Here is a 70438-nt window from a genome sequence, read left to right as displayed (position 1 = left end):
CTGACGAGCAGAGAAGAAAACAACAGCAGGACCAGCGCAGGCGCCGACGACGACGAGCAGAGCAGAAATAAGCAGCAGGATCAGCGCATTCGCTGACGCAGACGAGCAGAGCAGAAAACAGCAGCAGGATCATCCCAGTCGCTGACGCCGATGAGCAGAGCAGAAAATAGCAGCAGGAACAGCGCAGTACCCGACACCGACAAGCAGAGCAGAAAACAGCAGCAGGGTCAGTGCAGTCGCCAACGCCGACGAGCAGAGCAGAAAACAGAAGCAGGACCAGCGCAGTCGCAGACGCCGACAATCAGAGCAGAAAACAACAGCAGGACCAGCGCAGTCGCCGACGCTGACGAGCAGAGCAGAAAACAGCAGCAGGATAAGCGCAGTCTCAGACGCCAACGAGCAGAGGCGAAAACAACAGCAGGACCAGCACAGTCGCCGACGCTGATGAGCCGTGCAGAAAACACCAGCAGGACCAGCGCAGTCGCTGATGAGCAGAGCAGAAAACAGCAGCAGGAGCAGCGCAGTCGCAGACGCCGACGAGCAGAGCAGACTCCGACAAGCAGAGAAGAAAACAGCAGCATGACCAGCGCAGTCGCTGACAATCAGAGCAGAAAACAACAGCAGGACCAGCGCAGTCGCCGACGGCGACGAGCAGAGCAGGAAACAGCAGCAGGATCATCGCATTCGCTGACGCAGACAAGCAGAGCAGAAAACAGCAGCAGGACCAGCGCAGTCGCCGACGGCGACGAGCAGAGCAGGAAACAGCAGCAGGTCCAGCGCAATCGCCCACGAGCAGAGCAGAAAACAGCAGCAGGATCAGCACAGTCGCCTACGCCGATGAGCAGTGCAGAAAAAAGCAGCAGGACCAGCGCAGTAGCCGACGAGCAGAGCAGAAAACACCAGCAGGACGAGCGCAGTCGCCGATGAGCAGAGCAGAAAACAGCAGCAGGACCAGTGCAGTCGCAGACTCCGACGAGCAGAGCAAACGCCGACAAGCAGAGAAGAAAACAGCAGCATGACCAGCGCAGTCCCCGACTATCAGAGCAGAAAGCAACAGCAGGACCAGCGCAGTCGCCGACGGCGATGAGCAGAGCAGGAAACAGCAGCAGGATCAGCGCAGTCGCCGACGCAGACAAGCAGAGCAGAAAACAGCAGCAGGACCAGCGCAGTTGCCGACGAGCAGAGCAAAAAACAGCAGCAGGAGATGCGCAGTCGCAGACGCCGACGAGCAGAGCAGACAACAGCAGCAGGATCAGCGCAGTCGCTGATGCCGACGAGCAGGGCAAAAAACAGCAGCAGGAGATGCGCAGTCGCAGACGATCAGAGTAGAAAACAGCAGCAGGGTCAGCGCAGTCGCTGACGCCGACGAGCAGAGCAGAAAAAAGCAGCAGGAGATGCGCAGTCGCAGACGCCAATGAGCAGAGCAGAAAACAGCAGCAGGATCAGCACAGTCGCTGACGCCGATGAGCAGTGCAGAAAACAGCAGCAGGACCAGTGCAGTCGCCGACGCCTACGAGCAGAGCAGAAAACAGCAGCAGGATCAGCACAGTCGCTGACGCCGATGAGCAGTGCAGAAAACAGCAGCAGGACCAGCGCAGTCGCCGACGAGCAGAGCAGAAAACAGCAGCAGGACCTGCGCAGTCGCAGACGCCGACGAGCAGAGCAGACGCAGATGAGCAGAGGCGAAAACAAAGCAGGACCAGCGCAGTCGCCGACGCGATGAGCAGTGCAGAAAACACCAGCAGGACCAGCGCAGTCGCCGATGAGCAGAGCAGAAAACAGCAGCAGGACCAGCGCAGACGCCGACAAGCAGAGAAGAAAACAGCAGCATGACCAGCGCAGTCGCCGACGATCAGAGCAGAAAACAACAGCAGGTCCAGCGCAGTCGCCGACGAGCTGAGCAGAAAACAGCAGCAGGATCAGCGCAGTCGCCGACGCCGATGAGCAGTGCAGAAAACAGCAGCAGGACCAGGGCAGTCGCCGTCGCCTAGGAGCAGAGCAGGAAACAGCAGCAGGACCAGCGCAGTCGCCGACAAGCAGAGCAGAAAACAGCAGCAGGACCTGCACAGTCGCAGACGCCGACAAGCAGAGCAGACGCAGATGAGCAGAGGCGAAAACAACAGCAGGACCAGCGCAGTCGCCGACGCCGATGAGCAGTGCAGAAAACACCAGCAGGACCAGCGCAGTCGCCGATGAGCAGAGCAGAAAACAGCAGCAGGACCAGCGCAGACGCCGATGAGCAGAGCAGACGCCGACAAGCAGAGAAGAAAACAGCAGCATGACCAGCGCAGTCGCCGACGATCAGAGCAGAAAACAACAGCAGGTCCAGCGCAGTCGCCGACGAGCTGAGCAGAAAACAGCAGCAGGATCAGCGCAGTCGCCGACGCCGATGAGCAGTGCAGAAAACAGCAGCAGGACCAGGGCAGTCGCCGACGCCTAGGAGCAGAGCAGGAAACAGCAGCAGGACCTGCGCAGTCGCCGACGAGCAGTGCAGAAAACAGCCGCAGGATCAGCGCAGTCGCCGACGCTGATGAGCAGTGCAGAAGACACTAGCAGGACCAGCGCAGTCACCGACGAGCAGAGCAGAAAACAGCAGAAGGACCAGCGCAGTCGCAGACGCCGACGAGCAGAGCAGACGCTGACGAGCAGAGAAGAAAACAACAGCAGGACGAGCGCAGGCGCCGACTGCGATGAGCAGTGCAGAAACACTAGCAGGACCAGCGCAGTCACCGACGAGCAGAGCAGAAAACAGCAGCAGGACCAGCGCAGTCGCCGACGCCTACGAGCAGAGCAGAAAACAGCAGCAGGATCAGCACAGTCGCCGACTCCGATGAGCAGTGCAGAAAACAGCAGCAGGACCAGCGCATTCGCCAACGAGCAGAGCAGAAAACAGCAGCAGGACCAGCGCAGTCGCAGACGCCGCCGAGCAGAGGTGAAAACAACAGCAGGACCAGCGCAGTCGCCGACGCCGATGAGCAGTGCAGAAAACAGCAGCAGGACCAGCGAAGTCGCCGATGCCTAGGAGCAGAGCAGGAAACAGCAGCAGGACCTGCGCAGTCACCGACGAGCAGAGCAGAAAACAGCAGCAGGACCAGCGCAGTCGCAGACGCCGACGAGCAGAGCAGACGCTGAGGAGCAGAGAAGAAAACAACAGCAGGACCAGCGCAGGCGCCGACGGCGACGAGCAGAGCAGAAAACAGCAGCAGGATCAGCACATTCGCTGACGCAGACGAGCAGAGCAGAAAACAGCAGCACGATCATCCCAGTCGCTGACGCCGATGAGCAGAGCAGAAAATAGCAGCAGGAACAGCACAGTACCCGATGCCGACAAGCAGAGCAGAAAACAGCAGCAGGGTCAGTGCAGTCGCCAACGCCGACGAGCAGAGCAGAAAACAGCAGCAGGACCAGCGCAGTCGCCGACGCCGACAATCAGAGCAGAAAACAACAGCAGGACCAGCGCGGTCGCCGACGGCGACGAGCAGAGCAGGAAACAGCAGCAGGATCATCGCCGTCGCCGACGAGCAGAGCAGAAAACAGACGCAGGACCAGCGCAGTCTCAGACGCCGACGAGAAGAGCAGAAAACAGCAGCAGGACCAGCGCAGTCGCAGACTCCAACGAGCAGAGGCAAAAACAACAGCATGACCAGCGCAGTCGCCGACGCCGATGAGCAGTGCAGAAAACACCAGCAGGACCAGCGCAGTCACCGATGAGCAGAGCAGAAAACACCAGCAGGACCAGCGCAGTCGCAGACGCCGACGAGAAGAGCAGACGCCGACAAGCAGAGAAGAAAACAGCAGCATGACCAGCGCAGTCACCGACGATCAGAGCAGAAAAAAACAGCAGGACCTAGGCAATCGCCGACGGCAACGAGCAGAGCAGGAAACAGCAGCAGGATCATCGCATTCGCTGACGCAGACAAGCAGAGCAGAAAACAGCAGCAGGACCAGCGCAGTCGCCGACGGCGATGAGCAGAGCAGGAAACAGCAGCAGGATCAGCGCATTCACAGACGCCGACGAGCAGAGCAGAAAACAGCAGCAGGATCAGCGCAGTCGCTGACGCCGATGAGCAGAGCAGAAAAAAGCGGCAGGAGATGCGCAGTCGCAGACGCCAACGAGCAGAGCAGAAAACAGCAGCAGGATCAACGCAGTCGCCGACGCCGATGAGCAGTGCAGAAAACAGCAGCAGGACCAGCACAGTCGCAGATTCAGACGAGCAGAGCAAACGCCGAAAAGCAGAGTAGAAAACAGCAGCATGACCAGCGCAGTCGCCGATGAGCAGAGCAGAAAACAGCAGCAGAACCAGCGCAGTCGCAGATTCAGACGAGCAGAGCAAACGCCAAAAAGCAGAGTAGAAAACAACAGCATGACCAGCGCAGTCGCCGACGATCAGAGCAGAAAACAACAGCAGGACCAGCGCAGTCGCCGACGGCGACGAGCAGAGCAGGAAACAGCAGCAGGATCAGCGCATTCGCTGATGCAGACAAGCAGAGCAGAAAACAGCAGCAGGATCAGCGCAGTCGACTACGACGATGAGCAGAGCATAAAAAAGCAGCAGGAACAGTGCATTCGCTGACGCAGACGAGCAGAGCAGAAAACAGCAGCAGGATCATCCCAGTCGCTGACGCCGATGAGCAAAGCAGAAAATAGCAGCAGGAACAGCGCAGTACCCGACGCCGATAAGCAGAGCAGAAAACAGCAGCTGGGTCAGTGCAGTCGCCAACGCCGACGAGCAGAGCAGAAAAACGCAGGAGGACCAGCTCAGTCGCCGACGCCGACAATCAGAGCAGAAAACAACAGCAGGACCAGCGCAGTCGCCGACGGCGACGAGCAGATCAGGAAACAGCAGCAGGACCAGCGCAGTCGCCGACGCTGACGAGCAGAGCAGAAAACAGCAGCAGGATAAGCGCAGTCGCCGACGCACAGTGCAGAAAACAGCAGCAGGACCAGCGCAGTCGCAGACGCCGACGAGCAGAGCCGAGAACAACAGCAGGACCAGGGCAGTCGCCGACGCCAAATGGCAGTGCAGAAAACAGCAGCAGGATCAGCGCAGTCGCCAAAGCCGATGAGCAGTGCAGAAAACTGCAGCAGGACCAGCGCAGTCACCGACGAGCAGAGCAGAAAACAGCAGCAGGACCAGTGCAGTCGCAGACGCCGACGGGCAGAGCAGACGCCGACGAGCAGAGAAGAAAACAACAGCAGGACCAGCGCAGTCGCCAATGGCGACGAGCAGAGCAGGAAACAGCAGCAGGATCAGCGCTGACGGCGACGAGCAGAGCAGAAAACAGCAGCAGGATCAGCGCATTCGCTGACGCAGACGAGCAGAGCAGAAAACAACAGCAGGACGAGCGCAGTCGCCGACGGCGACGAGCAGAGCAGAAAACAGCAGCAGGATCAGCGCAGTCGCCGACGCCGACGAGCAGAGCAAAAAACAGCAGCAGGATTAGCGTAGTCGCTGACACCGACGAGCAGAGCAGAAAAGAGCAGCAGGACCAGCGCAGTCGCAGACGCCGACGAGCAGAGCAGAAAACAGCAGCAGGATAAGCGTAGTCGCTGACACCGACGAGCAGAGCAGAAAAGAGCAGCAGGATCAGCGCAGTCGCTGACGCCGACGAGCAGAGCAGAAAAAAGCAGTAGGAGATGCGCAGACGCAGACGCCAACGAGCAGAGCAGAAAACAGCAGCAGGATCAATGCAGTCGCCGACGCCGATGAGCAGTGCAGCAAACAGCAGCAGGGCCAGCGTAGTCGCCGACGAGCAGAGCAGAAAACAGCAGCAGGACCAGTGCAGTCGGCGACGCCTACGAGCAAAGCAGAAAACAGCAGCAGGATCAGCGGAGTCGCCGACGCCGATGAGCAGTCCAGAAAACAGCAGCAGGACCAGCGCAGTCGCCGACGCCTACGAGCAGAGCAGAAAACAGCAGCAGGATCAGCGCAGTCGCCGACGAGCAGAGCAGAAAACAGCAGCAGGACAAGCGCAGTCGCAGACGCCGACGAGCAGAGCAGAAAACAGCAGCAGGATCAGCGCAGTCGCTGACGCCGACGAGCAGAGCTAAAAACAGCAGCAGGAGATGCGCAGTCGCAGACGATCAGAGCAGAAAACAGCAGCAGGGTCAGCGCAGTTGCTGACGCCGACGAGCAGAGCAGAAAAAAGCAGCAGGATAAGAGCAGTCGCCGACGCATAGTGCAGAAAACAGCAGCAGGACCAGCGCAGTCGCAGACGCCGACGAGCAGAGGCGAAAACAACAGCAGGACCAGGGCAGTCGCCGACGCCAATTGGCAGTGCAGAAAACAGCAGCAGGATCAGCGCAGTCGCCGAAGCCGATGAACAGTGCAGAAAACTGCAGCAGGACCAGAGCAGACGCCGACGAGCAGAGAAGAAAACAACAGCAGGACCAACGCAGTCGCCAGCGGCGATGAGCAGAGCAGGAAACAGCAGCAGGATCAGCGCTGACGGCGACGAGCAGAGCAGAAAACAGCAGCAGGATCAGCGCATTCGCTGACGCAGACGAGCAGAGCAGAAAACAGCAGCAGGAACAGCCCAGCCGCTGACGCCGATGAGCAGAGCAGAAAACAGCAGCAGGACCAGCGCAGTCGCCGACGCCGACGATCAGAGCAGAAAACAAGCGCAGGACGAGCGCAGTCGCCGACGGCGACGAGCAGAGCAAAAAACAGCAGCAGGACCAGCGCAGTCGCAGACGCCGACGAGCAGAGCAGAAAAGAGCAGCAGGATCATCGCAGTCGCTGACGCCGACGAGCAGAGCAGAAAAAAGCAGCAGGAGATGCGCAGTCGCAGACGCCAACGAGCAGAGCAGAAAACAGCAGCAGGATCAATGCAGTCGCCGACGCCGATGAGCAGTGCAGAAAACAGCAGCAGGACCAGCGCAGTCGCCGACGAGCAGAGCAGAAAACAGCAGCAGGACCAGCGCAGTCGGCGACGCCTACGAGCAAAGCAGAAAACAGCAGCAGGATCAGCGCAGTCGCCGACGCCGATGAGCAGTGCAGAAAACAGCAGCAGGACCAGCGCAGTTGCCGACGCCTACGAGCAGAGCAGAAAACAGCAGCAGGATCAGCGCAGTCGCCGACGAGCAGAGCAGAAAACAGCAGCAGGACCAGGGCAGTCGCAGACGCCGACGAGCAGAGCAGAAAACAGCAGCAGGATCAGGGCAGTCGCTGACGCCGACGAGCAGAGCAAAAAACAGCAGCAGGAGATGCGCAGTCGCAGACGATCAGAGCAGAAAACAGCAGCAGGGTCAGCGCAGTCGCTGACGCCGACGAGCAGAGCAGAAAAAAGCAGCAGGAGATAAGCAGTTGCATACGCCAATGAGCAGAGCAGAAAACAGCAGCATGACCAGTGCAGTCGCAGACGCCGATGAGCAGAGCAGACGCTGACGAGCAGAGGCGAAAACAACTGCAGGACCAGAGCAGTCGCCGACGAGCAGAGCAGAAAACAGCAGCAGGACCAGCGCAGACGCCGACGAGCAGAGCAGACGCCGACGAGCAGAGAAGAAAACAACAGCAGGATCAGCGCAGTCGGCGACGCCTACGAGCAGAGCAGAAAGCAGCAGGATCAGCGCAGTCGCCGACGCCGATGAGCAGTGCAGAAAACAGCAGCATGACCAGCGCAGTCGCCGACGCCTACGAGCAGAGCAGAAAACAGCAGCAGGATAAGCGCAGTCGCCAACGCCAATGAGCAGTGCAGAAAACAGCAGCAGGACCAGCGCAGTCGCCGACGAGCAGAGCAGAAAACAGCAGCAGGATCAGCGCAGTCGCTGACGCTGACGAGCAGAGCAGAAAAAAGCATTAGGAGATGAGCAGTCGCAGACGCCAACGAGCAGAGAAGAAAACAGCAGCAGGATCAACACAGTCGCCGACGCCGACGAGCAGAGCAGAAAACAGCAGGAGGACCTGCGCAGTCGCAGACGCCGACGAGCAGAGCAGACACCGACGAGCAGAGGCGAAAACAACAGCAGGACCAGCGCAGTCGCCGACGCCGATGAGCAGTGCAGAAAACAGCAGCAGGACCAGCGCAGTCGCTGATGAGCAGAGCAGAAAAAAGCAGCAGGACCAGCGCAGTCGCCGACGAGCAGAGCAGAAAACAGCAGCAGGACCAGCGCAGTCGCCGAAGAGCAGAGCAGAAAACAGCAGCAGGACCTGCGCAGTCGCCGACGAGCAGTGCAGAAAACAGCAGCAGGACCAGCGCAGTCACAGATGCCGACGAGCAGAGCAGACGCTGACGAGCAGAGAAGAAAACAACAGCAGGATCAGCACATTCGCTGACGCAGACGAGCAGAGAAGAAAACAGCAGCAGGATCATCCCAGTCGCTGACGCCGATGAGCAGAGCAGAAAATAGCAGCAGGAACAGCGCAGTACCCGACGCCGACAAGCAGAGCAGAAAACAGCAGCAGGGTCAGTGCAGTCGCCAACGCCGACGAGCAGAGCAGAAAACAGCAGCAGGACCAGCGCAGTCGCAGACGCAGACAATCAGAGCAGAAAACAACAGCAGGACCAGCGCAGTCGCCGACGCTGACGAGCAGAGCAGAAAACAGCAGCAGGATAGGCGCAGTCTCAGACGCCGACGAGAAGAGCAGAAAACAGCAGCAGGACCAGCGCAGTGGCAGACGCCAACGAGCAGAGGCGAAAACAACAGCAGGACCAGCGCAGTCGCCGATGAGCAGAGCAGAAAACAGCAGCAGGACCAGCGCAGTCGCAGACGCCGACGAGCAGAGCAGACGCCGACAAGCAGAGAAGAAAACAGCAGCATGACCAGCGCAGTCGCCGATGATCAGAGCAGAAAACAACAGCAGGACCAGCGCAGTCGCCGACGGCGACGAGCAGAGCAGGAAACAGCAGCAGGATCATCGCATTCGCTGACGCAGACAAGCAGAGCAGGAAACAGCAGCAGGTCCAGCGCAATCGCCGACGAGCAGAGCAGAAAACAGCAGCAGGACCAGTGCAGTCGCCGACGAGCAGAGCAAAAAACAGCAGCAGGAGATGCGCAGTCGCAGACGCCGACGAGCAGAGCAGAAAACAGCAGCAGGATCAGCGCAGTCACTGATGCCGACGAGCAGGGCAAAAAACTGCAGCAGGAGATGCGCAGTCGCAGACGATCAGAGTAGAAAACAGCAGCAGGGTCAGCGCAGTCGCTGACGCCGACGAGCAGAGCAGAAAAAAGCATTAGGAGATGAGTAGTCGCAGACGCCAACGAGCAGAGAAGAAAACAGCAGCAGGAGCAACGCAGTCGCCGACGCAGACGAGCAGAGCAGAAAACAGCAGGAGGACCTGCGCAGACGCCGACGAGCAGATCTGACACCGACGAGCAGAGGCGAAAACAACAGCAGGACCAGCGTTGTCGCCGACGCCGATGAGCAGTGCAGAAAACAGAAGCAGGACCAGCACAGTCGCCGATGAGCAGAGCAGAAAACAGCAGCAGGACCAGCGCAGTCGCCGACGAGCAGAGCAGAAAACAGCAGCAGGACCAGCGCAGTCGCCGACGAGCAGAGCAGAAAACAGCAGCAGGACCTGCGCAGTCGCCGACGAGCAGTGCAGAAAACAGCCGCAGGATCAGCGCAGTCGCCGACGCCGATGAGCAGTGCAGAAAACACTAGCAGGACCAGCGCAGTCACCGACGAGCAGAGCAGAAAACAGCAGCAGGACCAGCGCAGTCGCAGACGCCGACGAGCAGAGCAGACTCTGACGAGCAGAGAAGAAAACAACAGCAGGACCAGCGCAGGCGCCGACGACGACGAGCAGAGCAGAAATCAGCAGCAGGATTAGCGCATTTGCTGACGCAGACGAGCAGAGCAGAAAACAGCAGCAGGATCATCCCAGTCGCTGACGCCGATGAGCAGAGCAGAAAATAGCAGCAGGAACAGCGCAGTACCCGACGCCGACAAGCAGAGCAGAAAACAGCAGCAGGGTCAGTGCAATCGCCAACGCCGACGAGCAGAGCAGAAAACAGAAGCAGGACCAGCGCAGTCGCAGACGCCGACAATCAGAGCAGAAAACAACAGCAGGACCAGCGCAGTCGCCGACGCTGACGAGCAGAGCAGAAAACAGCAGCAGGATAAGCGCAGTCTCAGACGCCAACGAGCAGAGGCGAAAACAACAGCAGGACCAGCGCAGTCGCCGACGCTGATGAGCCGTGCAGAAAACACCAGCAGGACCAGCGCAGTCGCCGATGAGCAGAGCAGAAAACAGCAGCAGGAGCAGCGCAGTCGCAGACGCCGACGAGCAGAGCAGACTCCGACAAGCAGAGAAGAAAACAGCAGCATGACCAGCGCAGTCGCTGACGATCAGAGCAGAAAACAACAGCAGGACCAGCGCAGTCGCCGACAGCGACGAGCAGAGCAGGAAACAGCAGCAGGATCATCGCATTCGCTGACGCAGACAAGCAGAGCAGAAAACAGCAGCAGGACCAGCGCAGTCGCCGACGGCAACCAGCAGAGCAGGAAACAGCAGCAGGTCCAGCGCAATCGCCCACGAGCAGAGCAGAAAACAGCAGCAGGATCAGCACAGTCGCCGACGCCGATGAGCAGTGCAGAAAAAAGCAGCAGGACCAGCGCAGTAGCCGACGAGCAGAGCAGAAAACAGCAGCAGGACCAGCGCAGTCGCAGACTCCGACGAGCAGAGGCGAAAACAACAGCAGGACCAGCGCAGTCGCCAACGCCGTTGAGCAGTGCAGAAAACACCAGCAGGACGAGCGCAGTCGCCGATGAGCAGAGCAGAAAACAGCAGCAGGACCAGCGCAGTCGCAGACTCCGACGAGCAGAGCAAACGCCGACAAGCAGAGAAGAAAACAGCAGCATGACCAGCGCAGTGCCCGACGATCAGAGCAGAAAGCAACAGCAGGACCAGTGCAGTCGCCGACGGCGATGAGCAGAGCAGGAAACAGCAGCAGGATCAGCGCAGTCGCCGACGCAGACAAGCAGAGCAGAAAACAGCAGCAGGACCAGCGCAGTCGCCGATGAGCAGAGCAAAAAACAGCAGCAGGAGATGCGCAGTCGCAGACGCCGACGAGCAGAGCAGAAAACAGCAGCAGGATCAGCGCAGTCGCTGATGCCGACGAGCAGGGCAAAAAACAGCAGCAGGAGATGTGCAGTCGCAGACGATCAGAGTAGAAAACAGCAGCAGGGTCAGCGCAGTCGCAGACGCCGACGAGCAGAGCAGAAAAAAGCAGCAGGAGATGCGCAGTCGCAGACGCCAATGAGCAGAGCAGAAAACAGCAGCAGGATCAACGCAGTCGCTGACGCCAATGAGCAGTGCAGAAAACAGCAGCAGGACCAGCGCAGTCGCCGACGAGCAGAGCAGAAAACAGCAGCAGGACCAGCGCAGTCGCAGACGCCGATGAGCAGTGCAGAAAACAGCAGCAGGACCAGCGCAGTCGCCGACGCCTACGAGCAGAGCAGAAAACAGCAGCAGGATCAGCACAGTCGCTGACGCCGATGAGCAGTGCAGAAAACAGCTGCAGGACCAGCGCAGTCGCCGACGAGCAGAGCAGAAAACAGCAGCAGGACCTGCGCAGTCGCAGACGCCGACGAGCAGAGCAGACGCAGACGAGCAGAGGCGAAAACAACAGCAGGACCAGCGCAGTCGCTGACGCCGATGAGCAGTGCAGAAAACACCAGCAGGACCAGCGCAGTCGCCGATGAGCAGAGCAGAAAACAGCAGCAGGACCAGCGCAGACTCCGACGAGCAGAGCAGACGCCGACAAGCAGAGAAGAAAACAGCAGCATGACCAGCGCAGTCGCCGACGATCAGAGCAGAAAACAACAGCAGGTCCAGCGCAGTTGCCGACGAGCTGAGCAGAAAACAGCAGCAGGATCAGCGCAGTCGCCGACGCCGATGAGCAGTGCAGAAAACAGCAGCAGGACCAGGGCAGTCGCCGACGCCATAGGAGCAGAGCAGGAAACAGCAGCAGGACCTGCGCAGTCGCCGACGAGCAGTGCAGAAAACAGCCGCAGGATCAGCGCAGTCGCCGACGCCGATGAGCAGTGCAGAAGACACTAGCAGGACCAGCGCAGTCACCGACGAGCAGAGCAGAAAACAGCAGCAGGACCAGCGCAGTCGCAGACGCCGACGAGCAGAGCAGACGCTGACGAGCAGAGAAGAAAACAACAGCAGGACCAGCGCAGGCGCCGACGGCGACGTGCAGAGCAGAAAACAGCCGCAGGATCAGCGCAGTCGCCGACGCCGATGAGCAGTGCAGAAAACACTAGCAGGACCAGCGCAGTCACCGACGAGCAGAGCAGAAAACAGCAGCAGGACCAGCGCAGTCGCCGACGCCTACGAGCAGAGCAGAAAACAGAGGCAGGATCAGCACAGTCGCCGACTCCGATGAGCAGTGCAGAAAACAGCAGCAGGACCAGCGCATTCGCCGACGAGCAGAGCAGAAAACAGCAGCAGGACCAGCGCAGTCGCAGACGCCGCCGAGCAGAGGTGAAAACAACAGCAGGACCAGCGCAGTCGCCGACGCCAATGAGCAGTGCAGAAAACAGCAGCAGGACCAGCGAAGTCGCCGATGCCTAGGAGCAGAGCAGGAAACAGCAGCAGGACCTGCGCAGTCGCCAACGAGCAGTGCAGAAAACATCCGAAGGATCAGCGCAGTCGCCGACGCCGATGAGCAGTGCAGAAAACACTAGCAGGACCAGCGCAGTCACCGAGGAGCAGAGCAGAAAACAGCAGCAGGACCAGCGCAGTCGCAGACGCCGACGAGCAGAGCAGACGCTGAGGAGCAGAGAAGAAAAAAACAGCAGGACCAGCGCAGGCGCCGACGGCGACGAGCAGAGCAGAAAACAGCAGCAGGATCAGCACATTCGCTGACGCAGCTGAGCAGAGCAGAAAACAGCAGCACGATCATCCCAGTAGCTGACGCCGATGAGCAGAGCAGAAAATAGCAGCAGGAACAGCGCAGTACCCGACGCCGACAAGCAGAGCAGAAAACAGCAGCAGGGTCAGTGCAGTCGCCAACGCCGACGAGCAGAGCAGAAAACAGCAGCAGGACCAGCGCAGTCGCCGACGCCGACAATCAGAGCAGAAAACAACAGCAGGACCAGCGCGGTCGCCGACGGCGACGAGCAGAGCAGGAAACAGCAGCAGGATCATCGCCGTCGCCGACGAGCAGAGCAGAAAACAGACGCAGGACCAGCGCAGTCTCAGACGCCGACGAGAAGAGCAGAAAACAGCAGCAGGACCAGCGCAGTCCTAGACTCCAACGAGCAGAGGCAAAAACAACAGCAGGACCAGCGCAGTCGCCGACGCCGATGAGCAGTGCAGAAAACACCAGCAGGACCAGCGCAGTCACCGATGAGCAGAGCAGAAAACACCAGCAGGACCAGCGCAGTCGCAGACGCCGACGAGAAGAGCAGACGCCGACAAGCAGAGAAGAAAACAGCAGCATGACCAGCGCAGTCACCGACGATCAGAGCAGAAAAAAACAGCAGGACCTAGGCAGTCGCCGACGGCAACGAGCAGAGCAGGAAACAGCAGCAGGATCATCGCATTCGCTGACGCAGACAAGCAGAGCAGAAAACAGCAGCAGGACCAGCGCAGTCGCCGACGGCGATGAGCAGAGCAGGAAACAGCAGCAGGATCAGCGCATTCACAGACGCCGACGAGCAGAGCAGAAAACAGCAGCAGGATCAGCGCAGTCGCTGACGCTGATGAGCAGAGCAGAAAAAAGCGGCAGGAGATGCGCAGTCGCAGACGCCAACGAGCAGAGCAGAAAACAGCAGCAGGATCAACGCAGTCGCCGACGCCGATGAGCAGTAGAGAAAACAGCAGCAGGATCAGCACAGTCGCCGACGCCGATGAGCAGTGCAGAAAAAAGCAGCAGGACCAGCGCAGTCGCCGACGAGCAGAGCAGAAAACAGCAGCAGGACCAGTGCAGTCGCCGACGCCGATGAGCAGTGCAGAAAACAGCAGCAGGACCAGCACAGTCGCAGATTCGGACGAGCAGAGCAAACGCCGAAAAGCAGAGTAGAAAACAGCAGCATGACCAGCGCAGTCGCCGATGAGCAGAGCAGAAAACAGCAGCAGGACCAGCGCAGTCGCAGATTCAGACGAGCAGAGCAAACGCCAAAAAGCAGAGTAGAAAACAACAGCATGACCAGCGCAGTCGCCGACGATCAGAGCAGAAAACAACAGCAGGACCAGCGCAGTCGACGACGGCGACGAGCAAAGCAGGAAACAGCAGCAGGATCAGCGCATTCGCTGTTGCAGACAAGCAGAGCAGAAAACAGCAGCAGGATCAGCGCAGTCGACTACGACGATGAGCAGAGCAGAAAATAGCAGCAGGAACAGCGCATTCGCTGACGCAGACGAGCAGAGCAGAAAACAGCAGCAGGATCATCCCAGTCGCTGACGCCGATGAGCAAAGCAGAAAATAGCAGCAGGAACAGCGCAGTACCCGACGCCGACAAGCAGAGCAGAAAACAGCAGCAGGGTCAGTGCAGTCGCCAACGCCGACGAGCAGAGCAGAAAAACGCAGGAGGACCAGCGCAGTCGCCGACGCCGACAATCAGAGCAGAAAACAACAGCAGGACCAGCGCAGTCGCCGACGGCGACGAGCAGATCAGGAAACAGCAGCAGGACCAGCGCAGTCGCCAACGCTGACGAGCAGAGCAGAAAACAGCAGCAGGATAAGCGCAGTCGCCGACGCACAGTGCAGAAAACAGCAGCAGGACCAGCGCAGTCGCAGACGCCGACGAGCAGAGCCGAAAACAACAGCAGGACCAGGGCAGTCGCCGACGCCAATTGGCAGTGCAGAAAACAGCAGCAGGATCAGCGCAGTCGCCGAAGCCAATAAGCAGTGCAGAAAACTGCAGCAGGACCAGCGCAGTCACCGACGAGCAGAGCAGAAAACAGCAGCAGGACCAGTGCAGTCGCAGACGCCGACGAGCAGAGCAGACGCCGACGAGCAGAGAAGAAAACAACAGCAGGACCAGCGCAGTCGCCAACGGCGACGAGCAGAGCAGGAAACAGCAGCAGGATCAGCGCTGAAGGCGACGAGCAGAGCAGAAAACAGCAGCAGGATCAGCGCATTCGCTGACGCAGACGAGCAGAGCAGAAAACAACAGCAGGACGAGCGCAGTCGCCGACGGCGACGAGCAGAGCAGAAAACAGCAGCAGGATCAGCGCAGTCGCCGACGCCGACGAGCAGAGCAAAAAACAGCAGCAGGATTAGCGTAGTCGCTGACACCGACGAGCAGAGCAGAAAAGAGCAGCAGGACCAGCGCAGTCGCAGACGCCGACGAGCAGAGCAGAAAACAGCAGCAGTATTAGCGTAGTCGCTGACACCGACGAGCAGAGCAGAAAACAGCAGCAGGATCAATGCAGTCGCCGACGCCGATGAGCAGTGCAGAAAACAGCAGCAGGACCAGCGTAGTCGCCGACGAGCAGAGCAGAAAACAGCAGCAGGACCAGCGCAGTCGGCGACGCCTACGAGCAAAGCAGAAAACAGCAGCAGGATCAGCGCAGTCGCAGACGCCGATGAGCAGTGCAGAAAACAGCAGCAGGACCAGCGCAGTCGCCGACGCCTACGAGCAGAGCAGAAAACAGCAGCAGGATCAGCGCAGTCGCCGACGAGCAGAGCAGAAAACAGCAGCAGGATAAGCGCAGTCGCAGACGCCGACGAGCAGAGCAGAAAACAGCAGCAGAATCAGCGCAGTCGCTGACGCCGACGAGCAGAGCAAAAAACAGCAGCAGGAGATGCGCAGTCGCAGACGATCAGAGCAGAAAACAACAGCAGGACCAGCGCAGTCGCCGATGGCGACGAGCGGAGCAGGAAACAGCAGCAGGATCAGCGCATTCGCTGACGCCGACGAGCAGAGAAGAAAACAGCAGCAGGACCAGCGCAGTCGCAGACGCCAATGAGCAGTGCAGAAAACACCAGCAGGACCAGCGCAGTCGCCGACGCCAATGAGCAGTGCAGAAAACACCAGCAGGACCAGCGCAGTCGCCGACGATCAGAGCAGAAAACAGCAGCAGGACCAGCGCAGTCGGCGACGCCTACGAGCAAAGCAGAAAACAGCAGCAGGATCAGCGCAGTCGCCGACGCCGATGAGCAGTGCAGAAAACAGCAGAAGGACCAGCGCAGTCGCCGACGCCTAAGAGAAGAGCAGAAAACAGCAGCAGGATCAGCACAGTCGCCGACGAGCAGAGCAGAAAACAGCAGCAGGACCAGCGCAGTTGTTGACGCCGACGAGCAGAGCAGAAAACAGCAGCAGGATCAGCGCAGTCGCTGACGCCGATGAGCAGAGCAAAAAACAACAGCAGGAGATGCGCAGTCACAGACGATCAGAGCAGAAAACAGCAGCAGGGTCAGCGCAGTCGCTGACGCCGACGAGCAGAGCAGAAAAAAGCAGCAGGAGATAAGCAGTCACAGACGCCAATGAGCAGAGCAGAAAACAGCAGCATGACCAGCGCAGTCGCAGACGCCAATGAGCAGAGCAGACGCTGACGAGCATAGGCGAAAACAACTGCAGGACCAGAGCAGTCGCCGAGGAGCAGAGCAGAAAACAGCAGCAGGATCATCCCAGTCGCTGACGCCGATGAGCAGAGCAGAAAATAGCAGCAGGAACAGCGCGTTACCCGACGCCGACAAGCAGAGCAGAAAACAGCAGCAGGGTCAGTGCAGTCGCCAACGCCGACGAGCAGAGCAGAAAACAGCAGCAGAACCAGCGCAGTCGCAGACGCCGACAATCAGAGCAGAAAACAACAGCAGGACCAGCGCAGTCGCCGACGCTGACGAGCAGAGCAGAAAACAGCAGCAGGATAAGCGCAGTCTCAGACACCGACGAGAAGAGCAGAAAACAGCAGCAGGACCAGCGCAGTGGCAGACGCCAACGAGCAGAGGCGAAAACAACAGCAGGACCAGCGCAGTCGCCGACGCTGATGAGCAGTGCAGAAAACACCAGCAGGACCAGCGCAGTCGCCGATGAGCAGAGCAGAAAACAGCAGCAGGACCAGCGCAGTCGCAGACGCCGACGAGCAGAGCAGACGCCGACAAGCAGAGAAGAAAACAGCAGCATGACCAGCGCAGTCGCCGATGATCAGAGCAGAAAACAACAGCAGGACCAGCGCAGTCGCCGACGGCGACGAGCAGAGCAGGAAACAGCAGCAGGATCATCGCATTCGCTGACGCAGACAAGCAGAGCAGGAAACAGCAGCAGGTCCAGCGCAATCGCCGACGAGCAGATTAGAAAACAGCAGCAGGATCAGCGCAGTCGCCGACGCCGATGAGCAGTGCAGAAAACAGCAGCAGGACCAGCGCAGTCACCGACGCCTACGAGCAGAGCAGAAAACAGCAGCAGGATCAGCACAGTCGCCAACGCCGATGAGCAGTGCAGAAAAAAGCAGCAGGATCAGCGCAGTCGCAGACCGACGAGCAGAGCAAACGCCGACAAGCAGAGAAGAAAACAGCAGCATGACCAGCACAGTCGCCGACGATCAGAGCAGAAAACAACAGCAGGACCAGTGCAGTCGCCGACGGCGACGAGCAGAGCAGGAAACAGCAGCAGGATCAGCGCAGTCGCCGACGCAGACAAGCAGAGCAGAAAACAGCAGCAGGACCAGTGCAGTCGCCGACGAGCAGAGCAAAAAACAGCAGCAGGAGATGCGCAGTCGCAGACGCCGACGAGCAGAGCAGAAAACAGCAGCAGGATCAGCGCAGTCGCTGACGCCGACGAGCAGAGCAGAAAAAAGCAGCAGGAGATGCGCAGTCGCAGACGCCAATGAGCAGAGCAGAAAACAGCAGCAGGATCAACGCTGTCGCTGACGCCGATGAGCAGTGCAGAAAACAGCAGCAGGACCAGCGCAGTCGCCGACGAGCAGAGCAGAAAACAGCAGCAGGATCAGCACAGTCGCCAACGCCGATGAGCAGTGCAGAAAACAGCAGCAGGACCAGCGCAGTCGCCGACGAGCAGAGCAGAAAACAGCAGCAGGACCAGCACAGTCGCAGACGCCGACGAGCAGAGCAGACAAGACGAGCAGAGGCGAAAACAACAGCAGGACCAGCGCAGTTGCAGATGCCGACGAGCAGAGCAGACGCAGACGAGCAGAGGCGAAAACAACAGCAGGACCAGCGCAGTCGCCGACGCCGATGAGCAGTGCAGAAAACACCAGCAGGACCAGCGCAACCGCCGATGAGCAGAGCAGAAAACAGCAGCAGGACCAGCGCAGACGCCGACGAGCAGAGCAGACGCCGACAAGCAGAGAAGAAAACAGCAGCATGACCAGCGCAGTCGCTGACGATCAGAGCAGAAAACAACAGCAGGTCCAGCGCAGTCGCCGACGAGCAGAGCAGAAAACAGCAGCAGGATCAGCGCAGTCGCCGACGCCGATGAGCAGTGCAGAAAACAGCAGCAGGACCAGCGCAGTCGCCGACGCCTACAAGCAGAGCAGGAAACAGCAGCAGGACCTGCGCAGTCGCCGACGAGCAGTGCAGAAAACAGCCGCAGGATCAGCGCAGTTGCCGACGCCGACGAGTAGTGCAGAAGACACTAGCAGGACCAGCACAGTCACCGATGAGCAGAGCAGAAAACAGCAGCAGGACCAGCGCAGTCGCAGACGCCGACGAGCAGAGCAGACGCTGACGAGCAGAGAAGAAAACAACAGCAGGACCAGCGCAGGCGCCGACGGCGACGAGCAGAGCAGAAAACAGCCGCAGGATAAGCGCAGTCGCCGACGCCGATGAGCAGTGCAGAAAACACTAGCAGGACCAGCGCAGTCACCGACGAGCAGAGCAGAAAACAGCAGCAGGACCAGCGCAGTCGACGACTCCGATGAGCAGTGCAGAAAAAAGCAGCAGGACCAGCGCATTCGCCGACGAGCAGAGCAGAAAACAGCAGCAGGACCAGCGCAGACGCAGACGCCGCCGAGCAGAGGCGTAAACAACAGCAGGACCAGCGCAGTCGCCGACGCCGATGAGCAGTGCAGAAAACAGCAGCAGGACCAGCGCAGTCGCCGATGCCTAGGAGCAGAGCTGGAAACAGCAGCAGGACCTGCGCAGTCGCCGACGAGCAGTGTAGAAATCATCCGCAGGATCAGCGCAGTCGCCGACGCCGATGAGCAGTGCAGAAAACACTAGCAGGACCAGCGCAGTCACCGACGAGCAGAGCAGAAAACAGCAGCAGGACCAGCGCAGTCGCAGATGCCGACGAGCAGAGCAGACGCTGAGGAGCAGAGAAGAAAACAACAGCAGGACCAGCGCAGGCGCCGACGGCGACGAGCAGAGCAGAAAACAGATGCAGGATCAGCGCATTCGCTGACGCAGACGAGCAGAGCAGAAAACAGCAGCACGATCATCCCAGTCGCTGACGCCGATGAGCAGAGCAGAAAATAGCAGCAGGAACAGCGCAGTACCCGACGCCAACAAGCAGAGCAGAAAACAGCAGCAGGGTCAGTGCAGTCGCCAACGCCGACGAGCAGAGCAGAAAACAGCAGCAGGACCAGCGCAGTCGCCGACGCCGACAATCAGAGCAGAAAACAACAGCAGGACCAGCGCAGTCGCCGACGGCAACGAGCAGAGCAGGAAACAGCAGCAGGATCAGCGCCGTCGCCGACGAGCAGAGCAGAAAACAGCAGCAGGACCAGCGCCGTCGCCGACGCTGACGAGCAGAGCAGAAAACAGCAGCAGGATAAGCGCAGTCGCCGACGCACAGTGCAAAAAACAGCGGCAGGAGATGCGCAGTCTCAGACGCCGACGAGAAGAGCAGAAAACAGCAGCAGGACCAGCGCAGTCGCAGACGCCAACGAGCAGAGGCGAAAACAACAGCAGGACCAGCGCAGTCGCCGACGCCGATGAGCAGTGCAGAAAACACCAGCAGGACCAGCGCAGTCGCCGATGAGCAGAGCAGAAAACACCAGCAGGACCAGCGCAGTCGCAGACGCCGACGAGAAGAGCAGACGCCGACAAGCAGAGAAGAAAACAGCAGCATGGCCAGCGCAGTCGCCGACGATCAGAGCAGAAATCAACAGCAGGACCTAGGCAGTCGCCGACTGCGACGAGCAGAGCAGGAAACAGAAGCAGGATCATCGCATTCGCTGACGCAGACAAGCAGAGCAGAAAACAGCAGCAGGACCAGCGCAGTCGCCGACGGCGACGAGCAGAGCAGGAAACAGCAGCAGGTCCAGCGCAATCGCCGACGAGCAGAGCAGAAAACAACAGCAGGACCAGCGCAGTCGCCAACGCCGTTGAGCAGTGCAGAAAACACCAGCAGGACCAGCGCAGTCGCCGATGAGCAGAGCAGAAAACAGCAGCAGGACCAGCGCAGTCGGCGACGCATACGAGCAAAGCAGAAAACAGCAGCAGGATCAGCGCAGTCGCCGACGCCGAAGAGCAGTGCAGAAAACAGCAGCAGGACCAGTGCAGTCGCTGACGCCTACGAGCAGAGCAGAAAACAGCAGCAGGATCAATGCAGTCGCCGACGCCGATGAGCAGTGCAGAAAACAGCAGCAGGACCAGCGCAGTCACCGACGAGCAGAGCAGAAAACAGCAGCAGGACCAGCGCAGTCGGCGACGCCTACGAGCAAAGCAGAAAACAGCAGCAGGATCAGCGCAGTCGCCGACGCCGATGAGCAGTGCAGAAAAAAGCAGCAGGACCAGCGCAGTCGCCGACGAGCAGAGCAGAAAACAGCAGCAGGACCAGCGCAGTCGCAGACGCCGACGAGCAGAGCAGAAAACAGCAGCAGGATCAGCGCAGTCGCTGACGCCGACGAGCAGAGCAAAAAACAGCAGCAGGAGATGCGCAGTCGCAGACGATCAGAGCAGAAAACAGCAGCAGGGTCAGCGCAGTCGCTGACGCCGACGAGCAGAGCAGAAAAAAGCAGCAGGAGATAAGCAGTCGCAGACGCCAATGAGAAGAGCAGAAAACAGCAGCATGACCAGCGCAGTCGCAGACGCCGATGAGCAGAGCAGACGCTGACGAGCATAGGCGAAAACAACTGCAGGACCAGAGCAGTCGCTGACGAGCAGAGCAGAAAACAGCATCAGGACCAGCGCAGACGCCGACGAGCAGAGCAGACGCCGACGAGCAGAGAAGAAAACAGCAGCAGGACCAGCGCAGTCGCAGACGCCAATGAGCAGTGCAGAAAACACCAGCATGACCAGCGCAGTCGCCGACGCCAATGAGCAGTGCAGAAAACACCAGCAGGACCAGCGCAGTCGCCGACGAGCAGAGCAGAAAACAGCAGCAGGACCAGCGCAGTCGGCGATGCCTACGAGCAAAGCAGAAAACAGCAGCAGGATGAGCGCAGTCGCCGACGCCGATGAGCAGTGCAGAAAACAGCAGCAGGACCAGCGCAGTCGCTGACGCCTACGAGCAGAGCAGAAAACAGCAGCAGGATCAGCGCAGTCCCCGACGGGCAGAGCAGAAAACAGCAGCAGGATCAGCGCAGTGGCTGACGCCGATGAGCAGAGCAAAAAACAGCAGCAGGAGATGCGCAGTCGCAGACGATCAGAGCAGAAAACAGCAGCAGGGTCAGCGCAGTCGCTGACGCCGACGAGCAGAGCAGAAAAAAGCAGCAGGAGATAAGCAGTCGCAGACGCCAATGTGTCGAGCAGAAAACAGCAGCATGACCAGCGGAGTCGCAGACGCCGATGAGCAGAGCAGACGCTGACGAGCATAGGCTAAAACAACTGCAGGACCAGAGCAGTCGTCGACGAGCAGAGCAGAAAACAGCAGCAGGACCAGCGCAGACGCCGACGAGCAGAGCAGACGCCGACGAGCAGCGAAGAAAATAGCAGCAGGACCAGCGCAGTCGCCGACGTCGGCGTTCAGAGCAGAAAACAACAGCAGGACCAGCCCAGTCGCTGACGCCGACGAGCAGAGCAGAAAACAGCAGCAGGATCAACGCAGTCGCCGACGCCGATGAGCAGTGCAGAAAACAGCAGCAGGTCCAGCGCAGTCGCCGACGAGCAGAGCAGAAAACAGCAGCAGCATCAGCGCAGTCGCCGACGCCGTTGAGCGGAGCAGAAAACAGCAGCAGGACCAGCGCAGTCGCCGACGCCTACGAGCAGAGCAGAAAACAGCAGCAGGACCAGCGCAGTCGCAGACGCCAATGAGCAGTGCAGAAAAAACCAGCAGGACCAGCGTAGTCGCTGACGCCAATGAGCAGTGAAGAAAACACCAGCAGGACCAGCGCAGTCGCCGATGAGCAGAGCAGAAAACAGCAGCAGGTCCAGTGCAGTCGCAGACACCGACGAGCAGAGCAGACGCCGACGAGCAGAGAAGAAAACAGCAGCAGGACCAGCACAGTCGCCGACGCCGACGATCACAGCAGAAAACAACAGCAGGACCATCGCAGTCGCCGACGGCGACGAGCGGAGCAGGAAACAGCAGCAGGATCAGCGCATTCGCTGACGCCGACGAGCAGAGAAGAAAACAGCAGCAGGACCAGCCCAGTCGCAGACGCCAATGAGCAGTGCAGAAAACACCAGCAGGACCAGCGCAGTCGCCGACGCCAATGAGCAGTGCAGAAAACACCAGCAGGACCAGCGCAGTCGCCGACGAGCAGAGCAGAAAACAGCAGCAGGACCAGCGCAGTCGGCGACGCCTACGAGCAAAGCAGAAAACAGCAGCAGGATCAGCGCAGTCGCCGACGCCGATGAGCAGTGCAGAAAACAGCAGCAGGACCAGCGCAGTCGCCGACGCCTAAGAGAAGAGCAGAAAACAGCAGCAGAATCAGCGCAGTCGCCGACGAGCAGAGCAGAAAACAGCAGCAGGACCAGCGCAGTCGCAGACGCCGACGAGCAGAGCAGAAAACAGCAGCAGGATCAGCGCAGTCGCCGACGCCGATGAGCAGAGCAAAAAACAGCAGCAGGAGATGCGCAGTCGCAGACGATCAGAGCAGAAAACAGCAGCAGGGTCAGCGCAGTCGCTGACGCCGACGAGCAGAGCAGAAAAAAGCAGCAGGAGATAAGCAGTCGCAGACGCCAATGAGCAGAGCAGAAAACAGCAGCATGACCAGCGCAGTCGCAGACGCCAATGAGCAGAGCAGACGCTGACGAGCAGAGTACAAAACAGCATCAGGACCAGCGCAGACGCCGACGAGCAGAGCAGACGCCGACGAGCAGAGAAGAAATCAGCAGCAGGACCAGCGCAGTCGCAGACGCCAATGAGCAGTGCAGAAAACACCAGCATGAGCAGCGCAGTCGCCGACGCCAATGAGCAGTGCAGAAAACACCAGCAGGACCAGCGCAGTCGCCGACGTTCAGAGCAGAAAACAGCAGCAGGACCAGCGCAGTCGGCGACGCCGATGAGCAGTGCAGAAAACAGCAGCAGGATCAGCGCATTCGCTGACGCAGACGAGCAGAGCAGCAAACAGCAGCAGGATCAGCCCAGTCGCTGACGCCAATGAGCAGATCAGAAGACAGCAGCAGGATCAGCGCAGTCGCCGACGCCGACAAGCAGAGCAAAAAAACAGCAGCAGGAGATGCGCAGTCGCAGACGCCGATGAGCAGAGCAGAAAACAGCAGCAGGATCAGCGCAGTCGCTGACGCCGACGAGCAGAGCAGAAAAAATCGGCAGGAGATGCGCAGTCGCAGACGCCAACGAGCAGAGCAGAAAACAGCAGCAGGATCAACGCAGTCGCCGACGCCGATGAGCAGTGCAGAAAACAGCAGCAGGTCCAGCGCAGTCGCCGACGAGCAAAGCAGAAAACAGCAGCAGCATCAGCTCAGTCGCCGACGCCGTTGAGCAGAGCAGAAAACAGCAGCAGGACCAGCGCAGTCGCCGACGCCTACGAGCAGAGCAGAAAACAGCAGCAGGACCAGCGCAGTCGCAGACGCCAATGAGCAGTGCAGAAAACACCAGCAGGACCAGCGCAGTCGCTGATGCCAATGAGCAGTGAAGAAAACACCAGCAGGACCAGCGCAGTCGCCGATGAGCAGAGCAGAAAACAGCAGCAGGTCCAGCGCAGTCGCAGACACCGACGAGCAGAGCAGACGCCGACGAGCAGAGAAGAAAACAGCAGCAGGACCAGCGCAGTCGCCGACGATCACAGCAGAAAACAACAGCAGGACCAGCGCAGTCGCCGACGGCGACGAGCGGAGCAGGAAACAGCAGCAGGATCAGCGCATTCGCTGACGCCGACGAGCAGAGAAGAAAACAGCAGCAGGACCAGCGCAGTCGCAGACGCCAATGAGCAGTGCAGAAAACACAAGCAGGACCAGCGCAGTCGCCGACGCCAATGAGCAGTGCAGAAAACACCAGCAGGACCAGCGCAGTCGCCGAGGAGCAGAGCAGAAAACAGCAGCAGGACCAGCGCAGTCGGCGACGCCTACGAGCAAAGCAGGAAACAGCAGCAGGATCAGCGCAGTCGCCGACGCCGATGAGCAGTGCAGAAAACAGCAGCAGGACCAGCGCAGTCGCCGACGCCTAAGAGAAGAGCAGAAAACAGCAGCAGGATCAGCGCAGTCGCCGACGAGCAGAGCAGAAAACAGCAGCAGGACCAGCGCAGTCGCAGACGCCGACGAGCAGAGCAGAAAACAGCAGCAGGACCCGCGCAGTCGCCGACGCCGATGAGCAGAGCAAAAAACAGCAGCAGGAGATGCGCAGTCGCAGACGATCAGAGCAGAAAACAGCAGCAGGGTCAGCGCAGTCGCTGACGCCGACGAGCAGAGCAGAAAAAAGCAGCAGGAGATAAGCAGTCGCAGACGCCAATGAGCAGAGCAGAAAACAGCAGCATGACCAGCGCAGTCGCAGACGCCAATGAGCAGAGCAGACGCTGACGAGCATAGGCGAAAACAACTGCAGGACCAGAGCAGTCGCCGACGAGCAGAGCAGGAAACAGCAGCAGGACAAGCGCAGACGCCGACGAGCAGAGCAGACGCCGACGAGCAGATAAGAAAATAGCAGCAGGACCAGCGCAGTCGCCGACGTCGGCGTTCAGAGCAGAAAACAACAGCAGGGCCAGCCCAGTCGCTGACGCCGACGAGCAGAGCAGAAAAAATCGGCAGGAGATGCGCAGTCGCAGACGCCAACGAGCAGAGCAGAAAACAGCAGCAGGATCAACGCAGTTGCCGACGCCGATGAGCAGTGCAGAAAACAGCAGCAGGACCAGCGCAGTCGCCGACGCCTACGAGCAGAGCAGAAAACAGCAGCAGGATCAGCGCAGTCGCAGACGCCAATGAGCAGTGCAGAAAACACCAGCAGGACCAGCGCAGTCGCTGACGCCAATGAGCAGTGCAGAAAACACCAGCAGGACCAGCGCAGTCGCCGATGAGCAGGGCAGAAAACAGCAGCAGGTCCAGCGCAGTCGCAGACGCCGACGAGCAGAGCAGACGCCGACGAGCAGAGAAGAAAACAGCAGCAGGACCAGCGCAGTCGCCGACGCCGACGATCACAGCTGAAATCAACAGCAGGATCAGCGCAGTCGCCGACGGCGACGAGCGGAGCAGGAAACAGCAGCAGGATCAGCGCATTCGCTGACGCAGACAAGCAGAGCAGAAAACAGCAGCAGGATCAGCGCAGTAGCCGACGCCGATGAGCAGAGCAGAAAAAAGCAGCAGGACCAGCGCAGTCGCCGACGAGCAGAGCAAAAAACAGCAGCAGGAGATGCGCAGTCGCAGACGCCGACGAGCAGAGCAGAAAACAGCAGCAGGATCAGCGCAGTCGCTGACGCCGACTAGCAGAGCAAAAAACAGCAGCAGGAGATGCGCAGTCGCAGACGATCAGAGCAGAAAACAGCAGCAGGGTCAGCGCAGTTGCTGACGCCGACGAGCAGAGCAGAAAAAAGCAGCAGGAGATGCGCAGTCGCAGACGCCAATGAGCAGAGCAGAAAACAGCAGCAGGATCAACGCAGTCGCCGACGCCGATGAGCAGTGCAGAAAACAGCAGCAGGACCAGCGCAGTCGCCGACGAGCAGAGCAGAAAACAGCAGCAGGATCAGCGCATTCGCTGACGCAGACAAGCAGAGCAGAAAACAGCTGCAGGATCAGCTCAGTATCCGACGCCGATGAGCAGAGCAGAAAACAGCAGCAGGACCAGCGCAGTCGCAGACGATCAGAGCAGAAAACAGCAGCAGGGTCAGCGCAGTCGCTGACGCCGACGAGCAGAGCAGAAAAAAGCAGCAGGAGATAAGCAGTCGCAGACGCCAATGAGCAGAGCAGAAAACAGCAGCATGACCAGCGCAGTCACAGACGCCAATGAGCAGAGCAGACGCTGACGAGCATAGGCGAAAACAACTGCAGGACCAGAGCAGTCGCTGACGAGCAGAGTACAAAACAGCATCAGGACCAGCGCAGACGCCGACGAGCAGAGCAGACGCCGACGAGCAGAGAAGAAATCAGCAGCAGGACCAGCGCAGTCGCAGACGCCAATGAGCAGTGCAGAAAACACCAGCATGAGCAGCGCAGTCGCCGACGCCAATGAGCAGTGCAGAAAACACCAGCAGGACCAGCGCAGTCGCCGACGAGCAGAGCAGAAAACAGCAGCAGGACCAGCGCAGTCGGCGACGCCTACGAGCAAAGCAGAAAACAGCAGCAGGATCAGCGCAGTCGCCGACGCCGATGAGCAGTGCAGAAAACAGCAGCAGGACCAGCGCAGTCGCTGACGCCTACGAGCAGAGCAGAAAACAGCAGCAGGATCAGCGCAGTCGCCGACGGGCAGAGCAGAAAACAGCAGCAGGATCAGCGCAGTGGCTGACGCCGATGAGCAGAGCAAAAAACAGCAGCAGAAGATGCGCAGTCGCAGACGATCAGAGCAGAAAACAGCAGCAGGGTCAGAGCAGTGGCTGACGCCGACGAGCAGAGCAGAAAAAAGCAGCAGGAGATAAGCAGTCGCAGACGCCAATGTGTCGAGCAGAAAACAGCAGCATGACCAGCGCAGTCGCAGACGCCGATGAGCAGAGCAGACGCTGACGAGCATAGGCTAAAACAACTGCAGGACCAGAGCAGTCGTCGATGAGCAGAGCAGAAAACAGCAGCAGGACCAGCGCAGACGCCGACGAGCAGAGCAGACGCCGACGAGCAGAGAAGAAAACAGCAGCAGGACCAGCGCAGTCGCCAACGTCGGCGTTCAGAGCAGAAAACAACAGCAGGACCAGCCTAGTCGCTGACGCCGACGAGCAGAGCAGAAAAAATCGGCAGGAGATGCGCAGTCGCTGACGCCAATGAGCAGAGCAGAAGACAGCAGCAGGATCAGCGCAGTCGCCGACGCCGACAAGCAGAGCAAAAAACAGCAGCAGGAGATGCGCAGTCGCAGACGCCGATGAGCAGAGCAGAAAACAGCAGCAGGATCAGCGCAGTCGCCGATGAGCAGAGCAGAAAACAGCAGCAGGTCCAGCGCAGTCGCAGACACCGACGAGCAGAGCAGACGCCGACGAGCAGAGAAGAAAACAGCAGCAGGACCAGCGCAGTCGCCGACGCCGACGATCACAGCAAAAACAACAGCAGGACCAGCGCATTCGCCGACGGCGACGAGCGGAGCAGGAAACAGCAGCAGGATCAGCGCATTCGCTGACGCCGACGAGCAGAGAAGAAAACAGCAGCAGGACCAGCGCAGTCGCAGACGCCAATGAGCAGTGCAGAAAACACCAGCAGGACCAGTGCAGTCGCCGACGCCAATGAGCAGTGCAGAAAACACCAGCAGGACCAGCGCAGTCGCCGAGGAGCAGAGCAGAAAACAGCAGCAGGACCAGCGCAGTCGGCGACGCCTACGAGCAAAGCAGAAAACAGCAGCAGGATCAGCGCAGTCGCCGACGCCGATGAGCAGTGCAGAAAACAGCAGCAGGACCAGCGCAGTCGCCGACGCCTAAGAGAAGAGCAGAAAACAGCAGCAGGATCAGCGCAGTCGCCGACGAGCAGAGCAGAAAACAGCAGCAGGACCAACGCAGTCGCAGACGCCGACGAGCAGAGCAGAAAACAGCAGCAGGACCCGCGCAGTCGCCAACGCCGATGAGCAGAGCAAAAAACAGCAGCAGGAGATGCGCAGTCGCAGACGATCAGAGCAGAAAACAGCAGCAGGGTCAGCGCAGTCGCTGACGCCGACGAGCAGAGCAGAAAAAAGCAGCAGGAGATAAGCAGTCGCAGACGCCAATGAGCAGAGCAGAAAACAGCAGCATGACCAGCGCAGTCGCAGACGCCAATGAGCAGAGCAGACGCTGACGAGCATAGGCGAAAACAACTGCAGGACCAGAGCAGTCGCCGACGAGCAGAGCAGGAAACAGCAGCAGGACAAGCGCAGACGCCGACGAGCAGAGCAGACGCCGACGAGCAGATAAGAAAATAGCAGCAGGACCAGCGCAGTCGCCGACGTCGGCGTTCAGAGCAGAAAACAACAGCAGGGCCAGCCCAGTCGCTGACGCCGACGAGCAGAGCAGAAAAAATCGGCAGGAGATGCGCAGTCGCAGACGCCAACGAGCAGAGCAGAAAACAGCAGCAGGATCAGACCAGTCGCGGACGCCAATGAGCAGAGCAGAAAACAGCAGCAGGATCAGCGCAGTTGCCGACGCCGATGAGCAGTGCAGAAAACAGCAGCAGGATCAGCACATTCGCTGACGCAGACGAGCAGAGCAGCAAACAGCAGCAGGATCAGACCAGTCGCGGACGCCAATGAGCAGAGCAGAAAACAGCAGCAGGATCAGCGCAGTCGCCGACGCCGACGAGCAGAGCAAAAAACAGCAGCAGGAGATCCGCAGTCGCAGACGCCGACGAGCAGGGCAGAAAACAGCAGCAGGATCAGCGCAGTCGCTGACGCCGACGAGCAGAGCAGAAAAAATCGGCAGGAGATGCGCAGTCGCAGACGCCAACGAGCAGAGCAGAAAACAGCATCAGGATCAACGCAGTCGCCGACGCTGATGAGCAGTGCAGAAAACAGCAGAAGGTCCAGCGCAGTCGACGACGAGCAGAGCAGAAAACAGCAGCAGCATCAGCGCAGTCGCCGACGCCGATGAGCAGAGCAGAAAACAGCAGCAGGACCAGCGCAGTCGCCGACGCCTACGAGCAGAGCAGAAAACAGCAGCAGGATCAGCGCAGTCGCAGACGCCAATGAGCAGTGCAGAAAACACCAGCAGGACCAGCGCAGTCGCTGACGCCAATGAGCAGTGCAGAAAACACCAGCAGGACCAGCGCAGTCGCCGATGAGCAGGGCAGAAAACAGCAGCAGGTCCAGCGCAGTCGCAGACGCCGACGAGCAGAGCAGACGCCGACGAGCAGAGAAGAAAACAGCAGCAGGACCAGCGCAGTCGCCGACGCCGACGATCACAGTAGAAAACAACAGCAGGACCAGCGCAGTCGCCGACGGCGACGAGCGGAGCAGGAAACAGCAGCAGGATCAGCGCATTCGCTGACGCAGACAAGCAGAGCAGAAAACAGCAGCAGGATCAGCGCAGTAGCCGACGCCGATGAGCAGAGCAGAAAAAAGCAGCAGGACCAGCGCAGTCGCCGACGAGCAGAGCAAAAAACAGCAGCAGGAGATGCGCAGTCGCAGACGCCGACGAGCAGAGCAGAAAACAGCAGCAGGATCAGCGCAGTCGCTGACGCCGACGAGCAGAGCAAAAAACAGCAGCAGGAGATGCGCAGTCGCAGACGATCAGAGCAGAAAACAGCAGCAGGGTCAGCGCAGTTGCTGACGCCGACGAGCAGAGCAGAAAAAAGCAGCAGGAGATGCGCAGTCGCAGACGCCAATGAGCAGAGAGGAAAACAGCAGCAGGATCAACGCAGTCGCCGACGCCGATGAGCAGTGCAGAAAACAGCAGCAGGACCAGCGCAGTCGCCGACGAGCAGAGCAGAAAACAGCAGCAGGATCAGCGCATTCGCTGACGCAGACAAGCAGAGCAGAAAACAGCTGCAGGATCAGCTCAGTATCCGACGCCGATGAGCAGAGCAGAAAACAGCAGCAGGACCAGCGCAGTCGCAGACGCCGATGAGCAGTGCAGAAAACAACAGCAGGACCAGCGCAGTCGCCGACGCCTACGAGCAGAGCAGAAAACAGCAGCAGGATCATCACAGTCGCCGACGCCGAGGAGCAGTGCAGAAAACAGCAGGATCAGCGCAGTCGCCGACGAGCAGAGCAGAAAACAGCAGCAGGACCAGCGCAGTCGCAGACGCCGACGAGCAGAGCAGAAAACAGCAGCAGGATCAGCGCAGTCGCTGACGCCGATGAGCAGAGCAAAAAACAGCAGCAGGAGATGCGCAGTCGCAGACGCCAATGAGCAGAGCAGAAAACAGCAGCATGACCAGCGCAGTCGCAGACGCCGACGAGCAGAGCAGACGCTGACGAGCATAGGCGAAAACAACTGCAGGACCAGAGCAGTCGCCGACGAGCAGAGCAGAAAACAGCAGCAGGACAAGCGCAGACGCCGACGAGCAGAGCAGACGCAGACGAGCAGAGAAGAAAACAGCAGCAGGACCAGCGCAGTCGCCGACGTCGGCGTTCAGAGCAGAAAACAACAGCAGGACCAGCCCAGTCGCTGAAGCCGACGAGCAGAGCAGAAAAAATCGGCAGGAGATGCGCAGTTGCAGACGCCAACGAGCAGAGCAGAAAACAGCAGCAGGATCAACGCAGTCGCCGACGCCGATGAGCAGTGCAGAAAACAGATGCAGGATCAGCACATTCGCTGACGCAGTCGAGCAGAGCAGCAAACAGCAGCAGGATCAGCCCAGTCGCTGACGCCAATGAGCAGAGCAGAAAACAGCAGCAGGATCAGCGCAGTCGCCGACGAGCAGAGCAAAGAACAGCAGCAGGAGATGCGCAGTCGCAGACGCCGACGAGCAGAGCAGAAAACAGCAGCAGGATCAGCGCAGTCGCAGACGCCGACGAGCAGAGCAGACGCTGACGAGCATAGGCGAAAACAACTGCAGGACCAGAGCAGTCGCCGACGAGCAGAGCAGAAAACAGCAGCAGGACAAGCGCAGACGCCGACGAGCAGAGCAGACGCAGACGAGCAGAGAAGAAAACAGCAGCAGGACCAGCGCAGTCGCCGACGTCGGCGTTCAGAGCAGAAAACAACAGCAGGACCAGCCCAGTCGCTGAAGCCGACGAGCAGAGCAGAAAAAATCGGCAGGACCAGCGCAGTCGCCGATGAGCAGAGCAGAAAACAGCAGCAGGTCCAGCGCAGTCGCCGACGCCGACGATCACAGCAGACTCCGACGAGCAGGACCAGCGCAGTCGCCGACGGCGACGAGCGGAGCAGGAAACAGCAGCAGGATCAGCGCATTCGCTGACGCAGACAAGCAGAGCAGAAAACAGCAGCAGGACCAGCGCAGTCGCCGAGGAGCAGAGCAAAAAACAGCAGCAGGAGATTCGCAGTCGCAGACGCCGACGAGCAGAGGAGAAAACAGCAGCAGGATCAGCGCAGTCGCTGACGCAGACGAGCAGAGCAAAAAACAGCAGCAGGAGATGCGCAGTCGCAGACGATCAGAGCAGAAAACAGCAGCAGAGTCAGCGCAGTTGCTGACGCCAACGAGCAGAGCAGAAAAAAGCAGCAGGAGATGCGCAGTCGCAGACGCCAATGAGCACAGCAGAAAACAGCAGCAGGATCAACACTGTCGCCGACGCCGATGAGCATTGCAGAAAACAGCAGCAGGACCAGCGCAGTCGCCGACGAGCAGAGCAGAAAACAGCAGCAGGATCAGCGCATTCGCTGACGCAGACAAGCAGAGCAGAAAACAGCTGCAGGATCAGCTCAGTATCCGACGCCGATGAGCAGAGCAGAAAACAGCAGCAGGACCAGCGCAGTCGCAGACGCCGATGAGCAGTGCAGAAAACAGCAGCAGGACCAGCGCAGTCGCCGACGCCTACGAGCAGAGCAGAAAACAGCAGCAGGATCATCACAGTCGCCGACGCCGAGGAGCAGTGCAGAAAACAGCAGGATCAGCGCAGTCGCCGACGAGCAGAGCAGAAAACAGCAGCAGGACCAGCGCAGTCGCAGACGCCGACGAGCAGAGCAGAAAACAGCAGCAGGATCAGCGCAGTCGCTGACGCCGATGAGCAGAGCAAAAAACAGCAGCAGGAGATGCGCAGTCGCAGACGCCAATGAGCAGAGCAGAAAACAGCAGCATGACCAGCGCAGTCGCAGACGCCGACGAGCAGAGCAGACGCTGACGAGCATAGGCGAAAACAACTGCAGGACCAGAGCAGTCGCCGACGAGCAGAGCAGAAAACAGCAGCAGGACAAGCGCAGACGCCGACGAGCAGAGCAGACGCAGACGAGCAGAGAAGAAAACAGCAGCAGGACCAGCGCAGTCGCCGACGTCGGCGTTCAGAGCAGAAAACAACAGCAGGACCAGCCCAGTCGCTGAAGCCGACGAGCAGAGCAGAAAAAATCGGCAGGAGATGCGCAGTTGCAGACGCCAACGAGCAGAGCAGAAAACAGCAGCAGGATCAACGCAGTCGCCGACGCCGATGAGCAGTGCAGAAAACAGATGCAGGATCAGCACATTCGCTGACGCAGTCGAGCAGAGCAGCAAACAGCAGCAGGATCAGCCCAGTCGCTGACGCCAATGAGCAGAGCAGAAAACAGCAGCAGGATCAGCGCAGTCGCCGACGAGCAGAGCAAAGAACAGCAGCAGGAGATGCGCAGTCGCAGACGCCGACGAGCAGAGCAGAAAACAGCAGCAGGATCAGCGCAGTCGCAGACGCCGACGAGCAGAGCAGACGCTGACGAGCATAGGCGAAAACAACTGCAGGACCAGAGCAGTCGCCGACGAGCAGAGCAGAAAACAGCAGCAGGACAAGCGCAGACGCCGACGAGCAGAGCAGACGCAGACGAGCAGAGAAGAAAACAGCAGCAGGACCAGCGCAGTCGCCGACGTCGGCGTTCAGAGCAGAAAACAACAGCAGGACCAGCCCAGTCGCTGAAGCCGACGAGCAGAGCAGAAAAAATCGGCAGGACCAGCGCAGTCGCCGATGAGCAGAGCAGAAAACAGCAGCAGGTCCAGCGCAGTCGCCGACGCCGACGATCACAGCAGACTCCGACGAGCAGGACCAGCGCAGTCGCCGACGGCGACGAGCGGAGCAGGAAACAGCAGCAGGATCAGCGCATTCGCTGACGCAGACAAGCAGAGCAGAAAACAGCAGCAGGACCAGCGCAGTCGCCGAGGAGCAGAGCAAAAAACAGCAGCAGGAGATTCGCAGTCGCAGACGCCGACGAGCAGAGCAGAAAACAGCAGCAGGATCAGCGCAGTCGCTGACGCAGACGAGCAGAGCAAAAAACAGCAGCAGGAGATGCGCAGTCGCAGACGATCAGAGCAGAAAACAGCAGCAGAGTCAGCGCAGTTGCTGACGCCAACGAGCAGAGCAGAAAAAAGCAGCAGGAGATGCGCAGTCGCAGACGCCAATGAGCACAGCAGAAAACAGCAGCAGGATCAACACTGTCGCCGACGCCGATGAGCATTGCAGAAAACAGCAGCAGGACCAGCGCAGTCGCCGACGAGCAGAGCAGAAAACAGCAGCAGGATCAGCGCATTCGCTGACGCAGACAAGCAGAGCAGAAAACAGCTGCAGGATCAGCACAGTAGCCGACGCCAATGAGCAGAGCAGAAAACAGCAGCAGGACCAGCGCAGACGCCGATGAGCAGTGCAGAAAACAGCAGCAGGACCAGCGCAGTCGCCGACGCATACGAGCAGAGCAGAAAACAGCAGCAGGATCGTCACAGTCGCCGACGCCGATGAGCAGTGCAGAAAACAGCAGGACCAGCGCAGTTGCCGACGAGCAGAGCAGAAAACAGCAGCAGGACCAGCGCAGTCGCAGACGCCGACGAGCAGAGGCGAAAACAACAGCAGGACCAGCGCAGTCGCCGACGCCGATGAGCAGTGCAGAAAACACCAGCAGGACCAGCGCAGTCGCCGATGAGCAGAAAACAGCAGCAGGATCAGCGCAGTCGCCGACGCCGATGAGCAGTGCAGAAAACAGCAGCAGGACCAGCGCAGTCGCAGACGCCAACGAGCAGAGCAGAAAACAGCAGCAGGATCAACGCAGTCGCCGACGCCGATGAGCAGTGCAGAAAACAGCAGCAGGTCCAGCGCAGTCGCCGACGAGAAGAGCTGAAAACAGCAGCAGGTTCAGCGCAGTCGCCGACGCCGATGAGCAGTGCTGAAAACAGCAGCAGGACCAGCGCAGTTGCCGACGCCTACGAGCAGAGCAGAAAACAGCAGCAGGACCAGCACAGTCGCAGACGCCGACGAGCAGAGGCGAAAACAACAGCAGGACCAGCGCAGTCGCAGACGCCGACGAGCAGAGCAGACGCCGACGAGCAGAGAAGAAAACAGCAGCAGGACCAGCGCAGTCGCCAACGCCGACGATCAGAGCAGAAAACAACAGCAGTACCAGCGCAGTTGCCGACGGCGACGAGCAGAGCAGGAAACAGCAGCAGGATCAGCGCATTCGCTGACGCAGACAAGCAGAGCAGAAAACAGCAGCAGGATCAGCTCAGTAGCCGATGCCGATGAGCAGAGCAGAAAACAGCAGCAGGACCAGCGCAGTCGCCGATGAGCAGAGCAGAAAACAGCAGCAGGATCAGCGCAGTCGCCGACGCCGATGAGCAGTGCAGAAAACAGCAGCAGGTCCAGCGCAGTCGCACACGCCGACGAGCAGAGCAGACGCCGACGAGCAGAGGCGAAAAAAACTGCAGGACCAGAGCAGTCGCCGACGAGCATGGCAGAAAACAGCAGCAGGACCAGCGCAGACGCCGACGAGCAGAGCAGACGCCGACGAGCAGAGAAGAAAACAGCAGCAGGACCAGCGCAGTCGCCGACGTCTGCGTTCAGAGCAGAAAGCAACAGCAGGACCAGCCAAGTCGCTGACGCCGACGAGCAGAGCAGAAAAAATCGGATGGAGATGAGCAGTCGCACACGCCAACGAGCAGAGCAGAAAACAGCAGCAGGATCAACGCAGTCGCCGACGCCGATGAGCAGTGCAGAAAACAGCAGCAGGATCAGCGCATTCGCTGACGCAGACGAGCAGAGCAGCAAACAGCAGCAGGATCAGCCCAGTCGCTGACGCCAATGAACAGAGCAGAAAACAGCAGCAGGATCAGCGCAGTCGCCGACGAGCAGAGCAAAAAACAGCAGCAGGAGATGCGCAGTCGCAGACGCCGATGAGCAGAGCAGAAAACAGCAGCAGGATCAGCGCAGTCGCTGACGCCGACGAGCAGAGCAGAAAAAATCGGCAGGAGATGCGCAGTCGCAGACGCCAACGAGCAGAGCAGAAAACAGCAGCAGGATCAACGCAGTCGCCGACGCCGATGAGCAGTGCAGAAAACAGCAGCAGGTCCAGCACAGTCACCGACGAGCAGAGCAAAAAACAGCAGCAGCATCAGCGCAGTCGCCGACGCCGATGAGCAGAGCAGAAAACAGCAGCAGGACCAGCGCAGTCGCCGATGCCTACGAGCAGAGCAGAAAACAGCAGCAGGACCAGCGCAGTCGCAGACGCCAATGAGCAGTGCAGAAAACACCAGCAGGACCAGCGCAGTCGCTGACGCCAATGAGCAGTGCAGAAAACACCAGCAGGACCAGCGCAGTCGCCGATGAGCAGAGCAGAAAACAGCAGCAGGTCCAGCGCAGTCGCAGACGCCGACGAGCAGAGCAGACGCCGACGAGCAGAGCAGACGCCGACGAGCAGAGAAGAAAACAGCAGCAGGACCAGCGCAGTCGCCGACGCCGACGATCACAGCAGAAAACAACAGCAGGACCAGCGCAGTCGCCGACGGCGACGAGCGGAGCAGGAAACAGCAGCAGGATCAGTGCATTCGCTGACGCCGACGAGCAGAGAAGAAAACAGCAGCAGGACCAGCGCAGTCGCAGACGCCAATGAGCAGTGCAGAAAACACCAGCAGGACCAGCGCAGTCGCCGACGCCAATGAGCAGTGCAGAAAACACCTGCAGGACCAGCGCAGTCGCCGACGAGCAGAGCAGAAAACAGCAGCAGGACCAGTGCAGTCGGCGACGCCTACGAGCAAAGCAGAAAACAGCAGCAGGATCAGCGCAGTCGCCGACGCCGATGAGCAGTGCAGAAAACAGCAGCAGTACCAGCGCAGTCGCCGACGCCTACGAGCAGAGCAGAAAACAGCAGCAGGATCAGCGCAGTCGCCGACGAGCAGAGCAGAAAACAGCAGCAGGACCACCGCAGTCGCAGACGCCGACGAGCAGAGCAGAAAACAGCAGCAGGATCAGCGCAGTCGCTGACGCCGATGAGCAGAGCAAAAAACAGCAGCAGGAGATAAGCAGTCGCAGACGCTAATGAGCAGAGCAGAAAACAGCAGCATGACCAGCGCAGTCGCAGACGCGGATGAGCAGAGCAGACGCTGACGAGCATAGGCGAAAACAACTGCAGGACCAGAGCAGTCGCCGACGAGCAGAGCAGAAAACAGCAGCAGGACCAGCGCAGACGGCGACGAGCAGAGCAGACGCCGACGAGCAGAGAAGAAAACAGCAGCAGGACCAGCGCAGTCACCGACGCCTATGAGCAGTGCAGAAAACACCAGCAGGACCAGCGCAGTCGCCGATGAGCAGAGCAGAAAACAGCAGCAGGTCCAGCGCAGTCGCAGACGCCGACGAGCAGAGCAGACTCCGACGAGCAGAGAAGAAAACAGCAGCAGGACCAGCGCAGTCGCCGACGCCGACGATCACAGCAGAAAACAACAGCAGGACCAGCGCAGTCGCCGACGGCGACGAGCGGAGCAGGAAACAGCAGCAGGATCAGTGCATTCGCTGACGCCGACGAGCAGAGAAGAAAACAGCAGCAGGACCAGCGCAGTCGCAGACGCCAATGAGCAGTGCAGAAAACACCAGCAGGACCAGCGCAGTCGCCGACGCCAATGAGCAGTGCAGAAAACACCTGCAGGACCAGCGCAGTCGCCGACGAGCAGAGCAGAAAACAGCAGCAGGACCAGTGCAGTCGCTGACGCCTACGAGCAGAGCAGAAAACAGCAGCAGGATCAGCGCAGTCGCCGACGAGCAGAGCAGAAAACAGCAGCAGGACCAGCGCAGTCGCCGACGCCTACGAGCAGAGCAGAAAACAGCAGCAGGATCAGCGCAGTCGCCGACGAGCAGAGCAGAAAACATCAGCAGGACCAGCGCAGTCGCAGACGCCGACGAGCAGAGCAGAAAACAGCAGCAGGATCAGCGCAGTCGCTGACGCCGATGAGCAGAGCAAAAAACAGCAGCAGGAGATAAGCAGTCGCAGACGCTAATGAGCAGAGCAGAAAACAGCAGCATGACCAGCGCAGTCGCAGACGCCGATGAGCAGAGCAGACGCTGACGAGCATAGGCGAAAACAACTGCAGGACCAGAGCAGTCGCCGACGAGCAGAGCAGAAAACAGCAGCAGGACCAGCGCAGACGGCGACGAGCAGAGCAGACGCCGACGAGCAGAGAAGAAAACAGCAGCAGGACCAGCGCAGTCGCCGACGTCGGCGTTCAGAGCAGAAAACAACAGCAGGACCAGCCCAGTCGCTGACGCCGACGAGCAGGGCAGAAAAAATCGGCAGGAGATGCGCAGTCGCAGACGCCAACGAGCAGAGCAGAAAACACCAGCAGGACCAGCGCAGTCGCCGATGAGCAGAGCAGAAAACAGCAGCAGGTCCAGCGCAGTCGCAGACGCCGACGAGCAGAGCAGACGCCGAAGAGCAGAGAAGAAAACAGCAGCAGGACCAGCGCAGTCGCCGACGCCGACGATCACAGCAGAAAACAACAGCAGGACCAGCGCAGTCGCCGACGGCGACGAGCGGAGCAGGAAACAGCAGCAGGATCAGTGCATTCGCTGACGCCGACGAGCAGAGAAGAAAACAGCAGCAGGACCAGCGCAGTCGCAGACGCCAATGAGCAGTGCAGAAAACACCAGCAGGACCAGCGCAGTCGCCGACGCCAATGAGCAGTGCAGAAAACACCTTCAGGACCAGCGCAGTCGCCGACGAGCAGAGCAGAAAACAGCAGCAGGACCAGTGCAGTCGGCGACGTCTACGAGCAAAGCAGAAAACAGCAGCAGGATCAGCGCAGTCGCCGACGCCGATGAGCAGTGCAGAAAACAGCAGCAGGACCAGCGCAGTCGCCGACGCCTACGAGCAGAGCAGAAAACAGCAGCAGGATCAGCGCAGTCGCCGACGAGCAGAGCAGAAAACAGCAGCAGGACCAGCGCAGTCGCAGACGCCGACGAGCAGAGCAGAAAACAGCAGCAGGATCAGCGCAGTCGCTGACGCCGATGAGCAGAGCAAAAAACAGCAGCAGGAGATAAGGAGTCGCAGACGCTAATGAGCAGAGCAGAAAACAGCAGCATGACCAGCGCAGTCGCAGACGCCGATCAGCAGAGCAGACGCTGACGAGCATAGGCGAAAACAACTGCAGGACCAGAGCAGTCGCCGACGAGCAGAGCAGAAAACAGCAGCAGGACCAGCGCAGACGGCGACGAGCGGAGCAGACGCCGAAGAGCAGAGCAAAAAACAGCAGCAGGAGATGCGCAGTCGCAGACGATCAGAGCAGAAAACAGCAGCAGGGTCAGCGCAGTTGCTGACGCCGACGAGCAGAGCAGAAAAAAGCAGCAGGAGATGCGCAGTCGCAGACGCCAATGAGCAGAGCAGAAAACAACAGCAGGACCAGCGCAGTCGCCGACGAGCAGAGCAGAAAACAGCAGCAGGATCAGCGCATTCGCTGACGCAGACAAGCAGAGCAGAAAACAGCTGCAGGATCAGCGCAGTAGCCGACGCCGATGAGCAGAGCAGAAAACAGCAGCAGGACCAGCGCAGTCGCAGATGCCGATGAGCAGTGCAGAAAACAGCAGCAGGACCAGCGCAGTCGCCGTCGCCTACGAGCAGAGCAGAAAACAGCAGCAGGATCATCACAGTCGCCGACGCCGATGAGCAGTGCAGAAAACAGCAGGACCAGCGCAGTTGCCGACGAGCAGAGCAGAAAACAGCAGCAGGACCAGCGCAGTCGCAGACGCCGACGAGCAGAGGCAAAAACAACAGCAGGACCAGCGCAGTCGCCGACGCCGATGAGCAGTGCAGAAAACACCAGCAGGATCAGCGCAGTCGCCGATGAGCAGAAAACAGCAGCAGGACCAGCGCAGTTGCCGACGCCTAGGAGCAGAGCAGAAAACAGCAGCAGGACCAGCGCAGTCACAGATGCCGACGAGCAGAGGCGAAAACAACAGCAGGACCAGCGCAGTCGCAGACGCCGACGAGCAGAGCAGACACCGACGAGAAGAGAAGAAAACAGCAGCAGGACCAGCGCAGTCGCCGACGCCGACGATCAGAGCAGAAAAAAACAGCAGGACCAGCGCAGTTGCCGACGGCGACGAGCAGAGCAGGAAACAGCAGCAGGATCAGCGCATTCGCTGACGCAGACAAGCAGAGCAGAAAACAGCAGCAGGATCAGCGCAGTAGCCGACGCCGATGAGCAGAGTAGAAAACAGCAGCAGGACCAGCGCAGTCGCCGATGAGCAGAGCAGAAAACAGCAGCAGGATCAGCGCAGTCGCCGACGCCGATGAGCAGTGCAGAAAACAGCAGCAGGTCCAGCGCAGTCGCAGACGCCGACGAGCAGAGCAGACGCCGACGAGCAGAGAAGAAAACAGCAGCAGGACCAGCGCAGTCGCCGACGGCGACGAGCAGAGCAGGAAACAGCAGCAGGATCAGCGCATTCGCTGACGCAGACAAGCAGAGCAGAAAACAGCAGCAGGATCAGCGCAGTAGCCAATGCCGATGAGCAGAGCAGAAAACAGCAGCAGGACCAGCGCAGTCGCCGATGAGCAGAGCAGAAAACAGCAGCAGGATCAGCGCAGTCGCCGCCGCCGATGAGCAGTGCAGAAAACAGCAGCAGGACCAGCGCAGTCGCAGACGCCAACGAGCAGAGCAGAAAACAGCAGCAGGATCAGCGCATTCGCTGACGCAGACAAGCAGAGCAGAAAACAGCAGCAGGATCAGCGCAGTAGCCGGTGCCGATGAGCAGAGCAGAAAACAGCAGCAGGACCAGCGCAGTCGCCGACGAGCAGAGCAAAAAATAGCAGCAGGACCAGCGCAGTCGCCGACGGCGACGAGCAGACCAGGAAACAGCAGCAGGATCAGCGCATTCGCTGACGCAGACAAGCAGAACAGAAAACAGCAGCAGGATTAGCGCAGTAGCCGACGCAGATGAGCAGAGCAGAAAACAGCAGCAGGACCAGCGCAGTCGCCGACGAGCAGAGCAGAAAACAGCAGCAGGATCAGCGCAGTCGCTGACGCCGACGAGCAGAGCAAAAAAACAGCAGCAGGAGATGCGCAGTCGCAGACGATCAGAGCAGAAAACAGCAGCAGGGTCAGCACAGTCGCTGACGCCGACGAGCAGAGCTGAAAAAAGCAGCAGGAGATGCGCAGTCGCAGACGCCAATGAGCAGAGCAGAAAACAGCAGCAGGATCAACGCAGTCGCCAACGCCGATGAGCAGTGCAGAAAACAGCAGCAGGACCAGCGCAGTCGCCGACGAGCATAGCAGAAAACAGCAGCAGGACCAGCGCAGTCGCAGATGCCGATGAGCAGTGCAGAAAACCGCAGCAGGACCAGCGCAGTCGCCTACGCCTATGAACAGAGCAGAAAACAGCAGCAGGATCAGCACAGTCGCTGACGCCGATGAGCAGTGCAGAAAACTGCAGCAGGACCAGTGCAGTCGCCGACGAGCAGAGCAGAAAACAGCAGCAGAACCAGCGCAGTCGCAGACGCCGACGAGCAGAGCAGATGCCGAAGAGCAGAGAAGAAAACAGCAGCAGGACCAGAGGAGTCGCCAACGCCGACGATCAGAGCAGAAAACAAGAGCAGGACCAGCGCAGTCGCCGAAGGCGACGAGCAGAGCAGGAAACAGCAGCAGGATCAGCGCATCCGCTGACGCAGACAAGCAGAGCAGAAAACAGCAGCAGGATCAGCGCAGTAGCCGACGCCGATGAGCAGAGCAGAAAACAGCAGCAGGACCAGCGCAGTCGCCGACGAGCAGAGCAAAAAACAGCAGCAGGAGATGCGCAGTCGCAGACGCTGACGAGCAGAGCAGAAAACAGCAGCAGGATCAGCGCAGTCGCTGACGCCGACGAGCAGAGCAGAAAAAATCGGCAGGAGATGCGCAGTCGCAGACGCCAACGAGCAGAGCAGAAAACAGCAGCAGGATCAACGCAGTCGCCAAAGCTGATGAGCAGTGCAGAAAACAGCAGCAGGTCCAGCGCAGTCGCCGACGAGCAGAGCAGAAAACAGCAGCAAGACCAGCGCAGTCACCGACACCTACGAGCAGAGCAGAAAACAGCAGCAGGATCAGCGCAGTCGCCGACGAGCAGAGCAAAAAACAGCAGCAGGAGATGCGCAGTCGCAGACGCTGACGAGCAGAGCAGAAAACAGCAGCAGGATCAGCGCAGTCGCTGACGCCGACGAGCAGAGCAGAAAAAATCGGCAGGAGATGCGCAGTCGCAGACGCCAACGAGCAGAGCAGAAAACAGCAGCAGGATCAACGCAGTCGCCAAAGCTGATGAGCAGTGCAGAAAACAGCAGCAGGTCCAGCGCAGTCGCCGACGAGCAGAGCAGAAAACAGCAGCAAGACCAGCGCAGTCACCGACACCTACGAGCAGAGCAGAAAACAGCAGCAGGATCAGCGCAGTCGCTGACGCCGACGAGCAGAGCAGAAAAAATCGGCAGGAGATGCGCAGTCGCAGACGCCAACGAGCAGAGCAGAAAACAGCAGCAGGATCAACGCAGTCGCCAAAGCTGATGAGCAGTGCAGAAAACAGCAGCAGGACCAGCGCAGTCGCCGACGCCTACGAGCAGAGCAGAAAATAGCAGCAGGATCAGCGCAGTCACCGACGTCGATGAGCAGTGCAGGAAACAGCAGCAGGACCAGCGCAGTCGCCGACGAGCAGAGCAGAAAACAGCAGCAGGACCAGCGCAGTCGCCTACGCCGAAGAGCAGAGCAGAAAATAGCAGCAGGATCAGCGCAGTCGCAGACGCCGACGAGCAGAGCAGGAAACAGCAGCAGGATCAGCGCATTCGCTGACGCAGACGAGCAGAGCAGAAAACAGCAGCAGGACCAGCGCAGTCGCCGACGCTGACGAGCAGAACAAAAAACAGCAGCAGGAGATGCGCAGTCGCAGACGCCGACGAGCAGAGCAGAAAACAGCAGCAGGATCAACGCAGTCGCTGACGCCGACGAGCAGAGCAGAAAAAAAGCAGCAGGAGATGTGCAGTCGCAGACGCCAACAAGCAGAGCAGAAAACAGCAGCAGGATTGTTACAAGTCATCCTCCCAAACTAGCTGACTCTATAATAAACGCTACGTCTCAGGGTTGACTTGTAATTCTATTTGTGCGTGAGCGTGAATCCAGTCTGAGCTTACACCTCTGTGAGCTAATCAGCGATCATCTTTACCTAGATTTAGACTCTGGCAAACATACTTTAGCAGCACAAAGGAAGACTCTTGTCATAACTTCACCACAACTCAGTCACCTGCAGCTTATGCTATGCCCAGGTTAAAGACTTTAAGCTTAAGTGTTAACCTCTTGGAGTGGGATTAGAAATAACTAGCGCCTCACCTTTCCGCTGTTACACGACACGATTGGAGACCCCAGGCTGGAGATTCCGTTTAAAGCCCCTTATATGAAGGAGCAAATATTTTATTTTATATGATGAAGTAAAAATATTCCAGATTTCCCGACGCAGCGGGTCAGATCACTCAACCGTTACAGTTGTCCTCCGAACTCTTCCCAAACACCCAAAAAGCCCCAGACCGACCCCCTCTCCACGGAGCCCTCACCCTTTTATTCTCCTCAACTCTCTCCTCCTAGCCCCCCTTCCGTCTCCATGGCAACCCCTGCCTCGGAAACATTCTCCGGCCTTGGGTCCTCTCCCAGCCCCCTCCGGTATCAGTCAGATGGGCGGGGGTCTTCCCTCCTCCTTCTTCCTTCTTCAGCTCAGATCAAAGGAAGTCAAACATAAACATCTCTATACGTGTCCCTGAAGTTCTTATCACATCCTAGGCTACACCATAAAAAGTCGATACAAGGTTAAACTACAACATAAATTTGTCATGGATAGCAGATTAGTTGAAACACACACATCATTTATGGCAGCATGAGATCAGGAGTCAAATCACCACACACAGACCTCTAGCTGAACCCTGAAGCCTGGTTTCACTAACATACAGATTTGAGATGTAATCCAGAACTGCTATTATATAATAAGACAGGTCTGGAGGAATCGAAAATCTTTATTCAACACCCCCCTTGAAACCAAGCTTCGTTAAATGGCATAAACTGCGGGAAATACTGCATATTCAAATTTCCTGGATACAAGTAAACATGTGGATTTATTGCATTCATCACTGGTGGTACTATGGCCTGGACAGACGGAGCGGCCTGAAGCTGCCGACGCAGATCGAACTCCGGAGGGCTCACTTCCTGCATCGGAACGTCCACTTTAGCAGGTGATGGTTGCATCCTGACCACACGCCTTGGCTCTTCGCCCTCCTGCACGTAGTCGTTGTGGGGTGTACTGATCCAGCACCAGTCAACGTCGCCCTCTCTGAAATGAGAGAGTGCACAGGGCAAGCGCGTCTGGCCCCGTGACACATCGCGCCTGACACAATCAAAATGCTTAACTAGAGTCGAGCGTGTAATTCTCTGAAGAATCTTCTCCCTCCTCGCCACTCGAGTCCCTTTATGACTGGTACCATCAGAGACCAACACAATACGTTCCCAAACATGTGCATTCCACGGTCCATTCGGGTTTATCCTTACAGGTTTACCATCCACCAGCCCGTAAAGTGAAACTCTCTTGGGTGGCATCACCCCAGGCTGACGTCGCTTGTTCACCAGCGGCTTCTGTCCACTGGGTGGCAGCACCAGCATCTCCTGAGAGTCTGGGCCAGGCAATAGATCCTCTGATTCATCAACCTAAAAACACACACAGAGACACTAAACAGACCTTGGTTCTGGTACCAGTCACACATGACCTTTATGACCCCACTAGGGGTCAGCAGCACCCTACCATCCTCTGTGAACTTGAGGTCAGGTCTTTCTCACAAAATGCAGCCAGACACTTCTTCATCATTAATTCTGTTAGTACAACACATCCATATAATGATATCAAACATGCCACTAATAGGTATGTAAAAATCCTAGAGACCTCTAATGCAGGTCACAGGTCTTCACTGCTTCCCGCAGGAATTACACAAGTTACAGCATGCAAATTAGTAACCACAATGAATAAGTGGGCCTTTCCATCCTGATCAGATAACAGGATGTACCAATCATTCTCTCATCATGCATTAAGCAGAAGTTATCACATCAACATTCCAAGAGTCCTCAGTTAGGCCTCCTGTGCGTCTAATATTAGCATATCTCGCCGGTAAGATTAACCCAATAGAGACAGTCTTACCGAGGTAATCAGCACATCCTCATCTGCTTCTCCAAATACCTCACGTGGAGATTCTGCACGGGCCATGATACCTTGAGAACTTTCTCTTCAAGCGAGATGTTACCTGCGTGCAGCTCTGTTCCTGAGTGCCCGGCGTCCACGTGGTCCCAATCTAATTGACTCAGGAGGCCCTTCCTCCTGCCATCGGGGCTGATTAGCAGATCTCCTGCTGCAGCTGGCAAAACACTTCAAAAGATGCATGAGTTTAACACAAACAGATAACATCACCAGGACCCCTCCTACGATCACAGGGACCTTGGCGTAAACCCATAATTCAGAGATTACCAGAGAGGCAACTCCCATTGCTCCCTGGGCGACCACCTTGACGGCCTCTCTGATACCTAAGGTTAATCCTTGGCCAATAATTTTAAAACCCTTCTGGACAAATTGCCAATCAGACATCCTAGCTCTTTCACTCAACCAACATGTGCCTGTCCGATTGGGTAAATGAAAGGAACCAGAACAGTTCTGCTCCCAACGACCCCCACCAACAGGAATCCATGCTTGAAAGGGCCATATACCTAAGTCGCTCCTGTATTCAACAGCATCTATGTCTTCCTGACAAAAACAAGCTTTGGGGCCTTTCGAGTTGGCAAAGTAACCCCATCCTACTCCTAATGATGGGAAATTCTCTGAGTCCCAGACGACGTAACTGCTCCAATTTGAGTGCCACCAGTGGGGGTAACCGTGAGGGTCAACAAAGCCACCCAGTTCATAAGGATTATACACATTTTTCCCATTTCTAACAGCAATTTTCGTAGCGGGCTGGGCCAGAGTTCTGAAGCACGCATCCGACCTACACCACCTGGTTAACAGAGAATTTCGCACCCAATGTGCTTCCCTGAATCGTAAAGCTTGTTCGCGATACGCATAATCATACTCCAAGTCACGCAGCTCTCCAGAATAATGTCCCCATGTCATATTCATAAACCGAAACTTCGAATAAGCTGGAGTGGAGTACAAATCATCTAGATGCGGACCTTGAGATCGGACCATAGTCAGTTCTATTAAACTGCCATGTTTCTCCATCCTCACGAACGGAGGAGTCATATTTACACCTTTTTTCACATTTACATCTTTAATCGTTGGGACTGTAGCTGGGTTCAACAACGCCAGTAAATTAGCCATCCAAAAGATTGTAGAGCCGAGTCTCTATTTAGGCCTGCATTCTAACACCCCTTCTGTCAGATTGGTAGCCCACCATTGTCCAAAAAGGACATCGTACTCTGTCACTCGCCCTGGCTTATCGAACCCGTTTGGGGCAAAATGTCCCATTAAGCCATGAACATCCTCCGTCCACATTTCATATGACACATTCAGAGCCCATCTCTTCGATGTGCTATTCACAAGCCATGCATCATGACTCGTTTTCGGAATCATACCAGGAAAAGGACCTCGTACATGTCCACCTAAGGACATTAACTCCCATATATAATTATTCCACCATGTTCTGGGGTATTTTGGGTCACTAGTTAATTTCTTAATACATCTCCACACGCTATCCGCCTCTCCTTTGTCCCAGGCCAGACGTGGGATGATCATAAAATATTCTGTCATTCCATCTATCAAGCTCCTGTTCAGCACATGCGGAGCATGAATGAAGTTTAATTTAACTCCCTTTGGGGTTACATGCAATGTCATGGGTAACAGTTGTTTTCCCTTTCCTAAAGGGATCATTTTGTAAGCTGAAAAAGCTTTGGTTCTGTCCAACCAAATACTCTGTGGACTAGGAAGCCTGTGGCCTTTCGTCTGCTCTTTAGCAGCACGCGTCTGCCTCCTCAAGTGAGGGGTCACAGCCGTGTCTGCGTCTTGTGGAGCAATCAGCTGCGACATGGGGGGTAGGGAACCCCCCTCCATTGCCCAGCTATCATTCCCAGCTGCAGTTCCATTCGGGAACACAAGGAGTCTGAATATCATGCAATCAGAAACCTTATCAAAACCAGTTATATATTCTCCCCAGACAGTTAGTACCCCAAAATGGTAGATTTTAGTAATACATTCCACAGGTTGTACATCAACTGTGAAATCCCACACTTTAAGCTTTCCTTCCTCCCATCCTAACAGCCCATAAGTAGAATTATGGCTGTCGGTGACATTATTAAGCTGCTCTAACCACATCAGCCAGCCGGTAGATGTGGGGCTACAGGCCTCCCCTGGATCAGGGATTGGACAGCCCTGTGTAACAGCCTTACAATATTCCATCCACTGAGTGGCATTAAAGCTCTCCTCATGAGGAGTCAAGCACGACACTCTAGGCAGGTCTAGGGTTCCTGGTCGCTTGTGAACCCACCCTTTAACCACAGCCGTGGTCTTGAGTGTTACAACTCGTGAAACAGGCATTGAGATAAAAGATATCGCTACCACACAGATTAATAAGCCGATACAACATAAGATACCTCCTCTCCAACTCTCCCAGCAAGTCTTATCAGGAGGTCGTGTGAGGAGCCGATCTAGCTCCTCCTCCTCCCACTCTCCGCAGGAATCCATGAATCTCTGCTGCCTGTAGAGACGAGGAGAATTAGGCAGAGAGCTTCATCATACACATTTTTCTTAATCCACCTGTGGCCTTGGCGCAGCCACGGTGTCCCTTGTAAATAGCCTGGGGGTCTCCGCGTGCCGATCCCACTCCAAGTTTACTGCTATTAAAACACCATCACTCTTCTTGAGTGAGTCTCTCCAGACATCCAGCTTCCTCCAGCCTTTTTTTGTTTTAACTAATACTTGCGTCTGACTTCTGGTTATTGACAAGTCATTACATGTTGGTACAGTAGCTGAGGTGTACCAATCCTTATCTGTTGTCTCATGACGAACCTGTCTCCTTTCCCACTCGTCAGTGGTTATAGGAAACTTGCCTCGCCTGTCTCTCCAACACAGCTGTGGTTCAGTAGCTTCCCACAGCACCTTTCCCCAAGGTGAGAAAGTTTCACTCAAACTCCCTCCCTTTCTAGTACACACTATTTCTTTAAAGCAATTCTCCCAATATGCCTGGGAGCATGTCAAGCCTGACAGGTGACTCATCTCAGGAACCAGCAACACCACAGGGTAAATTCGCACCCCACATGAACTTGAACAACTGGAGAGTCTTCCTTTGTCCACTCTACAACATTTTCTAGATTCATCAACACTATGATGATCCAAACGACCAATCCTTGTTTTGCCTGCTTTACTCATCCAACAATCTCCACACCACGCCACTTTCATCACACCATGTAATTCCACAGCATTTGTGGGTGAAGGATTTTTTCTCAGAACTTTTTCTTTAAGAAATCTCGGGCCTTCCCACCTTATCTCAGCAACTTCATTGCCACAGTTTGCGCATGTACCAGGTCTGTAAACTGACCAGCTGAAGCACTCCTCATCACAACTTTGCCCTCGTACTTTACCTAATGTAATCCCCCCTGAACTTGATGCACTCAGCAGCCATATTGGGGATGCAATTCCACCTTCATTTAGTGGGACCCATTTCTTTACAGTCTTCAAGCCAGACTGTGCTTTGGTTAGGGGTTGCACATCTGATTGTGTTCCCTTCATGGTTCCCCTCAATCTTTTCAACTTTTCCATCCTGGGGTCTTTTATGCAGGAAGCTTCTCTCTTGTTCTCCCTGTGGAGAGACAGAGGGTGTGTCTTTAGCAGTTTCTTGTCTCAAAGGCTGTTCTAATAGAGCCTTATTAATGGCCAGAACTGCTCCTGGAGAATCCCATTCCTTCAAGTTCAAGGTTTTTATCGCCTCTTTAATGGTGCGAACTGCTCTCTCAGCCACTCCGTTTGTGTGTGGCTTGTAAGGGATGGACCACTGGATTATCAGTCCTTCATTCTCCAGCAGCTCCAGACCAACTTTATTTTTGAAATGTGGTGCATTATCCATCCTGATAGCTTTTATTTGTGGATGACACACCAGGATTCTTGCTAGGCAATCTGCAATCCTTCCTGCTGTCATATTGGGCAAAGGGAACATACCCCTTATACTCTCCCCCCTGTTCCCTTTGACCACTAGGAAATACTTATTGCCCCTTTGTGTTCTCTTCAGCTCTCCAATGTCACAAGAGACAGAGGTCAAGCCTTCTGGACCAATACGGTCGCCAACCACTTTCTCTGTGGGTTGTTTACCCAGCTCTAAGCATAGAGCGCAGTGTGATTTAACATCTCTCAGCACAGAGTCCAAATGGGGGATGCAAACTGCATTCTGCAAGCACCACTTCTTCAGCCTTTGAAGACCGGGGCGCCCCAGAGTTTAATGCAGCTTCTTCACCAGGTCGTGGTCAGACTCTGTACTGTCATGCAAAACCAATCTCACCATTCTGGCCTGCACCAGTCTGTCCACCGCAGCATTACCTCTGGCAGCAGAGGTGTCACTCAGTGTGTGGGCCGGCTGGTGTCGTACCTGGAAGTTGCCTTTTCTCAGCGCACATGATGTACCCATAGATTCTAATACAGCTGTGAGCTCTGCTTTCTGAGCAGAACCTGCAATTCTCCCATTTCTCTGAGAGGTCCTCTTGTTATTTACATATTTAATCCATGCCCAGAATGCCATAACATCATTCTGTGTTTTTCTGTGTCTCTGTGCTCAAAAGCACAGTGACTGTTTTTACAAAGTTCAATGACCTCACTCACTCTCCTCTGTGAGCACACGGTCATTACTCATCAGTCTCACCCCCCTTGCTTCTAACCCCTCGCTTTAAGGCCTGGAGAGACTGCATTCTTTCTGACAGCTTTGGTATATTTTCACCATAAAACCCCAGCTTTCCAGCACTCCTTCAAGCTGCAGCAGGGTTTTTTGGCAGCGTGATGTTTTCAAAAACTTTCACATCTACCTTTCTCCCTTCAGGAGTGTATTGATATCCCAGAAACTTTATATGTCAGATCAACAAGTAACTCGTTCCAATCCTCCACCCCCCTGCCCATTGGATTCTGAGGCACACACGGGGGAGGGGTAGCTTGAATTACATATGGCTCACCTTTGCACAATCCACAGTCATTCTTACTTTTTTGGCAAAGTTAATAGTTTTCATCTCCCGTCTGAGAAGGGCTTTCTGTTTCTAATCAATCAAAGCTCCCTGAACAATCCTGTCCGTTTCTTTATCCACATCTACAACAGCTCCTCTCACCACCACCTGAAAATCATGATCTGGCACAAGGCTTGCTGGATGAGTAAAATCAGACAGATTATTTTGCACAAGCTCCACCAAGTCTGAAATGCACAACCAACTAGCATATTTCGGCGCAGGCATGCATAAAGCGGGCATTTTATCATTGAACGCGGGTTGAAAATCAATATCTGACCCATCTGCTAGACGTGCTGAGCGTAACTCACTAACCTCTGTTAGAAAACATTGCTCCCACTCCAGCTGGGCCGTCACGAGCCCACAAGCTCTCAATATCAGCCATCCTCACCGCGTTCTTCCTACCTCGCTTACTGCAGCCATCCCTAAATTTTCCCTCAGTTACACGAGTATCTTTACTCATAAAGATCACCTCGCATCAAAATCGTTGTCCTTTAAAGGCAGGGTGTGCGTGAACACACACCAGCAGCAACTCAGCTGTTCTGCCCCGGATTACGTCCACGAGGTCAGGAATTGCAACCTGCGACTTCATTCTATTTTGTGAGAATCTTTTACGAGGCCACTCACTTTCCTGCGTGTGAGAATTCTGCTAAGAGGTTCTCACAAAACCCCTTTGCGCCGTGTGCACCTGGTGGAGAGAAACGCACTTCTACGGAACCGATCCAACCGGACCAGTGCGTTCCAACACACTTCCAGCTACTGGACTTCAGAATCTAAACTCATAGGCTCCCTAAACGGCCCCCTTCGGCCAATATAGCCGGCTCCTTAGGGACAAATTGTCCGCCCTTGCGGACAATTTTCCCAGTTCCGGACTTTCTAAGCTCACAACAGGTTGTTTTCTACTCAACTGCGAAATCACAGCCCCACGTTATTGGGCGCCATGTTACAAGTCATCCTCCCAAACTAGCTGACTCTATAATAAACGCTACGTCTCAGGGTTGACTTGTAATTCTATTTGTGCGTGAGCGTGAATCCAGTCTGAGCTTACACCTCTGTGAGCTAATCAGCGATCATCTTTACCTAGATTTAGACTCTGGCAAACATACTTTAGCAGCACAAAGGAAGACTCTTGTCATAACTTCACCACAACTCAGTCACCTGCAGCTTATGCTATGCCCAGGTTAAAGACTTTAAGCTTAAGTGTTAACCTCTTGGAGTGGGATTAGAAATAACTAGCGCCTCACCTTTCCGCTGTTACACGACACGATTGGAGACCCCAGGCTGGAGATTCCATTTAAAGCCCCTTATATGAAGGAGCAAATATTTTATTTTATATGATGAAGTAAAAATATTCCAGATTTCCCGACGCAGCGGGTCAGATCACTCAACCGTTACAGTTGTCCTCCGAACTCTTCCCAAACACCCAAAAAGCCCCAGACCGACCCCCTCTCCACGGAGCCCTCACCCTTTTATTCTCCTCAACTCTCTCCTCCTAGCCCCCCTTCCGTCTCCATGGCAACCCCTGCCTCGGAAACATTCTCCGGCCTTGGGTCCTCTCCCAGCCCCCTCCGGTATCAGTCAGATGGGCGGGGGTCTTCCCTCCTCCTTCTTCCTTCTTCAGCTCAGATCAAAGGAAGTCAAACATAAACATCTCTATATGTGTCCCTGAAGTTCTTATCACATCCTAGGCTACACCATAAAAAAGTCGATACAAGGTTAAACTACAACATAAATTTGTCATGGATAGCAGATTAGTTGAAACACACACATCATTTATGGCAGCATGAGATCAGGAGTCAAATCACCACACACAGACCTCTAGCTGAACCCTGAAGCCTGGTTTCACTAACATACAGATTTGAGATGTAATCCAGAACTGCTATTATATAATAAGACAGGTCTGGAGGAATCGAAAATCTTTATTCAACAAGGATCAACGCAGTCGCCGACTATCAAAGCAGAAAACAACAGCAGGACCAGCGCAGTCACCGACGGCGACGAGCAGAGCAGGAAACAGCAGCAGGATCAGCGCATTCGCTGACGCAGACGAGCAGAGCAGAAAACAGCAGCAGGACCAGCGCAGTCGCCGACGCCGACGAGCAGAGCAGAAAATAGCAGCAGGATCAGCGCAGTCGCCGACGCTGACGAGCAGAACAAAAAACAGCAGCAGGAGATGCGCAGTCGCAGACGCCGACGAGCAGATCAGAAAACAGCAGCAGGATCAACGCAGTCGCTGACGCCGACGAGCAGAGCAGAAAAAAGCAGCAGGAGATGTGCAGTCGCAGACGCCAACAAGCAGAGCAGAAAACAGCAGCAGGATCAACGCAGTCGCCGACGAGCAGAGCAGAAAACAGCAGCAGGACCAGCGCAGTCGGCGACGCCTGCGAGCAGAGCAGAAAACAGCAGCAGGATCGCGCAGTCGCCGATGAGCAGTGCAGAAAACAGCAGCAGGACCAGCGCAGTCACCGACGCCTACGAGCAGAGCAGAAAAAAGCAGCAGGATCAGCGCAGTCGCTGACGCCGATGAGCAGTGCAGAAAACAGCAGCAGGACCAGCGCAGTCGCCGACGCCTACGAGCAGAGCAGAAAATAGCAGCAGGATCAGCGCAGTCACCGACGTCGATGAGCAGTGCAGAAAACAGCAGCAGGACCAGCGCAGTCGCCGACGAGCAGAGCAGAAAACAGCAGCAGGACCAGCACAGTCACAGACACCGACGAGCAGAGCAGACGCAGACGAGCAGAGGTGAAAACAACAGCAGGACAAGCGCAGTCGCCGACGCCGATGAGCAGTGCAGAAAACACCAGCAGGACCAGCGCAGTCGCCGACGAGCAGAGCAGAAAACAGCAGTTTGACCAGCGCAGTCGCAGACACCGACGAGCAGAGCAGATGCCGACGAGCAGAGAAGAAAACAGCAGAGGGATCAGTGCAGTCGCCGACGCAGACGATCAAAGCAGAAAACAACAGCAGGACCAGCGCAGTCGCCGACGGCGACGAGCAGAGCAGGAAACAGCAGCAGGATCAGCGCATTTGCTGACGCAGACGAGCAGAGCAGAAAACAGCAGCAGGATCTGCCCAGTCGCTGACGCCAATGAGCAGAGCAGAAAACAGCAGCAGGATAAGCGCAGTCGCTGACGCCGACGAGCAGAGCAGAAAAAAGCAGCAGGAGATGTGCAGTTGCAGACGCCAACGAGCAGTGCAGAAAACAGCAGCAGGAACAGTGCAGTCGCCGAGGAGCAGAGCAGAAAACACCAGCAGGAACAGTGCAGTCGGTGACGCCTATGAGCAGAGCAGAAAACAGCAGCAGGATCTGCGCAGTCGCCGACGCCGATGAGCAGAGCAGAAAACAGCAACAGGACCAGCGCAGTAGCCGACGCCTAAGAGCAGAGCAGAAAACAGCAGCAGGATCAGCGCAGTCGCCGACGCCGATGAGCAGTGCAGAAAACAGCAGCAGGACCAGCGCAGTCGCCGACGAGCAGAGCAGAAAACAGCAGCAGGACCAGCACAGTCGCAGACGCCAACGAGCAGAGCAGACGCCGACGAGCAGAGAAGAAAACAGCAGCAGGACCAGCGCAGTCGCCGACGCAGACAATCAAAGCAGAAAACAACAGTAGGACCAGCGCAGTCGCCGACGGCGACGAGCAGAGCAGGAAACAGCAGCAGGATCAGCAAATTCGCTGACGCAGACGAGCAAAGCAGAAAACAGCAGCAGGATCTGCCCAGTCGCTGACGCCGATGAGCAGAGCAGAAAACAGCAGCAGGATCAGCGCAGTCGCTGACGCCGACGAGCAGAGCAGAAAAAAGCAGCAGGATCAGCGCAGTCGCAGACGCCAACGAGCAGTGCAGAAAACAGCAGCAGGACCAGTGCAGTCGCCGAGGAGCAGAGCAGAAAACACCAGCAGGAACAGCGCAGTCGGTGACGCCTATGAGCAGAGCAGAAAACAGCAGCAGGATCTGCGCAGTCGCCGACGCCGATGAGCAGTGCAGAAAACAGCAAGAGGACCAGCGCAGTCGCCGACGCCTAAGAGCAGAGCAGAAAACAGCAGCAGGATCAGCGCAGTCGCCGACGCCGATGAGCAGTGCAGAAAACAGCAGCAGGACCAGCGCAGTCGCCGACGAGCAGAGCAGAAAACAGCAGCAGGACCAGCACAGTCGCAGACACCGACGAGCAGAGCAGACGCCGACGAGCAGAGAAGAAAACAGCAGCAGGACCAGCGCAGTCGCAGACACCGACGAGCAGAGCAGACGCAGACGAGCAGAGGTGAAAAAAACACCAGGACCAACGCAGTCGCCGACGCCGATGAGCAGTGCAGAAAACACCAGCAGGACCAGCGCAGGCGCCGACGAGCAGAGCAGAAAACAGCAGCAGGACCAGCGCAGTCGCAGACGCCGACGAGCAGAGCAGACACCGACGAGCAGAGAAGAAAACAGCAGCAGGACCAGCGCAGTCGCAAACGCCGACGATCAAAGCAGAAAACAATAGCAGGACAAGCGCAGTCGCCGACGGCGACGAGCAGAGCAGGATACAGCAGCAGGACCAGCGCAGTCGGCGACGCCGACGAGCAGAGCAGAAAGTAGCAGCAGGATCAGCGCAGTCGCCGACGCCGACGAGCAGAGCAAAAAACAGCAGCAGGAGATGCGCAGTCGCAGACGCCGACGAGCAGAGCAGAAAACAGCATTAGGATCAGCGCAGTCGCTGACGCCGACGAGCAGAGCAGAAAAAAGCAGCAGGAGATGCGCAGTCACAGACGCCAACGAGCAGTGAAGAAAACAGCAGTAGGACCAGCGCAGTCGCCGACGAGCAGAGCAGAAAACAGCAGCAGGACCAGCGCAGTCGGCGACGCCTACGAGCAGAGCAGAAAACAGCAGCAGGATCAGCGCAGTCGCCGACGCCGATGAGCAGTGCAGAAAACAGCAGCAGGACCAGCGCAGTCGGCGACGCCTACGAGCAGAGCAGAAAACAGCAGCAGGATCAGCCAGTCGCCGACGCCAATGAGCAGTGCAGAAAACAGCAGCAGGACCAGCAGTCGCCAACACCGACGATCAGAGCAGAAAACAGCAGCAGGAGATGCGCAGTCTCAGACGCCGACAAGCAGAGCAGAAAACAACAGCAGGATCAGCGCAGTCGCTGACACCGACGAGTAGAGCAAAAAAAAGCAGCAGGAGATGTGCAGTCGCAGACGCCAACGAGCAGAGCAGAAAACAGCAGCAGGACCAGCGCAGTCGCAGACGCCGATGAGCAGAGCAGAAAACAGTAGCAGGACCAGCGCAGTCGCAGATGCCGATGAGCAGAGCAGACGCCGACGAGCAGAGGCGAAAACAACAGCAGGACCAGCACAGTCGCCAACGCCGATGAGCAGAGCAGAAAACAGCAGCAGGATCAACGCATTCGTTGACGAGCAGAGCAGAAAACAGCAGGAGGACGAGCGCAGTTGGCGACGCCTACGAGCAGAGCAGAAAACAGCAGCAGGATCAGCGCAGTCGCCGACGCCGATGAGCAGTGCAGAAAACAGCAGCAGGACCAGCGCAGTCGCCGACGCCTACGCCTACGAGCAGAGCAGAAAACAGCAGCAGGATCAGCGCAGTCGCCGACGCCGATGAGCAGTGCAGAAAACAGCAGCAGGACCAGCGCAGTCACCGACGAGCAGAGCAGATAACAGCAGCAGGACCACCGCAGTCGCAGACGACGATGAGCAGAGCAGACGCCGACGAGCAGAGGCGAAAACAACAGCAGGACCAGCGCAGTCGCCAACGCCGATGAGCAGTGCAGAAAACAGCAGCAGGACCAGCGCAGTCGCCGACGCCTACGAGCAGAGCAGAAAACAGCAGCAGGACCAGCGCAGTCGCCGACGAGCAGAGCAGAAGACAGCAGCCGGACCAGCGCAGTCGCAGACGCCGACGAGCAGAGCAGACGCCGTCGAGCAGAGCAAAAAACAGCAGCAGGAGATGTGCAGTCGCAGACGCCGATGAGCAGAGCAGAAAACAGCAGCAGGATCAGCGCAGTCGCTGACGCCAACGAGCAGAGCAGAAAAAAGTAGCAGGAGATGCGCAGTCGCAGACGCCAATGAGCAGAGCAGAAAACAGCAGCAGGATCAACGCAGTTGCCGACGCCGATGAGCAGTGCAGAAAACAGCAGCAGGACCAACTCAGTCGCCGACGAGCAGGGCAGAAAACAGCAGCAGGATCAGCGCAGTCGCCGACGCCGATGAGCAGTGCAGAAAACAGCAGCACGACCAGCGCAGTCGCCGACGCCTACGAGCAGAGCAGAAAACAGCAGCAGGATCAGCGCAGTCGCCGACGCCAATGAGCAGTGCAAAAAACAGCAGCAGGACCAGCGCAGTCGCCAACGCCTACGAGCAGAGCAGAAAACAGCAGCAGGAGCAGCGCAGTCGCCAACGCCGATGAGCAGTGCATAAAACAGCAGCAGGTCCAGCGCAGTCGCCGACGAGCAGAGCAGAAAACAGCAGCAGGACCAGCGCAGACGCCGATGAGCAGAGCAGACGCCGACGAGCAGAGGCGAAAACAACAGCAGGACCAGCGCAGTCGCCGACGAGCAGAGCTGAAAACAGCAGCAGGACCAGCGCAGACGCCGACGAGCAGAGCCGACGCCGATGAGCAGTGCAGAAAACAGCAGCAGGACCAGCGCAGTCGCCGACGCCTACAAGCAGAGCAGAAAACAGCAGCAGGATCAGCGCAGTCGCCGACGCCAATGAGCAGTGCAAAAAACAGCAGCAGGACCAGCGCAGTCGCCGACGCCGATGAGCAGTGCAAAAAACAGCAGCAGCACCAGCGCAGTCGCCAACGCCTACGAGCAGAGCAGAAAACAGCAGCAGGAGCAGAGCAGTCGCCAACGCCGATGAGCAGTTCAGAAAACAGCAGTAGGTCCAGCGCAGTCGCCGACGAGCAGAGCAGAAAACAGCAGCAGGAACAGCGCAGTCGCAGACGCCGATGAGCAGAGCAGACGCCGACGAGCAGAGGCAAAAACAGCAGCAGGATCAGCGCAGGTGCCGACGAGCAGAGCAGAAAACAGCAGCAGGACCAGCGCAGTCGCCGACGCCGATGAGCAGTGCAGAAAACAGCAGCAGGACCAGCGCAGTCGCCGACGAGCAGAGCAGAAAACAGCAGCAGGACCAGCGCAGTCGCAGACGCCGACGAGCAGAGCAGACACCGGCGAGCAGAGAAGAAAACAGCAGCAGGACCAGCGCAGTCGCCGACGCCGACGATCAAAGCAGAAAACAACAGCAGGACAAGCGCAGTCGCCGACGGCGACGAGCAGAGCAGGATACAGCAGCAGGATCAGTGAATTCGCTGACGCAGACGAGCAGAGCAGAAAACAGCAGCAGGACCAGCGCAGTCGCAGACGCCGATGAGCAGAGCAGACGCCGACGAGCAGAGGCAAAAACAGCAGCAGGACCAGCGCAGTTGCCGACGAGCAGAGCAGAAAACAGCAGCAGGACCAGCGCAGTCGCTGACGCCGATGAGCAGTGCAGAAAACAGCAGCAGGACCAGCGCAGTCGCCGACGAGCAGAGCAGAAAACAGCAGCAGGACCAGCACAGTCGCAGACACCGACGAGCAGAGCAGACGCAGACGAGCAGAGGTGAAAACAACACCAGGACCAGCGCAGTCGCCGACGCCGATGAGCAGTGCAGAAAACACCAGCAGGACCAGCGCAAGCGCCGACGAGCAGAGCAGAAAACAGCAGCAGGACCAGCGCAGTCGCAGACGCCGACGAGCAGAGCAGACACCGACGAGCAGAGAAGAAAACAGCAGCAGGACCAGCGCAGTCGCCGACGCCGACGATCAAAGCAGAAAACAACAGCAGGACAAGCGCAGTCGCCGACGGCGACAAGCAGAGCAGGATACAGCAGCAGGATCAGTGCATTCGCTGACGCAGACGAGCAGAGCAGAAAACAGCAGCAGGACCAGCGCAGTCGGCGACGCCGACGAGCAGAGCAGAAAATAGCAGCAGGATCAGCGCAGTCGCCGACGCCGACGAGCAGAGCAAAAAACAGCAGCAGGAGATGCGCAGTCGCAGACGCCGACGAGCAGAGCAGAAAACAGCAGCAGGAGATGCGCAGTCACAGACGCCAATGAGCAGTGAAGAAAACAGCGGCAGGACCAGCGCAGTCGCCGACGAGCAGAGCAGAAAACAGCAGCAGGACCAGCGCAGTCGGCGACGCCTACGAGCAGAGCAGAAAACAGCAGCAGGATCAGCGCAGTCGCCGACGCCGATGAGCAGTGCAGAAAACAGCAGCAGGACCAGCGCAGTCACCGACGCCTACGAGCAGAGCAGAAAACAGCAGCAGGATCAGCCAGTCGCCGACACCGATGAGCAGTGCAGAAAACCGCAGCAGGACCAGCAGTCGCCAACACCGACGATCAGAGCAGAAAACAGCAGCAGGAGATGCGCAGTCTCAGACGCCGACGAGCAGAGCAGAAAACAGCAGCAGGATCAGCGCAGTCGCTGACACCGACGAGTAGAGCAAAAAAAAAGCAGCAGGAGATGCGCAGTCGCAGACGTCAAAGAGCAGAGCAGAAAACAGCAGCAGGACCAGCGCAGTCGCCGACGAGCAGAGCAGAAAACAGCAGCAGTACCAGCGCAGTCGCAGACACCAACGAGCAGAGCAGACGCAGACGAGCAGAGGTGAAAACAACAGCAGGACCAGCGAAGTCGCTGACGCCGATGACCAGTGCAGAAAACACCAGCAGGACCAGCGCAGTCGCCGACGAGCAGGGCAGAAAACAGCAGCAGGACCATCGCAGTCACAGACACCGATGAGCAGAGCAGATGCCGACGAGCAGAGAAGAAAACAGTAGCAGGACCAGTGCAGTCGCCGACGCAGACGATCAAAGCAGAAAACAACAGCAGGACCAGCGCAGTCGCCGACGGCGACGAGCAGAGCAGGAAACAGCAGCAGGATCAGCGCATTTGCTGACCCCGACGAGCAGAGCAGAAAAAGGCTGCAGGAGATGCGCAGTCGCAGACGCCACCGAGCAGAGCAGAAAACAGCAGCAGGATCAACGCAGTCGCCAACGCCGATGAGCAGTGCAGAAAACAGCAGCAGGACCAGTGCAGTCGCCGACGTGCAGCGCAGAAAACGGCAGCAGGACCAGCGCAGTCGGCGACGCCTACGAGCAGAGCAGAAAACAGCAGCAGGATCAGCACAGTCACCGACGCCGATGAGCAGTGCAGAAAACAGCAGCAGGACAAGCGCAGTCGCCGACGCCTACGAGCAGAGCAGAAAACAGCATTAGGATCAGCGCAGTCGCCGACACCGATGAGCAGTGCAGAAAACAGCAGCAGGAACAGCGCAGTCGCCGACGAGCAGAGCAGAAAACAGCAGCAGGACCAGCACAGTCGCAGACACTGACGAGCAGAGCAGACGCAGATCAGCAGAGGTGAAAACAACACCAGGACCAGCGCAGTCGCAGACGCCGATGAAACGTGCAGAAAACACAAGCAGGACCAGCGCAGTCGCCGACGAGCAGAGCAGAAAACAGCAGCAGGACCAGCGCAGTCGCAGACGCGGATGAGCAGAGCAGACACCAACGAGCAGAGAAGAAAACAGCAGCAGGACCAGCGCAGTCGCCGACGCCGACGAGCAGAGCAGACGCAGAAGAGCAGAGAAGAAAACAGCAGCAGGACCAGAGCAGTCGCCGACGCCGACGATCAGAGAAGAAAACAGCAGCAGGAGATGCGCAGTCTCAGACGCCGACGAGCAGAGCAGAAAACAGCAGCAGGATCAGCGCAGTCGCTGACACCGACGAGTAGAGCAAAAAAAGCAGCAGGAGATGCGCAGTCGCAGACGCCAACGAGCAGTGCAGAAAACAGCAGAAGGACCAGCGCAATCGCCGACGAGCAGAGCAGAAAACAGCAGCAGGATCAACGCATTCGCCTACGAGCAGAGCAGAAAACAGCAGCAGGATCAGCGCAGTGGCTGACGCCTACGAGCAGAGCAGAAAACAGCAGCAGGATCAACGCAGTCGCCGCCGCCGATGAGCAGTGCAGAAAACAGCAGCAGGACCAGCGCAATCGCCGACGAGCAGAGCAGAAAACAGCAGCAGGACCAGCGCAGTCGGCGACACCTACGAGCAGAGCAGAAAACAGCAGCAGGATCAGCGCAGTCGCCGACGTCGATGAGCAGTGCAGAAAACAGCCGCAGGACCAGCGCAGTCACCAACGAGCAGAGCAGAAAACAGCAGCAGGACCAGCACAGTCGCAGACGACGATGAGCAGAGCAGACGCCGACGAGCAGAGGCGAAAACAACAGATGGACCAGCGCAGTCGCCGACGCCGATGAGCAGTGCAGAAAACACCAGCAGGACCAGCGCAGTCGCCGACGAGCAGAGAAGAAAACAGCAGCAGGACCAGCGCAGTAGCTGACGCCGGCGATCAGAGCAGAAAACAACAGCAGGACCAGCGCAGTCGCCGACCGCGACGAGCAGAGCAGGTAACAGCAGCAGGATCAGTGCATTTGCTGACGCAGACAAGCAGAGCAGAAAACAGCAGCAGGATCAGCCCAGTTGCTTATGCCGATGAGCAGAGCAGGAAAAAAGCAGCAGGATCAGCTCAGTCGCCGACACCGACGAGCAGAGCAAAAAACAGCAGTAGGAGATGCGCAGTCGCAGACGCCGACGAGCAGAGGAGAAAACAGCAGCAGTCAGCCCAGTCGTTGACGCCGACGAGCAGAGCAGAAAACAGCAGCAGGATCAACGCAGTCGTCGACGCCGATGAGCAGTGCAGAAAACAGCAGCAGGACCAGCGCAGTCGCCGACGAGCAGAGCAGAAAACAGCAGCAGGATCAGCGCAGTCGCCGACGCCGATGAGCAGTGCAGAAAACAGCAGCAGGACCAGCGCAGTCGCCGACGCCTACGAGCAGAGCAGAAAACAGCAGCAGGATCAGCACAGTCGCTGACGCCAACGTCTAGAGCAAAACAAAAGCTGCAGGAGATGCGAAGTCGCAGACGCCAACGAGCAGAGCAGAAAACAGCAGCAGGATCAACGAAGTCGCCAACGCCGATGAGCAGTGCAGAAAACAGCAGCAGGACCAGTGCAGTTGCCGACGAGCAGAGCAGAAAACAGCAGCAGGACCAGCGCAGTCGCAGACGCCGATGAGCAGAGCAGACGCTGACGAGCAGAGGCAAAAACAACAGCAGGACCAGCGCAGTCGCCGACGAGCAGAGCAGAAAACAGCAGCAGGACCAGCGCAGTCGGCGATGCCTACGAGCAGAGCAGAAAACAGCTGCAGGATCAGCGCAGTCGCCGACGCCGATGAGCAGTGCAGAAAACAGCAGCAGGACCAGTGCAGTTGCCGACGAGCAGAGCAGAAAACAGCAGCAGGACCAGCGCAGTCGCAGACGCCGATGAGCAGAGCAGACGCTGACGAGCAGAGGCAAAAACAACAGCAGGACCAGCGCAGTCGCCGAAGAGCAGAGCAGAAAACAGCAGCAGGACCAGCGCTGTCGGCGACGCCTACGAGCAGAGCAGAAAACAGCAGCAGGATCAGCACAGTCGCCGACGCCGATGAGCAGTGCAGAAAACAGCAGCAGGACCAGCGCAGTCGCCGACGAGCAGAGCAGAAAACAGCAGCAGGACCAGCGCAGTCACAGACGACGATGAGCAGAGCAGATGCCGACGAGCAGAGGCGAAAACAACAGCAGGACCAGCGCAGTCGCCGCGGCCAATGAGCAGTGCAGAAAACACCAGCAGGACCAGCGCAGTCGCCGACGAGCAGAGCAGAAAACAGCAGCAGGACCAGCGCAGTTGCAGACGCCGATGAGCAGAGAAGAAAACAGCAGCAGGACCAGCACAGTCGCTGACGCCGGCGATCAGAGCAGAAAACAACAGCAGGACCAGCGCAGTCGCCGACCGCGACAAGCAGAGCTGGAAACAATAGCAGGAGTTGCGCAGTCGCAGACGCCGACGAGCAGAGCAAAAAAACAGCAGCAGGAGATGCGCAGTCGCAGACGCCAACGAGCAGAGCAGAAAACAGCAGCAGGATCAACGCAGTCGCTGACGCCGATGAGCAGTGCAGAAAACAGCAGAAGGACCAGCGCAGTCGCCGACGAGCAGAGCAGAAAACAGCAGCAGGACCAGCGCTTTCGCAGACGCCAATGAGCAGAGCAGACGCCGACGAGCAGAGGCGAAAATAACAGCAGGACCAGCGCAGTTGCCGACGAGCAGAGCAGAAAACAGCAGCAGGATCAACGCATTCACCGACGAGCAGAGCAGAAAACTGCAGCAGGACCAGCGCAGTCGCCGACACCGATGAGCAGTGCAGAAAACGGCAGCAGGACCAGCGCAGTCGCCAACGAGCAGAGCAGAAAACAGCAGCAGGACCAGCGCAGTTGGCGACGCCTACGAGCAGAGCAGAAAACAGCAGCAGGATCAGCGCAGTCGCCGACGCCGATGAGCAGTGCAGAAAACAGCAGCAGGACCAGCACAATCACTGACGAGCAGAGCAGAAAACAGCAGCAGGACCAGCGCAGTCGCAGACGACGATGAGCAGAGCAGACGCCGACGAGCAGAGGCGAAAACAACAGCAGGACCAGCGCAGTCGCCGACGCCGATGAGCAGTGCAGAAAAAAGCAGCAGGACCAGCGCATTCGCCGACGCCTACGAGCAGAGCAGAAAACAGAAGCAGGATCAACGCAGTCGCCGACGCCGATGAGCAGTGAAGAAAACAGCAGCAGGACCAGCGCAGTCGCCGACGAGCAGAGCAGAAGACAGCAGCAGGACCAGCGCAGTTGGCGACGCCTACGAGCAGAGCAGAAAACAGCAGCAGGATCAGCGCAGTCGCCGACGCCGATGAGCAGTGCAGAAAACAGCAGCAGGACCAGCGCAGTCACCGACGAGCAGAGCAGAAAACAGCAGCAGGACCAGCGCAGTCGCAGACGACGATGAGCAGAGCAGATGCCGACGAGCAGAGGCGAAAACAACAGCAGGACCAGCGCAGTCGCCAACGCCGATGAGCAGTGCAGAAAACACCAGCAGGACCAGCGCAGTCGCCGACGAGCAGAGCAGAAGACAGCAGCAGGACCAGCGCAATCGCAGACGCCGACGAGCAGAGCAGACGCCGACGAGCAGAGAAGAAAACAGCAGCAGGACCAACGCAGTCGCCGACGCCGGCGATCAGAGCAGAAAACAACAGCAGGACCAGCGCAGTCGCCGACCGCGACGAGCAAAGCAGGAAACAGCAGCAGGATCAGCGCATTTGCTGACGCAGACGAGCAGAGCAGAAAACAGCAGCAGGATCAGCCCAGTCGCTGACGCCGATGAGCAGAGCAGAAAAAAGCAGCAGGATCAGCTCAGTCGCCGACACCGACGAGCAGAGCAAAAAACAGCAGCAGGAGATGCACAGTCGCAGACACCGACGAGCAGAGCAGAAAACAGCAGCAGGATCAGCCCAGTCGCTGACGCCGACGAGCAGAGCAGAAAAAAGTAGCATGAGATGCGCAGTCACAGACGCCAACGAGCAGAGCAGAAAACAGCAGAAGGATCAACGCAGTCGCCGACGCCGATGAGCAGTGCAGAAAACAGCAGCAGGACCAGCGCAGTCGCCGACGAGCAGAGCAGAAAACAGCAGCAGGATCAGCGCAGTCGCCGACGCCGATGAGCAGTGCAGAAAAAAGCTGCAGGACCAGCGCAAACACTGACGCCAACGAGCAGAGCAGAAAACAGCAGCAGGATCAACGCAGTCGCCGACGCCAATGAGCAGTGCAGAAAACAGCAGCAGGACCAGTGCAGTCGCCGACGAGCAGAGCAGAAAACAGCAGCAGGACCAGCGCAGTCGGCGACACCTACGAGCAGAGCAGAAAACAGCAGCAGGATCAGCGCAGTCGCAGACGTCGATGAGCATATCAGACGCCAACGAGCAGAGGCAAAAACAACAGCAGGACCAGTGCAGTCGTCGACGAGCAGAGCAGAAAACAGCAGCAGGACCAGCGCTGTCGGCGACGCCTACGAGCAGAGCAGAAAACAGCAGCAGGACCAGCGCAGTCGCAGACGACGATGAGCAGAGCGGACGCCGACAAGCAGAGGCAAAAAAAAACAGCAGGACCAGCGCAGTCGCCGCTGCCGATGAGCAGTGCAGAAAACACCAGCAGGACCAGCGCAGTCGCCGACGAGCAGAGCAGAAAACAGCAGCAGGACCAGCGCAGTCGCAGACGCCGACGAGCAGAGCAGAGGCCGACGAGCAGAGAAGAAAACAGCAGCAGGACCAGCACAGTCGCCGACGCCGGCGATCAGAGCAGAAAACAACAGCAGGACCAGCGCAGTCGGCGACGCCTACAAGCAGAGCAGAAAATAGCACCAGGAGATGCGCAGTCGCAGACGCCATTGAGCAGAGCAGAAAACAGCAGCAGGACCAGCGCAGTCGCCGACGAGCAGAGCAGAAAACAGCAGCAGGACCAGTGCAGTCGCAGACGCCGACGAGCAGAGCAGACGCAGACGAGCAGAGGCGAAAACAACAGCAGGACCAGCGCAGTTGGCGACGCCTACGAGCAGAGTAGAAAACAGCAGCAGGATCAGCAAAGTCGCCGACGCCGATGAGCAGTGCAGAAAACAGCAGCAGGACCAGCGCAGTCGCCGACGCCTACGAGCAGAGCAGAAAACAGCAGCAGGATCAGCGCAGTCGACGACGCCGATGAGCAGTGCAGAAAACAGCAGCAGGACCAGCGCAGTTGCCGACGAGCAGAGCGGAAATAGCAGCAGGATCAGCGCAGTCGCCGACGCCGATGAGCAGAGCAGAAAACAGCAGCAGGATCAGCGCAGTCGCTGACACCGACGAGTAGAGCAAAAAAAAGCAGCAGGAGATGCGCAGTCGCAGACGCCAACGAGCAGAGCAGAAAACAGCAGCAGGATCGATGCAGTCGCCGACGCCGATGAGCAGTGCAGAAAACAGCAGCAGGACCAGCGCAGTCGCCGACTAGCAGAGCAGAAAACAGCAGCAGGATCAATGCAGTCGCCGATGAGCAGAGCAGAAAACAGCAGCTGACCAGCGCAGTCGGCGACGCCTACGAGCAGAGCAGAAAACAGCAGCAGGATCAGCGCAGTCGCCTACGCCGATGAGCAGTGCAGAAAACAGCAGCAGGACCAGCGCAGTCGCTGACGCCTACGCCTACGAGCAGAGCAGAAAACAGCAGCAGGATCAACGCAGTCGCCGACGCCGATGAGCAGTGCAGAAAACAGCAGCAGGACCAGCGCAGTCGCGGACGAGCAGACCAGAAAACAGCAGCAGGACCAGCGCACTCGCCGACGAGCAGAACAGATAACAGCAGCAAGACCAGCGCACTCGCAGACGACGATGAGCAGAGCAAACGCCGACGAGCAGAGGCGAAAACAACAGCAGGACCAGAGCAGTCGCCGACGCCAATGAGCAGTGCAGAAAACACCAGCAGGACCAGCGCAGTTGCCGACGAGCAGAGCAGAAAACAGCAGCAGGACCAGCGCAGTCGCAGACGCCGACGAGCAGAGCAGACGCCGACCAGCAGAGAAGAAAACAGCAGCAGGACCAGCGCAGTCGCCGTCGCCGGGAATCAGAGCAGAAAACAACAGCAGGACCAGTGCAGTCGCCGACCGCGACAAGCAGAGCAGGAAACAGCAGCAGGATCAGCGCATTTGCTGACGCAGACGAGCAGAGCAGAAAACAGCAGCAGGATCAGCCCAGTCGCTGACGCCGACGAGCAGAGCAAAAAACAGCAGCAGGAGATGCGCAGTCACAGACGCCGACGAGCAGAGCAGAAAACAGCAGCAGGAGATGCGCAGTCGCGGACGCCAACGAGCAGAGCAGAAAACAGCAGCAGGATCAACGCAGTCGCCGACGCCGATGAGCAGTGCAGAAAACAGCAGCAGGACCAGCGCAGTCGCCGACGAGTGGAGCAGAAAACAGCAGCAGGATCAGCGCAATCGCTGACGCCGATGAGCAGTGCAGAAAACAGCAGCAGGTCCAGCGCAGTCGCCGACGCCTACGAGCAGAGCAGAAAACAGCAGCAGGATCAGCACAGTTGCCGACACCGATAAGCAGTGCAGAAAACAGCAGCAGGAGATGCGCAGTCTCAGACACCGACGAGCAGAGCAGAAAACAGCAGCAGAATCAGCGCAGTCGCTGACGCCGACGAGTGGAGCAAAAAAAAAGCAGCAGGAGATGCGAAGTCGCAGATGCCAACGAGCAGAGCAGAAAACAGCAGCAGGATCAACGCAGTCGCCGACGCCGATGAGCAGTGCAGAAAACAGCAGCAGGACCAGCGCAGTCGCCGACGAGCAGAGAAGAAAACAGCAGCAGGACCAGCGCAGTCGGCGACGCCTACAAGCAGATCAGAAAACAGCAGCAGGATCATCGCAGTCGCCGACGACGATGAGCGGTGCAGAAAACAACAGCATGACCAGCGCAGTCACCGACGCCTACGAGCAGAGCAGAAAACAGCAGCAGGATAAGCGCAGTCTCCGACGCTGATGAGCAGTTTAGAAAACAGCAGCATGACCAGCGCAGTTGCCAACGCATACGAGCAGAGCAGAAAACAGCCGCAGGATCAGCGCAGTCGCCAAGTCCGATGAGCAGTGCAGAAAACAGCAGCAGGACCAGCGCAGTCACCAACGAGCAGAAAACAGCAGGAGGACCAGTGCAGTCGCAGAGGCCGACGAGCAGAGCAGACGCCGACCAGCAGAGAAGAAAACAGCAGCAGGACCAGCGTAGTCGCCGACGCCGGCGATCCGAGCAGAAAACCACAGCAGGACCAGCGCAGTCACCGACCGCGACAAGCAGAGCAGGAAACAGCAGCAGGATCAGTGCATTTGCTGACGCAGACGAGCAGAGCAGAAAACAGCAGCAGGATCAGCCCAGTCGCTGACGCCGATGAGCAGAGCAGAAAAAAGCAGCAGGATCAGCGCAGTCGCCGACGCCGACGAGCAGAGCAAAAAACAGCAGCCGGAGATGCGCAGTCGCAGACGCTGACGAGCAGAGCAGAAAACAGCAGCAGGATCAGCCCAGTCGCGGAGGCCGATGAGCAGAGCAGAAAAAAGCAGCAGGATCAGCTCAGTCGCCGACACCGACGAGCAGAGCAAAAAAGAGCAGCAGGAGATGCGCGGTCGCAGACACCGACGAGCAGAGCAGAAAACAGCAGCAGGATCAGCCCAGTCGCTGACGCCGACGAGCAGAGCAGAAAAAAGTAGCAGGAGATGCGCAGTCGCAGACGCCAACGAGCAGAGCAGAAAACAGCAGAAGGATCAACGCAGTCACCGACGCCGATGAGCAGTGCAGAAAACAGCAGCAGGACCAGCGCAGTCGCCGACGAGCAGAGCAGAAAACAGCAGCAGGATCAGCGCAGTCGCCGACGCCGATGAGCAGTGCAGAAAAAAGCAGCAGGACCAGCGCAGTCGCTGACGCCAACGAGCAGAGCAGAAAACAGCAGCAGGATCAACGCAGTCGCCGACGCCAATGAGCAGTGCAGAAAACAGCAGCAGGACCAGCGCAGTCGCCGACGAGCAGAGCAGAAAATAGCAGCAGGACCAGCGCAGTCGGCGACACCTACGAGCAGAGCAGAAAACAGCAGCAGGACCAGCGCTTTCGCAGACGCCAATGAGCAGAGCAGACGCCGATGAGCAGAGGCGAAAACAACAGCAGGACCAGCGCAGTTGCCGACGAGCAGAGCAGAAAACAGCAGCAGGATCAACGCATTCGCCGACGAGCAGAGCAGAAAACTGCAGCAGGACCAGCGCAGTCGCCGACACCGATGAGCAGTGCAGAAAACAGCAGCAGGACCAGCGCAGTTGCCGACGCCTACGAGCAGAGCAGAAAACAGCAGCAGGATCAACGCAGTCGCCGACGCCGATGAGCAGTGCAGAAAACGGCAGCAGGACCAGCGCAGTCGCCGACGAGCAGAGCAGAAAACAGCAGCAGGACCAGCGCAGTTGGCGACGCCTACGAGCAGAGCATAAAACAGCAGCAGGATCAGCGCAGTCGCCGACGCCGATGAGCAGTGCAGAAAACAGCAGCAGGACCAGCGCAATCACTGACGAGCAGAGCAGAAAACAGCAGCAGGACCAGCGCAGTCGCAGACGACGATGAGCAGAGCAGAAAACAGAAGCAGGACCAGCGCATTCGCTGATGCCTACGAGCAGAGCAGAAAACAGAAGCAGGATCAACGCAGTCGCCGACGCCGATGAGCAGTGAAGAAAACAGCAGCAGGACCAGCGCAGTCGCCGACGAGCAGAGCAGAAGACAGCAGCAGGACCAGCGCAGTTGGCGACGTCTACGAGCAGAGCAGAAAACAGCAGCAGGATCAGCGCAGTCGCCGACGCCGATGAGCAGTGCAGAAAACAGCAGCAGGACCAGCGCAGTCACCGACGAGCAGAGCAGAAAACAGCAGCAGGATCAGCGCAGTCGCCAACGCCGATGAGCAGTGCAGAAAACACCAGCTGGACCAGCGCAGTCGCCGACGAGCAGAGCAGAAGACAGCAGCAGGACCAGCGCAATCGCAGACGCCGACGAGCAGAGCAGACGCCGACGAGCAGAGAAGAAAACAGCAGCAGGACCAACGCAGTCACCGACGCCGGGGATCAGAGCAGAAAACAACAGCAGGACCAGCGCAGTCGCCGACCGCGACGAGCAAAGCAGGAAACAGCAGCAGGATCAGCGCATTTGCTGACGCAGACGAGCAGAGCAGAAAACAGCAGCAGGATCAGCCCAGTCGCTGACGCTGATGAGCAGAGCAGAAAAAAGCAGCAGGATCAGCTCAGTCGCCGACACCGACGAGCAGAGCAAAAAACAGCAGCAGGAGATGCACAGTCGCAGACACCGACGAGCAGAGCAGAAAACAGCAGCAGGATCAGCCCAGTCGCTGACGCCGACGAGCAGAGCAGAAAAAAGTAGCAGGAGATGCGCAGTCGCAGACGCCAACGAGCAGAGCAGAAAACAGCAGAAGGATCAACGCAGTCGCCGACGCCGATGAGCAGTGCAGAAAACAGCAGCAGGACCAGCGCAGTCGCCGATGAGCAGAGCAGAAAACAGCAGCAGGATCAGTGCAGTCGCCGACGCCGATGAGCAGTGCAGAAAAAAGCAGCAGGACCAGCGCAGTCGCTGACGCCAACGAGCAGAGCAGAAAACAGCAGCAGGATCAACGCAGTCGCCGACGCCAATGAGCAGTGCAGAAAACAGCAGCAGGACCAGCGCAGTCGCCGACGAGCAGAGCAGAAAACAGCAGCAGGACCAGCGCAGTCGGCGACACCTACGAGCAGAGCAGAAAACAGCAGCAGGATCAGCGCAGTCGCAGACGTCGATGAGCAGATCAGACGCCGACGAGCAGAGGCAAAAACAACAGCAGGACCAGTGCAGTCGTCGACGAGCAGAGCAGAAAACAGCAGCAGGACCAGCGCTGTCGGCGACGCCTACGAGCAGAGCAGAAAACAGCAGCAGGACCAGCGCAGTCGCAGACGACGATGAGCAGAGCGGACGCGGACGAGCAGAGGCGAAAAAAACAGCAGGACCAGCGCAGTCGCCGCTGCCGATGAGCAGTGCAGAAAACACCAGCAGGACCAGCGCAGTCGCCGACGAGCAGAGCAGAAAACAGCAGCAGGACCAGCGCAGTCGCAGACGCCGACGAGCAGAGCAGAAAACAACAGCAGGACCAGCGCAGTCGGCGACGCCTACAAGCAGAGCAGAAAACAGCACCAGGAGATGCGCAGTCGCAGACGCCATTGAGCAGAGCAGAAAACAGCAGCAGGACCAGCGCAGTCGCCGACGAGCAGAGCAGAAAACAGCAGCAGGACCAGCGCAGTCGCAGACGCCGACGAGCAGTGCAGAAAACACCAGCAAGACCAGCGCAGTCGCCGACGAGCAGAGAAGAAAACAGCAGCAGGACCAGCACAGTCGCCGACGCCGGCGATCAGAGCAGAAAACAACAGCAGGACCAGCGCAGTCGGCGACGCCTACAAGCAGAGCAGAAAACAGCACCAGGAGATGCGCAGTCGCAGACGCCATTGAGCAGAGCAGAAAACAGCAGCAGGACCAGCGCAGTCGCCGACGAGCAGAGCAGAAAACAGCAGCAGGACCAGCGCAGTCGCAGACGCCGACGAGCAGAGCAGACGCAGACGAGCAGAGGCGAAAACAACAGCAGGACCAGCACAGTTGGCGACGCCTACGAGCAGAGCAGAAAACAGCAGCAGGATCAGCGTAGTCGCTGACACCGACGAGTAGAGCAAAAAAAAGCAGCAGGAGATGCGCAGTCGCAGACGCCAACGAGCAGAGCAGAAAACAGCAGCAGGATCAACACAGTCGCCGACGCCGATGAGCAGTGCAGAAAACAGCAGCAGGACCAGCGCAGTCGCCTACGAGCAGAGCAGAAAACAGCAGCAGGAGATGCGCAGTCTCAGACGCCGACGAGCAGAGCTGAAAACAGCAGCAGGATCAGCGCAGTCGCCGACGCCGATGAGCAGTGCAGAAAACAGCAGCAGGACCAGCGCAGTTGCCGACAAGCAGAGCAGAAAACAGCAGCAGGACCAGCGCAGTCGCAGACGCCGATGAGCAGAGCAGACGCCGACGAGCAGAGGCGAAAACAACAGCAGGACCAGCGCAGTCGCCGACGCCGATGAGCAGTGCAGAAAACAGAAGCAGGACCAGCGCAGTCGCCGACGCCTTCGAGCAGAGCAGAAAACAGCAGCAGGATCAACGCAGTCACCGACGCCGATGAGCAGTGCAGAAAACAGCAGCAGGACCAGCGCAGTCGCCAACTAGCAGAGCAGAAAACAGCAGCAGGATCAATGCAGTCGCCGACGAGCAGAGCAGAAAACAGCAGCTGACCAGCGCAGTCGGCGACGCCTACGAGCAGAGCAGAAAACAGCAGCAGGATCAGCGCAGTCACCTACGCCAATGAGCAGTGCAGAAAACAGCAGCAGGACCAGCGCAGTCGCTGAAGCCTACGCCTACGAGCAGAGCGGAAAACAGCAGCAGGATCAACGCAGTCGCCGACGCTGATGAGCAGTGCAGAAAACAGCAGCAGGACCAGCGCAGTCGCGGACGAGCAGAGCAGAAAACAGCAGCAGGACCAGCGCAGTCGGCGACGCCTACGAGCAGAGCAGAAAACAGCAGCAGGATCAG

The 70438-nt window shown here is 58.0% G+C and overlaps 1 protein-coding gene across 2 annotated transcripts; it reads right to left on the bottom strand.

Annotated features, from left to right (window-relative positions):
• Positions 1-42510: 42510 nt before the first annotated feature.
• LOC139071429 (uncharacterized) lies at positions 42511-45037 on the bottom strand. Of its 2 annotated transcripts, XM_070553886.1 has the most exons (3): positions 44310-45036; positions 43920-43987; positions 42511-43825 (listed from the first exon to the last, which is right to left on the bottom strand). In XM_070553886.1, exons 2-3 carry the CDS (start codon positions 43980-43982, stop codon positions 43145-43147), a joined length of 744 nt encoding a protein of 247 aa, XP_070409987.1. In that variant the 5' UTR covers positions 43983-43987; positions 44310-45036; the 3' UTR covers positions 42511-43144. The 2 variants fall into 2 exon arrangements, with proteins under 2 accessions (XP_070409987.1, XP_070409986.1); XM_070553885.1 differs by lacking the exon at positions 43920-43987 and having other exon boundaries at positions 44310-45037.
• Between the last annotated feature and the right edge of the window lie 25401 nt (positions 45038-70438).

Source organism: Nothobranchius furzeri, chromosome 8 (assembly GCF_043380555.1).
Source record: "Nothobranchius furzeri strain GRZ-AD chromosome 8, NfurGRZ-RIMD1, whole genome shotgun sequence".
Lineage (NCBI taxonomy): Eukaryota > Metazoa > Chordata > Actinopteri > Cyprinodontiformes > Nothobranchiidae > Nothobranchius > Nothobranchius furzeri.
This window is presented reverse-complemented; position numbering and strand designations above follow the sequence as displayed.

What these genes read in the sequence shown, in the direction of transcription:
- LOC139071429 (XM_070553885.1), bottom strand. Translation starts at nt 44,375, where the DNA reads ATGGCCCGTGCAGAATCTCCACGTGAGGTATTTGGAGAAGCAGATGAG. An exon ending in AGGATGTGCTGATTACCTCG is followed by an intron (nt 43,826 to 44,309) that starts GTAAGACTGTCT and finishes GTGTGTTTTTAG; the next exon opens with GTTGATGAATCAGAGGATCT.